Raw genomic sequence first — 72,089 nt, forward strand, 5'->3', positions numbered from 1 at the left:
TTTCCCGTTCAGTGGCTCTGGCAGCATGCAGCAAGACACTGGGCCTTATTACGCGTTGAGCGGTAGCCCTTAAATGCGGTGGTAACACTTTTATCGCCACATTTAAGGGTCCGCCGAAACATGAGTCTGGCGTGTTTACGCCCAGCTCAGTGCTGTGGGTAAATGTGCTGGAAAAATGTCAATTTCTGGGGGCAATTAGCATGCGCTTATTGCGCCGAAAATTCTCTATTGGGTGGACCCAATAGGGAATGGGGGATTACGCTTACCGGCCAAACCCGTGATCCAGCGGCAATACCGCCAGACGGTTAGGTGGTAATGCAAATACAGTTGGACAGTAACCCAGTCGGGATACCGCCCAACTCCTGATGAGGCTTACTGTCTTTTCCGTTTTTGTTTTCCCACTACGTGGGCGGCTACTGCATGTTCCCAAGTGGTCTCTGTGCCTCCAGTAGAATGCGAAAATGGTCGATGTTTGTTTCTCCATTGTGGGCACACTGGTTTTTGAAATGTTATGTGTGTTATTAGCGTTGATGGTTTTGGGGTCTTGGGCGGTCTGAGTGCTGCTGGGGGAAGTTTTGGCAGCATTTGTCTTGTGTTTGTGGCAGTGGCCATGACACCGGGGTATTGTCCTTGGCAGTCACCGTGTCACCGGGGATGTATGCATATGTTGATTGTTTCATTGAGCCCGGATGGCCGTCGTCGCCTGGGCTTTTTTCCCTGGTCCGCTGGCAGCTAGGAGGAGGAAGGGCAATTTTCCCGCACTCCACGTGTTTTCACAAGCCTGTTTTTCAATTCTTTATGCAGGGGAGTTAATAGAGGAAACCAAACAAATCCAAAGCTGTGTATTGCTACCCAGCAAGCCCAGATGCACTCAACAGGGACAATAAGTACCCTCTATTTTAAATCAAAATTAATTTAAACATTTGGCGCCAACAGGGCGTAAATTCTACGGTGTACAAGCACCGCCTAAGTTTCTCTAGTTTCCAAAAGAAAATGTCATTACACAATTTAACGGTGTTAATAAGGATAATTGTAAAATTCTAGGTGTAAAATGAATGGAACAATCAGAACCAAGACATTAGAGTTAACTTTTGGATTTTAATCCTCTTAATCCAATAAATTGTACACGAATAAACAAAAAGTAGTACGATCGGTGTACTCTATTTACATATGAAGAGAGCACTTGTGGGTGTTCCATATAACACAAGTAGGAACAAACGGCGTAGATAGAAAACAGCTTGTATAGCGCAGCACAATTGCAAATCTGTATAGCAGTTTACAGTTTACAGTTTACAAAGCTCTAAAGGCATAGGTTCAACCATTCAACAATTTACAAATGAAGTCTCATATTTAGATATAACAAATGATGCCGACGCGTTTCGGTTCAAAGAACCATCTTCAGGGGATAGACTTCATTTTCCATATTCATAACCATTAAGTCATAGCACAGTCTCTGGGGAGAGTAAAAGAAACAAGATATTTCAGTAGAACTCTTCAGTTTGTAAGAAATCCATTATCAAAGTGAAAAGAGTCAAAGTCACTAACCTTGCTGATACAAGAGCCGAGACACAGAAAAGAGATCCAGTCAAAAAGCAACGGGTAGCCGAATGCCACAGATTGCTAGGATATCTGTGGGGGTAAGATCAAAAGACCATCCATTTTAAAAAGCCAGATGGCTAACAGTCCATAGTAGAACAATCAAGTAGAAAAGTAAACGGGCGGCAAAAGTACCAAATTAGGGGCGATATAAGTGCAGTAACAAATGAAGGCCCATACATGCAAACCGTAACGAGTAACGGAGGTAGAGACATCAAGTAAGCCACACATGTGGAGAAATGCATGAAGTTTAGGGGTAGCTGCACACCAACTCGAAAAGTGTACATCAGAAACGAGCGCACTAACACAGTCAGCAAATCTCTTCAGAGCTAGTAACGTGAACCGGGATATTCCGAGTGTGACAAGTAATAGAGGGAAACAGATAGCTTACCTTTGGATGCGTGAGAAAACAGATCATCTCGCCGCAGCCGTGCGCGCGAATTGACTCTGTTCACACAATCCAAACACAAGCGTCGCCTTGGTAAAGTCGCGCATGCGCGTGAGTGCACCAAGGCGACATCCATCTTGGTATGGGAAAAACCGAGTGTGGCGTAACCATGGAGATGATGAAACAAACTACAGTGACAATGTCACCGAGACAGAGCGGTCAGTGGGCCGGGCAGTATCGCATTGGAGGAAAACAAAGGGACGCAAAATAAGTCATCAGGAAGGTATGGAAAGAGTGTAAAGGGAACGCGCGCGTGGGGGCAGCAACCGTAGCTCAGAGGAACTACGGGGTGCCCTCACGGCACGGAGGTAAACACAGTTCAAAGATCTATCAGAAGCCGTCAGCCAGCAAGTGTAAAAGGCAACACATAGGTCTAAGGTCCAACTAGGAACGGAAGCAGCAGGAGATACAACTAGTGGGGTCTAAACCCAATAAACAAATCAAGTGGAGCCAAGTAATCACACAATGTATAAAAAGCGTGAAGGGATCCTTAGAAAGGATGGGCGCGGGCAAAGGTACAGCATCCTGACCCACAACTAAAGCAAAGGCTAAAAAGATGACTAGACAGGTAACATCAGTCGGGGAGGAACTATGGTCATCGGGCGAGTAAAAAGATAAAATCAACCACAAGAAGGGGCAAAGAGAGTCACCTTGAAGCGATGGAATAAGTACAACAGTCCGCCATGTGAAAAGTCCATGTTCAGATGGTGCATGTTGTCAGATTTGAGACATAACAATATTCATGAACAGAAAGGGTAGGCGGTGCTATTAAGATGACATGTTATTACGAGCAAAGCATACCAATAAACAGTTTTCCAAAACACATAAATTTACACAAAACACATAAGGCCGAATTCGGTATTCATGCCACGTGGGCTCAACGAGTCCAACAGTTCAATCCACAAAATCTCCCGTTGCAACAGTTTACGCTGCACATCACCTCCCCTGCTTCCTGCTGTGATTTGCTCCAAGATAACACATTTCAATTGTGCAATGGTGTGCCGTGCTTCAGTAAAGTGTAGTGATACTGGTGACTTGAGACTCTTAGTACGAATATTCGATTTGTGTTCAGACCATCTAACTTTAACTTTTCTGGTGGTCATGCCTATGTAGTACAACCCACATGGACATTTTAAAGCATAAATAACATTTTGAGCATCACATGTGCACGAGTGTTTGAGAAAAATGGGTTTACCAGAGTGGGGGTGTGATATGCTGTTGCCTTTAATGATGTTACCGCAATGTTGGCAATTGTAACATGGAATGGTACCCTTAAACACTTTCTGTGGACTAGAAGATGGAATTTCAGCTTTGACAAGGCTCTTGCGTAATGACCTACTATTCCTGTAGGCAAAAGTTGGAGGTTCATGAAACAGTTGCTGTAATTGTGGATCCATTCTAAACATGCTCCAGTTCTTTTTGATGACCCTCTTAATCTTCATGCTCTGCATGGAATAGGTAGTCACGTAAACCAGTGCTTCGCCCGACTTGGGTGGTTTTGGAGTCAGTAATGTCTCTCTCCCAGTGCTTCTGACTTTGTTTGCGACTTCAGTGATCTTCAGCTGATCATACCCCCTCGATGAAAATTTAGTTTCCAATAGCCGTGATTGGCGTTCATACTCGGCAGTCTCCGAGATAATCCTTCTGTAACGCAAAAATTGGCTAAACGGGACGCTATCAACAGTTCTCTTAGGACGAAAGCTTGTGGCAAGCAACAGGCTATTTCTATCTGTCTTCTTGGTGTAGATTCTTGTCTCAAGAGTGTTGTTACTGGCATATATCTCCACATCCAGAAAGTGGATGGCAGTATCACTTGTCTCTGTGGTGAATTTAATACGAGGATGAATCGAGTTCATCATTTCGTAAAAGTTTTGCAATTCTTCTTCCGGGCCGGACCAGATTCCAAAAATATCATCAATGTATCTCAAATACAGTGGCAGATGCCTCATCCATCTTGGTGAACTGAGAATATTTTCATGTTCAAGGTAGTACATGTAGGTGTTGGCATAGCATGGTGCCATTGCTGCCCCCAGGCTAGTACCGGATATCTGAAGGAAGAAACGATCTTGGAATTTAAAAAAATTGTTCGTAAGCACTAATTTTAATAAAGTTAGTACAAACAGTCTGTCTCCTTGACATTGCTCTGATTGAAGTAGGAGCCATTCAGTTGCTTCAAGACCTGCTTCGTGTGTTATGTTAGTATAGAGAGATGTCACGTCCATGGTGAACATCACATCTCTTCCTTTGACGAATTGCACATTTTTTAGTTTGTGTAAAAAGTGCATAGTGTCTTTTACGTAAGTCTTAGATTCCTGTATGAGAGGTTGCAGAATTTTGTCCAAGTATTGGGCCAATGGTTCAAGGAGACTTGCAGTGGCAGCTATAATGGGACGTCCAGGTGGATTTGCCAGTCTCTTGTGTATCTTAGGAAGTATATAAATAACTGGCATGATGGGATGTTTGTTTTCAAGAAACAGACGTGTCTTTTCTGAGATGACATCATTGGCTTCCGCCTCATCCAGTATCCCCTTGATAAGGGATCTTACTGCTTCAGTAGGATTCAGGGGTACTTCCATATATGTTTCTTGGTCATCCAGTTGGCGTTCAATTTCGTTAATGTAGTCCTGTTTATTCATAAGAACTAACGCACCTCCCTTATCCGCTGGTTTGAAAATGATGGTTTGATTATCAAGGAGATTTTAGTCATGATCTCTGCTTCCAAAAGGTCAGGGTTTTCCCAACTCCCTTGGAAGCAGATCCATAACCCAGGTTCCGAGTGCCAACCAGTCCCAATTGGGACATTTTGGACCCAGTCCTTGCGCCAGTGGCACCAGGCTCATAAATATGCCCAGTCCCAGCGCTGGAAGCGCCGGGCTCATAATGCTTGGGTGGACTTACCTGCAGCAGACCATGCTGCTTACTTGCCTGCCAGTTGAGCCTCTGATCCTCTTCTGTTTGGAACTACTTTTCCTGTTGGGTGGGGCTGGAGCCACTCCCTAGATTCAGAACACTGGAACTCTTCTGGAAGGCAGGAACTCTTTTCTTACCAGGAACTCTTTTCTTACTTAGGCGTGGCTGTGGAAGGAGACACCTAAGCACTACAGGAGGCTATTTAAACCACACCTGGTGGATGAATCTTGCTTTGCGTTATTCTGCACCCTCTGCAGCAGAACGCTCATCGTGTCTTCTGCATCCGGTCCTGGGCCTAAGGAAAAAGGCTTACCATCCTGAATCCAGTCTTCAGCAACACCTATAAAGACAAGAAAGAACAGGTTAGCATTCCGGCATCTGAAAGGCAAAGGCTTACCTAATCTTCGTGCGCTCCGGAGGTCTTCACACTGCATTCCGGCATCTGAAAGACAAAAGCTTACCAACTCTTCGCACGCTCCGGAGGCCGTCGGCGCTGCATCCCGCATCTGAAAGACAAAACAAGGTGCGTTTAAAGACATTGGGGAACTTTAATACTCACGTGCCATTACTCCTTTCCACATCTAACCCAGTGGGTATCCCGGCACCCTGCAGCCGCTCCGAACTTGTACCTGCAAAATAAAAAGACAGAGCGCATCGTGAAGCTGGCAACAAGCGCTTACTTACGTGCTTCCAGGCGCTTCTATCCATCACACGGGCTCCATCTTCAACTCACTTCAGCCCGTCATCCGCCATCGCCGGAACCCTGCAAAACAAGAGACATCATTATTAAAGACTTTAAAGACATTTGAGTTACTCGAAACTTACCGTTCGTGCAGTAAACGACGGACAGCAGTCCTCAGAAGTCAAGAGGCCTGCGCTACCTATCCAGTGAAGAAACTGGTTACAGCACCCTGCCCCGAGGCAGATGGAGAGCTCGGCATTCACTTACCTAAGACATCTTACTCTGCACGTCAGGCATACAGGGCACAGAGGTCCAGCCCAAAGAGCCAACCGGGTGCTGCACATCACCTTTGAAGATACGGTAGTCGCCCAGTCAAGACCGGCGCCTCTGCGAGAATCAGGTGAGCGTTACAGAACGCAAAGCCTACCGCAAAACTCTCGCCCAGGCGCTATGGAAACCTCGGGTACTGACCACCTAGCCCGGTTACTTGGGGAACTAAGGGCAGAAGTGCATGCAGCTCGTCAGGAAACAAACGCTCTAAGAAGGGAACTACTTATTTCCAAGGAGAGAACAGATGATCTTGCTAGACAATTGCTACAGTCACAAGCCGGACAGACCCCGCTACCCGCATCAGGGGCAAATCTTCCTTCAACATCCTCTATGAATCCAGTGCAGATCAACCTACCTGGGGATGTACCTCTGGGTCCGCCCGAACGATTTTCTGGTGACCCAAAGAGGTTTGCGATATTTATCAATCAGTGCCGGTTGCACTTCTTATGCCGGCCAGCAGCCTTTCCAACTGATCAAGCTAATGTAGCTTTTGTACTTTCGTACCTTAGTGGCAATGCGGCAGACTGGTCGATCCCTCTAGTTAATCAAGATGATCCGGTTCTCCATGATTTTCAAGCCTTTCAGCTTAGTATGGAAAAACTGTTCGCAAGACATGCACAGGGGCAGGCCTTGGACAATGAGCTTCTTTCGTTGCGACAGGGTAATCAAGACCTTTTGGCTTATATTGCATCTTTCAATAGACTAATAGTGGAAACTCAATGGCCTGAGGACAAAAGGATTACGCTGTTTTATAGAGGTCTACGTGGAGAGCTCAAAGACGTTTTAGCCCAAGTAGTGAATCCCCCACAAGACTGTTCGAATTATATAGACTTGGTCGTTCAAATAGATCACAGACTGCAGAACAGGAAGGCCGATCGTTCCAAGTTTGATGCTCGAGTATTTTCCAAACCGCCAACTCCTTCCAAAGGAGTAGACTCCGGGGAACCCATGCAAATAGGGGGTCTGAAAGGTCCTCTAACACAAAGGGAGCGGGAAAGGAGAAAACAGTTGCAATTATGCCTATATTGCGGAAACTCAGGGCACTTTCTTCGAGACTGTCCGGTGAAACCTGCCAAGAAGGCAGTAGGAGCTGCAGTTACCACAGTTACAAACTCTGAGCAGGGAAACAACCTCGCCCGACAAGAATAGAGGTCCTCTTGCCGAGCGTGAAAACCAGTTCCGTGACCTTGCATTTCGTGATACCTATGGTCCTCATTGGCCCCGATAATCCGGATCGATTACATGCAATTGAAGCTTACGTCGACAGCAGTGCCATCGGCAATTATGTGGATCATGAAATGGTTTTGAGGATGAATCTAACTCTTTGTCCCAAGGCTGTAAAGGACGTCATTACTACGGTGGATGGTACGGAGATAGCCTCCGGGCCAGTAACGCATACCACTCAAGAGGTGACGCTAGTAAGTCAAGATGGACACCATGAGAAGATCGTGTTCGATGTGATCAAGGCCCCTCAGTTCCAGATTATTCTAGGAATACCTTGGTTAGAGAAACACAATCCTCTGATCGATTGGCGAGCAAGAACGGTCCAGTTTCCAGAATGTGTCTCTACTTGTCACCCTCCACCTGGTGTTGCACTGGCAGCAATTTCTTCAGAGACTCCCCAGTTACCTCCCGAATACCTAGAATACCAAGATGTTTTCCGGAAGGAGCAGGCTAACTCTCTACCTCCTCATAGGTCTTATGACTGCCAGATAGACCTGATACCTGGATCTACTCCTCCTTGTAGTAGAATTTATGCCCTCACCGAGCCTGAGAACCTTCACCTTCGACAATACCTGGATCAATACCTGGCAAATGGGTTTATTCGTCCTTCCAAGTCCCCTGCCTCTTCAGCTTTGTTCTTCGTTCCAAAAAAGGAAGGAGACCTTAGAACTTGTATCGATTATCGCTCCCTGAACCAGATCACCGTTAAGAATAGATATCCGTTACCTTTGATCCCTGAACTCCTGGACCAAGTCAGAAAAGCATGCATATATACAAAGCTGGATCTTAGAGGAGCTTACCACTTGGTACGAGTAAAAGAGGGCGATGAATGGAAGACGGCCTTCCGCACCAAGTATGGGCTATTTGAATATCAGGTCATGCCCTTCGGACTTTGCAATGCCCCGGCCGCCTTTCAATATTTTATGAACAATGTCCTCAGAGAGCTCATAGATGTGTGTGTTGTTGTTTACATCGACGACATTCTCGTTTATTCTTCATCGGAATCTGAACATCGGAAACACGTGAAAATGGTCCTCGAAAGATTGCGTCAACACAAACCTTTCGCTAAGTTGGAAAAATGTGTTTTCAACGTGACTGAAGTTGAATTCTTGGGATTCATATTATCACCTGGCGGAGTGCGTATGGATTCAAAGAAGGTCGATGCAGTTCTCAAATGGCCATCACCATCCTCCGTAAAAGGTGTGCAAAGCATGTTAGGCTTCGCTAACTTTTACCGCAGGTTTATCCCCGAGTTCTCTCGAATAGTCCAGCCCATCACTGCCTTGTTAAAGAAAAACAAACGTTTTGAATGGTCTACCGAGGCGGAACAAGCTTTCCAGGATTTGAAGACTAAATTTATCTCTGCACCAATCTTAAAACACCCTCGCCCCGAACTCCCCTACATCGTGGAAACTGATGCTTCAAGCCTTGCCATGGGGGCAGTTCTATCACAAAAGGACCCGGTAACCAATCAGTTGCATCCCGTGGCATTTTGGTCCCGCAAATTCTCGCCTCCTGAAGTCAATTACACGATTACTGACAAGGAACTTCTGGCTATCAAGTCTGCCTTTAAGGCTTGGCGGCATTATCTGCTGGGGGCCCGACACACCGTTACTGTGATTACGGATCACCGAAACCTGCAATATTTGAAAACCGCAAAAGCCCAATCCTCTAGACAACTCCGTTGGGCATTATTCTTTGCCGAGTTTGACTTCATAATTACCTATCGACCTGGTACAAAGAACGGTAAAGCCGATGCCCTTTCTCGGATGGGAGTGGAAGAACACTTGATCAACCCTAAACCTGTACCAATCATTCCCGAACAAAGAATTCTGGGTGTAATCGCCACAGAATCCATCGAGGAAGTTAAGGATAAAGCCAGGCAACTTGTAACTCCAGCAGACATACAGAATTGGCATCTGCAGGGAAAGGACTTTGCAGTAAAGGACAACTTATTGTATTTCCAAGAACGATTATACCTACCCAGCACAGATTTACAGAAAAAAGTAATCTCTTGTTATCACGACTCTTTAATGGAAGGTCATCCCGGTATAGCCAAGACCTCAGAAAAGATCAAGCGCTACTTTTGGTGGCCGTCTTGGAAAAAAGATATCAGAGACTTTATAATGTCCTGTGGAGTATGCGCCCAAAACAAGAGTCAAAAGGAAAGACCAGCAGGCCTCTTACGCCCTATTGACATCCCACCTCGCCCTTGGCATACGCTTTCTATGGACTTCATCACCGATCTACCTCCATGCTCCGGATACAATACGATTCTAGTAATCGTGGACTTATTCTCCAAGATGGCGCATTTCATTCCGCTCAAAGGCTTGCCAACAGCAGCAACTCTGGCCCGAGAATTTCTCGAAAACATCGTCCGACTGCACGGTGTTCCTTCGGTTCTAATTTCGGATCGAGGTAGTCAATTTATTTCTCATTTTTGGTGAAGTTGCTGTCGGTCGGCTCAAATTGATGTGAGACTATCGACCAGTCACCACCCTCAGACCGACGGACAAACCGAGAGGACCAATCAAACTCTGGAACAGTATTTACGCTGCATGCTGCAACAAACTGAAAAAACTTGGAAAGATATCCTTTGGATAGCCGAGTATGCCTACAATAACTCTGTCCATTCGGGAACTGGGAAAACCCCGTTTTTTCTTTTGTACGGCAGTCACCCTTGAACCTCGGAGTTGGATCCCCTCCAAGATCTTGAAACACCAGTAGTAGACTACCTGCATTCTACAATCACCCAAGCCTTTAAGGAAGCTGTTTCTCACCTTCAAAGGGCTAAAGAACAATACAAGAAAGGAGCAGATCAACATCGGAAGGAAGCCCCTCACTATCAAGTAGGGGATCAAGTCTGGTTATCCACCAAATATCTATCTCTAAAAGGGCCACGCACATTCAACCCAAGATACCTTGGTCCCTATTCCATCACTAGCATAGTAAACCCAGTAGCGGTCAAGTTGGACTTGCCCCCGCACATGAAGATACATCCGGTCTTCCACGTCTCTCTATTAAAACCCGTGCAACCTCAAACCCGACTAACCAAATCTCCAAAACCTATCCTAGTTGATGGAGAACTCGAGTTTGAAGTCAAAAGCATTCTGGACTCCAAGATCTCCAAATCTAAACTATTCTACCTAATTGACTGGAAAGGCTACGGCCCCCAAGAGAGATCCTGGGAACCTGCTGAATATGTCCACGCTCCTCGCCTAATCAAAAGATTTCACCGAACATCTCCTGACAAGCCAAAACCCCCGGAGAAGCCCGGTTTGGGAGGGGCCTTGAGGGGGGGTACTGTCATGATCTCTGCTTCCAAAAGGTCAGGGTTTTCCCAACTCGCTTGGAAGCAGATCCATAACCCAAGTTCCGAGTGCCAACCAGTCCCAATTGGGACCTTTTGGACCCAGTCCTGGCGCCAGTGGCACCAGGCTCATAAATATGCCCAGTCCCAGCGCTGGAAGCGCCGGGCTCATAATGCTTGGGTGGACTTACCTGCAGCAGACCATGCTGCTTACTTGCCTGCCAGTTGAGCCTCTGATCCTCTTCTGTTTGGAACTACTTTTCCTGTTGGGTGGGGCTGGAGCCACTCCCTAGATTCAGAACACTGGAACTCTTCGGAAGGCAGGAACTCTTTTTTTACCAGGAACTCTTTTCTTACTTAGGCGTGGCTGTGGAAGGAGACACCTAAGCACTACAGGAGGCTATTTAAACCACACCCGGTGGATGAATCTTGCTTTGCGTTATTCTGCACCCTCTGCAGCAGAACGCTCATCGTGTCTTCTGCATCCGCTCCTGGGCCTAAGGAAAAAGGCTTACCATCCTGAATCCAGTCTTCAGCAACACCTATAAAGACAAGAAAGAACAGGTTAGCATTCCGGCATCTGAAAGGCAAAGGCTTACCTAATCTTCGTGCGCTCCGGAGGTCTTCACACTGCATTCCGGCATCTGAAAGACAAAAGCTTACCAACTCTTCGCACGCTCCGGAGGCCGTCGGCGCTGCATCCCGCATCTGAAAGACAAAACAAGGTGCGTTTAAAGACATTGGGGAACTTTAATACTCACGTGCCATTACTCCTTTCCACATCTAACCCAGTGGGTATCCCGGCACCCTGCAGCCGCTCCGAACTTGTACCTGCAAAATAAAAAGACAGTTAGAGCGCATCGTGAAGCTGGCAACAAGCGCTTACTTACGTGCTTCCAGGCGCTTCTATCCATCACACGGGCTCCATCTTCAACTCACTTCAGCCCATCATCCGCCATCGCCGGAACCCTGCAAAACAAGAGACATCATTATTAAAGACTTTAAAGACATTTGAGTTACTCGAAACTTACCGTTCGTGCAGTAAACGACGGACAGCAGTCCTCAGAAGTCAAGAGGCCTGCGCTACCTATCCAGCGAAGAAACTGGTTACAGCACCCTGCCCCGAGGCAGATGGAGAGCTCGGCATTCACTTACCTAAGACATCTTACTCTGCACGTCAGGCATACAGGGCACAGAGGTCCAGCCCAAAGAGCCAACCGGGTGCTGCACATCACCTTTGAAGATACGGTAGTCGCCCAGTCAAGACCGGCGCCTCTGCGAGAATCAGGTGAGCGTTACAATTTTTAAGTGTCTGACGTTCTCTCACAGTAAAGTTGCCTTGTGTGTTATTTTTGAATTGAATTTTCTTCAAATCCTGTAATACAGTTTTCTCAAAGGTAGAAAGGATATGATTCTGAACCGGAGGGTTGAAGTGACTCTTAGGTTTCAATTCAAGAAATTTGTGTGGTTCCGTAGTGATTACATCCTCATCTTGTGAGTCAAAGAAGATTTTAAGGGCCTCATTACACGGACGGCGGTAAGGGTTAACGGTCACCATTAATGGCAACGGTGACCGTTAACCCTTACCGCCGTACTACGGGGTCCCTTAGCGGGTTGGAGTTTTAACACCTGCTTTTTGCAGGCGTTAAATACCAACCCGCTAAGGGACCTCGGAGCTAATTACGGCACCGCAAAATTGCGGTGCCGTAATTAGCGCCTTCCCCAGTCCCATAGAGCCCTATGGGGCAGAAATGGGAATGGGGAAGGGCAATGGCGGAAAGGGGATTTACCGCCCGTCCAACCTTGGAATGGGGCGGTAAATCCCCTTTCCGCCAAGGCGGTGCCGGTATTTTACCGGCATGGTCCAGGGTGCTAATAGCACCCTGGACCACCGCCTTCCGTGTAATGAGGCCCTAAGTCTTAGCTTTCTCATTAGTTTGAAAAAGTCTATTTTTTCGCGGAGCAGAGTGCTATTGCTGTTGGGAACAAACGATAACCCTTTCTTTAGGACTTGTAATTCCATTTTCGATAACTGGTATGCTGAAATATTGACAATCAATGTTTCTTCGTCGTTTTTTTCCGTTGTGGGTTTTTTCTTCTATCCTCTTCTGATTGGCCTTTTTCTAAAAAAGGCGAAGCGCTAGCTGCTGGTTCTTCTGTAGTGGGACCAGGGATGGTCTCACTGCTCTGCCCTGGGAGAACTTCAAGCTCAGCGCTTGAGACGTCGGATGAGGTGTTTTCTGCCAATTGTTGGCCTGGTTTCCGTGGGTTGTTGAAGTTGGGTTTATTGGAGAAGTGTCCGTAGTATGCCTGCCAACTATACACGATATCAAGCTTATAATCCTGAGTGTCACGTCTAAATTTCCTAATTTTCTTAATTTCAAGTTCTTGTTTGAAATTAGCCAATTTTTGATTTGTTTCTTCTAGAATTTGTTTGAGTTGGTCCGCCGTGTATCCCTTGCTCAGAGAGGCTATTAGCGCCATGACTACCTCCAATACCGGTAACCTGTCCGGTCCCGTTCAATGGGGACTTACCGGTCTATTCCGACCTTTGCGGGACCGGTAAGCCCCCATTGAAAAAGCCATTCCCCATTCCCATTTCAGCCCCCATAGGGCTCAATGGGAAGGGGGAAGGTGCTAACAACAGTACCGCAAATTGTGGTACCCTTATTAGCTCTGAAGTCCCTTAACGGGTCCCTTCCATAACGTCTGGTAAAACCAGGCGTTAAGGAAGGGACCCGCTAAGGGACCTCGTAGTAGGGCGGTAAGGGATTACTGGCACCAGTGCCCTTACTGGTGCCGGTAATCCCTTACCGCCCATCTCATAATGAGGCCCAATCACTTGATGTTCTCTGTGATCCTACCTGCTGATCTATGGAAACAGATTAGAACTGTAGATGATCAGGCAGGACTGGGTGACACATGGGTTAACTTGGTATGGATAGATGGAGAAAGGAATGCTGGTGAGAAACCACCACAGGTGATATTGACACTGCCAGACAGAATAGTAACTAAATTAAAAACTTTGGTTCCAGAGAGAAAAATAGTTTGGGACAAGCTTACAGCTTACATCCAGGGGAAATCTGAAGGCGCTACTGAATTTTTTAATCAGTTTGAACAAGTGTTTTCAGATTTCGGTGGTCAGGATTTAAGTACGTGGATTGTTTCCTGATATCCAATCACAAATTATGACTTTCGAAAGCACCTGGGAAGCAAAATCGCAGTCTGAAGTATTGCATATGGCTCAGTATTATGAGAATAGGGTTAATACTAAAAGAGAGAAGATAGAAAAGAAGAAGGGAGACTTGAAAAACAAAAGTAATGTTGCAACAAATAGTAAGAGGAACCAGAGGTGGGAATACACAGTTTAGAGGTCAATTTGTACCACAGAGTAATGTGCAATAGGTTCCTGTACACATGAACCAATGTACCTATTGCAGACAAGAAGGTCATTGGGGAGCACAATGCCCGATCCGTCAGCAGCTATCGAATAACAAGTATGGTACCATGGGTAGACGATTCAGAGGCCGTCCAGGGATAGGGGGACCTGGTAGAAGTCAGTTCGCTCAGAATCAACAGTCATTTTCACAGGATAGTCAGCAGCATAGTGTTAATAATGGGAATATTTTTGATAATCCTTCGACAGTCTATTTTTCTGAAGATCTTGCATTTGATGATGTAATGTTCCGTTAGGACAGCCCGAAGCAAAGTCTGGAACCAGTACCTATTCCCGTCTATCAGAAAGTGCCCTACGCTGAGATGAAGGTGGGGAATAGGAAGCATATATTTTTGATAGATACAGGAGCACAGAAGTGTTCTGTTGATCATTCGTGGGTTCCAGATATCCCACTCTCAGGACAGAACAACGTTTCTGTAGGGTTCTCTGGTACACCAGGGGTTAGTCTGGTCTCTCGGCTGGTACTGATTTCACAGGGACCATTTACTGATTCATGTCCATTTATTTTGACGACGAATTGTGGCCAGAACGTGTTGGGGTTGAATATGTTGAAATAATTGAATGCTATAATTTACTGCTCTCCGTATGGATGCATTTAAAAATTTCACCACAACAAACTTCTGTTTCACAATTCATGACTAGGCCTTTTCCGACTGAATTGGATAAGGTTTGGCATGTGTATGGGCGGTTAATGATAATGATGTTGGTATTTTACGGATTTAGCCTGTTAAAATTGTGTTGAAACCAGGTGTTAAACTACCACGTATTCCAGAGTATGAGATTTCAGTTGACGGTGAACAAGCTTTGAAGAGTATAGTTTCTGATTTTGTACATCAAGGAGTGATTGAGGAAATTGCAGGAAGTTTGTGTAATAGTCCGATCCTATCAGTGTATAGGAAAGGGGATAATGCAATTCCTTTTTGTTTCATTATTGATTTGCACACTATTAATAAAATTGTTGCCCCACAATTTCCGATTGTGCCTGATGTGACTACAACATTGACAATGATTCCGGCTTCAGCTACTCATTTTAGTTTTGTGGATCTAAATAATGCTTTCTTTAGTATTCCTGTACATGTTGACAGTAGATATTTGTTCACGTTCACCCTAGGGGGACGCTCATTTACAATTACTTCTGTGCCACAAGGGTACACTGAGAGTCCGAGCATTTATAGTAGAGCATTGAAGGAACAGCTTGATATGCTTGAGTTGTCTTCCACCTGCACGTTGTTGCAGTATGTTGATGATATTCTTTCAGCTGCAGATTCTGAAGTTGCTTTCAAGGAGGGCACTGTGTTGCTGCTTATCCATCTAGCAGAACATGGGCATAAGGTTTCATCAAAAAAGGTTTCAATATTGTCAACAGGAGGTTGCCTATCTAGGCTATGTCCTGCCAAAGGAGGGTAGAAGACTGACACCTGAACGGATACAAAGCATATCTAGCATGTCTGTCCCAAATACACAGAAAGAGTTCAGAGCCTTGATAGGCATGGCTTCAAACTGTAGACAGTGGATCCGTAAACTTTTTATTGAGGATAAAACCAGTGTTGGTATTGACAAAGAAGGGCATTTCTTTGCCTTTAGCGGGGAACATGGATTGCCAGAAAGCTTTTGATCTGCTCAAGGCTGCGTTGTGTTCAGCACCAGTTTTGGGCACACCAAATTATGACAGGCCTTTATATTGTATGTGCATGAATGTGATGGATGTGCTTTGGCTGTGTTAACACAGGAACATGTTGGAAAAAATAGACCATGCGGTTATTTTTCCTCCCCCTGTTGCATGCGCTTTGCCAAGATGTTTGAGAGCTGTTGCTGCTGCCACTGCATCTGTAAAACAAAGTGAGGGTTTGGTTCTGGGTCACTCCTTAACAGTGATGGTCCCTCACTCTGTAGACGTTCTATTAAACAGAACGCAAACACAACATCTCACATCAGCACGATTAACAAGATACAAGCTGATTCTAATTGCACCGCATATCCAAATTAAGAGATGTTGCTCATCAAATCCGGCCAAACTATTGCCTCTTCCGCATTAAATTGATTGCAGTGACAAAATGTCACTGCCTCTATACCACAGAACAAGAGGCTAAGGGCAGAATTGATCTAAGTGATACACCCTTAAAAGATTCACAAGGGGAGCTGTTTTGTGATGGCTCCTCGTTCAAACATCTGGATGGTACATCCACTGATGCTTACGCAATCACTACATTAAGCACTATTATGGAAACCAAAAGAATTCTGCATAACTCCACGCAGAACGCAGAGATGATTGTATTGACCCGAGCTTCTGAACTTTCTGATGTTTTTAGTTTGCATATATTTACGGACAGTCAGTATGCCTTTGGAGTTGTTCACAACTTCGGTCGATTATGGGCAGAGAGAAGTTTCTTGACCTCACATGGAATAAGATCCAACAGGGTACTCTGATATTTCAGCATCTTTAAGCACTTGCGCTTCCTACTCAGTTAGCAATAATAAAGTGCGCAGCACACCAGAAAGTAACAGATGATATGGGGAAAGGAAATGCTTTTGCTGACAGAATAGCCAAACAGACTGCCGCTGATTTGCATTCCAAAATGTATATAACGAAAGAGGTCACTAACACTTGTGTGGTAGGCGTAGGAATTGGTTGCATAAAACAAATTCAGGCTGATGCCACTCCAGATGAACTTAAACAGTGGTCTGAGGGTTCAGCAAGTTTAGACGATGAAGATTGTTGGGTAGATAATGAAAAACAAAAATTGATGCTGCCCAATGCTTATGTCACCGCTATGGTTACGATGGCTCATGGTCCAACTCACATATGTGCCAAAAAGATTTGTAAATTGTTAGAACATGTCTGGGTTAATGTAAATATTTCAAAAACTGCTGAGCGTTTTGTCCAAAATTGCATGGTATGCTTGTAGCATAATGTTGGGAAAGGTACATCGACAACGAAGGGTAGTTTTGGTCCTCTCTCTATGCCTTTTGACGTTATACACTTTGATTTTATCGAAATGGAGCGTTGTCAGAATTACAAATATGTTCTGGTAGTTATTTGCGCTTTCAGTAAATGGGTTGAAGCTTTTCCTCTAAAAGATGTCTCAGCAAAGACGACGGTGAAAACCATGCTGAAGGAATATTTTCCTATGTTTGGTTTCCCAAGAGTCATTTGGTCGGACAATGATCCATATTTTATCGCTGCTGTTATCCTGCAAGTATGCACAGGATTGCAGATAGATAAATGGTTCAATTCGGCCAGACATGGTCAGAGTGCCAGACTTGTAGAACGCCATAACGGTATATTAAAGAATATGATTGCCAAGATATGTGCGAATAGCAATTTGAAATGGCTAGATGCCTTACCGATAGCTTTATTGTAAATGCGGACGACCGGACAATCAAAGACAGGGCTCTCTCCTTATGAAATAATCATGGTGAGACCAGCCAATATTTGGAATGTACCTCAAACCAAGCTGCTAAAAGATGTAGAGCATTTACTCCTTTCCGAGTACTGTGACCAGTTAACTAAAAACTTGTATTTGATTTATCAACAGGTGTGAGAATCCCTCCCAGTAAAGTACAAGGGTCCAGGTCATCGACTCTGGCCTGGTGATTGGGTGCTCATTAAGTCGTTTGAAAGAGCCTCCTGTCTCGCACCTCGCTGGAGAGGACTGCACCAAGTCCTCTTGGCCACACAAACCGCTGTACGAGTAGAAGGTAAAAAAGACACTGGATACACACAACGCAAATCAAGAAGATTCCTTTTTTTCTGGCCCATGACAAAGGGGAAGAGAAGGAGATTGTTCACTTTGATGCCCACCACAAGCCTGTTTTGTCTACAGAAATCCTTCCTGAGCCCGTGGGGCCTGAGGAGACTGCTGTTTTGCCTTCAAGTTGTTCTTTTGATCTTTCTTCACTGTTGAGCAACCTTGCTCCCACTTCATCACTTCCTTCAGGAAGCAACAACACTCTGTTCACAAGATCACACCGTACCTGGAGTCTTGAGGTACGATTTGCGTCCAAGACATTGGACTTACAGCACAGCACCGGCTGTGCCTACAAGGAATCATTGTTGAGCTAGTCCCTCATCACTCTTTCACTGAAAAATAAATAAGAGACGGGCATTGGCAAAGTTGCTTTCAAGCAAGATAGGCCGCGTGGTCAGGAGCCACCGACGGATTAACTAAAAGAGCCTATTTGAGAGGCTTCTAAAAGGACTCTGAGAAAAAATGTCCTTTCTTAAATCCACTCGTGAGGAGCAAGCTATTGGTCTCTCAGCTGATAAAGAATCTGTTCACCGAAGATCATGGTCTTTAAGGACCGACTGTTTTCTAGTCATAGTACTGACATGTTTCATAGTTATATTTACGCTTGGTTTCTGGTACATCCACTTGATAATATGTTACCCACTGAAATAATCCCCACTGTGCCTCCACCTTTTGTGCATCTGCACACCCTTCCTCCTCGTCACTCCCAACATAGACAAGGTTACCATAATAACACACTCTTAATGATCATAAATGTGATCCATGCGATTCTGAACAGAACAAATTGCTGGGTGTGTTCACATTTGCCACAACATGGGAAAAAGGGACTGGGCTGGTATATTCATCCTCTTCCTCTAACTAGTGCATGCTATGCTTTGATCAGGGCATTATTCTTTGGTTGTTGGAATGATAGTATTTCTGGGAACTTCGATGGGACTAATCTAAATTAATTTGAAAGGCGAGTCTTAACACCTCTGGGATATTCTCTCTTTGCAAATAGAAGCAAACTTAATGTCACTTCTATTAGGCCTTCTGATAGACTCTCTAGACCTTTTCAGTCGTTGATTTCTTTCAAGATGGCTCCCGTAGGCAACCGGGATGCCATGCCTCCTTCCTATACTATTAATCATAGCCCCAACTCTGTTTCTTTCTGTATAAAAAGGGAAGGTTCTCAGCCAATGGGTACATTCGAGGGTTGTACTAACATTGCAAATCTAACTAGTGAGGACAGACCTTTGTATGTAGGAGACCCTGTTTACTTTGTTTGTGGCAATGAGGCCTATCCTTGGTTACCCAGGGATTGGCAGGGTACTTGTTACTTGGGTATCTTGTTACCAGGGGTATATGTGGCTACCACCCTTGAAGTTTCTAGAGCTTGTCCAAGGTGGGATGAGAATGGTGACACACCTTCACAAGTCATGGGTGATGTAGCAAAATCCTTTGTGCCATTTTGGGGACAGATAAAGAATTCTGAGGATGTTAGAAGACTAGCAAGGGTACTGGGAAAGACCATCAATAGGACCACTGATATTCTGTCCAACATGACGCTGGAACAAAAGGCAATTCGATTAGTGGCCCTCGAAAATAGGATGGTGTTAGACGTCATCCTAGCTGAGCGTGGTGGGGTATGCAAGTTGGTGGGATCCGCGCGTTGTGTTTTTGTACCTGACTCCTCCCCTATCATATTCAAGGCAATACAAAACCTACATCTCTTGAGTACTGAAATACATGTCCCAGAGAGAAACTGGGATCTTAGTGCTTGGTTGTGGGACTTGTGACGATCATGGGGTTGGAAAATCTTTGCAGTCCTAATGATAGTTCTTGGTACTCTACTGTTTTATTGTTGCTGTGTACAATGTCTTCCTGTCGTATGTTCGATGTTAGAAGGATGTTGTGCACAAACGATAGGTACACTAGGACCTAGGGTACATACGCCCGAGAAAACTGCTAACGCTTTAGTAATGGAGGATATTGCCATCAAGGAACTCATGGCGATCGATATCTCTGAGGAATGTGATTCAGGATGTATGGACATTGAGGCGTGGGTTTTTAAATAAAGCAAATGTTTGGGTAATGCTCTTGGCTTAGGCCAAAAGGAGGGTTTGTTAAACCATATTCGTATAATACCAACTTGTTATGAATATTGGCCTAAACCCATTCGCGTTGTACAGAAAACCGTGTTTGAAATGCTCCGATTCAAACCAACTTCGCCGCCATTTTAAGGACCATCCGCCATTTTGATTTTAACTCTTGCTTTGTGTCCTAAATTGATGGACTGTGTTTTCAACTACAGCCGAGCCAAATGACCTTTGAGCTACTTCAACATTTTGTCTGCAGAGAGCAGAAAGTTTATTCTATGCAAAGAAACTTTGTGACTCGTATGAACTGCAATCTAAGTGTTGTCTGCGCGCAAAAGCCTCATCCTCATATAAACAATGAAACAATGTAGAACAAACTCAGACCGTGTGTTTTTGCTGAACTGCATTCTGTGCATTCTTGAAACAAGGCATACTGTTGATTGGAGAATCAACGTTACCATTGAATTTTCATGGACAAGCAAACTTGTTAAATATGTTAAACAATATTGCCATATTTGTCATGCGAACTGGGCACAAACTCTAGCATGTAAATTATTAGTTTGGAGAGGGGCTAGACAACGATTGAAGTAATGTATAAAAGAGCCTGCATTGAGATGTCCAGCACTCTCGCCCCTCACTTTGTCTGCTGGTACACACTGCAAGGTGTTGGGAGCCAGATAGCTATCTGTTTTGCTTTGAAATCTGTACAGAAATAAAGATACTTGTATCTTTCGACCCGTGATTGGCATATTTCATTTTGTGGTTCTAAGCCTCGATATTTATTTGGTCTTTCAGGGGGTTGGCGCGCGAAAGCACAAGTTTTTGTTTGGTGGTGTAATTTAATGATAACCAAAACTGTGGACATTGTGTAAACGGAGCATTTTATGCGCAACATATAAAGTTGGAGGGTGCATGGTGAATGTAAACAAGCAAGCATCCTGGCGTCTTTTGGTTCAGTACTGATGGCCAGTGCTGCAGAATCGGGCACCAATGGACCTAAAAGGCACGGGGGAATAATCCAGTGGGCCAGGGCACTCAAACTCACACACAACAGTGAAGCTGCCTTAGACAGCCCCTCAGAGGAATGGTAAGCAGCCTTGGTGCCCCCATTCCTGCCAAACAGCCCACTGCACATACCGACCACCAGCAGGGTGCCAGCAGAAGCAGGACAAGCCCAAGGGCAGGAAGTGTAGGGACAAAAGGGGGAAAGAAAGCCACACCTAGGTGTGAATGGCTTTTGGCGCCAGCAGGCCAGAGGGCAGGAAGCCCCAGAGAAAATGCATAGCCTCGGGCTATGATAAGGGAATAAAAAGGAAAGAGCCCAGTTCTCCTTGGTACTCTGAATGGAGCACCAACAGTCATCCTGCACACACAGGAGACTTATTTTCCACAATCCCACCCACCAAGAGAAGAAAGGAAAAAACTGGTCAACAAATGGGGCCCACAAAATCGTGGGAAGAAGTTGGCGGTACAGGCCATGTGATGGTCCTGGTGCCCAAAGGATAACAGTATTTTTCATTGTCTGTTTTGTTAAATAAATGTACCCAAATGTGTTGTATGATTATACAGGTGCAATAAAAGCCACAGCCTTTTATTGCCAACCACGAGACAATTTCTCAGGTCATCATTAACAACACTAACCAGGGTAAGAGGTCTGATGGCTCTGTGCTCCACAGATTATTGCTGTGAATAAATGTATCCCTTTTATCACACGTTTGCAGAAGAAAAATAGCCAGGGGAGACTTTCTTGCCCGCCATGATAAGGGCAGCGCAAGGCACAGATGGTAATTTAATTACTTATGTAATGATTTATTTATAGATTAGTTGTAGGTGCATGCGGTAGCACCAGTGTTTTTCACAAACATACATGGGGCATCTAGCAGGTTAGATCCCATTCCTTATTGCGACATATCATTGGTTATTTCGGTTACATTACAGCTATGACTTATGCTACTGCAATGTTGCAGTTCCTTTGTGTTGCTGTTACATGCTAAGGTGCATGCCCCAGAGATGCAGGTTGTCGTGCAGCGCTTGATTTACATGAGGTACTTTCACATGGTGCGAGTAGGCAGGGACTTGTTTTACTAGACGTATGGCCTCCAGTGCACTGGTACGTGATGAAGGGACCAGTTGTTTGGGAGTAGAAGATAGCTCTCAACTCCAGATCCTTTAAAATAGGGACTTTAGATGTAATTAATGGAGCTAGAGTCTGATGACACCGGAGCAGTGACCCAATGCACCCTACCCACACTCCCCCTACCTTCACCCACTGTACCCCTGCTTTCCACCCCCACATCCTACCAACTCTCTACCCCCACCCATCCCTGCTATCTCTACCCCACTCATGCACCCTACCCCCGCTTGCTACCCCCACTCATCCTATCCCCACTCTCTCTACGCCAACCACCCATCCTGCCCCAACTCTCTCTACCCCACCCACCCTCCACCCACTCTCTCCACCCCACCCAACCCTGCTCTCACTCTCTCCACCCCACCCAACTCAGCTCTCTACCCCCACACACCCTATACCAGGTCGATACCGTCCATCTTATTACACTATCTCCACCTCCACAAACCTTACCCCACCCTTCTCTTTAAGTACGCATCTCTCTCTACCCCCACCTCCACAAACCCTACCCCACCCTTCTCTTTAAGTACGCATCTCTCTCTACCCCCACCCCACCCACCCAGCCTACCAACTCTCTCCCCCCACCCACCCTCACTCTCACCCTTTATGGCTCATATTTTCTCTTGCTCATCATCGATGGCACCCTCTCTCAATGGCTTCCTCCTTTGCTCTATTCCCGTTTCCATTCGATTGCACACCTGCAATAGATTATCAGATCCTCCTTTGAAAATTCACACCTGCAATAGATTATCAGATCCTCCTTTGAAAATGTGCACTCTCCTCCTTGCACTGTGGTACCTATAAAGAGCTACAGTAAACGCCCAAACTATTGGCATTGCCAATGCTTGTTTCATGTATGTATTCATTTCTTTAAAACACTTGTACGAAAGAAGAAACATGCCAAAAATGTCTCATATCGCTGAGATAAGATATCAGCAGAGGAAGAGTCAGAGAGTGGAGAGAAGAGTGTTCGTGGCCTTGAAGAAGCTCCAGCAGTCCTGAAACATCTTAATAAATACTGGATATGGGCAGCTATAACTGAGAAGTAACAGCCACCAGATTGCGCCTTTTCTGAGAATAGACGAGTCTGGCGCTATCATTTACTTTTTTTAAATGTCCAAGTGTACAAAACCCCCACGCAAATCCCTCGCTGGGGCCAGTTGAATCCGTTGGATACCCAAATCCCTGTCATGAGTTCCAACGAGATTAAGAATCCCGCGTGCACATTCGGGTGTTGTGTGAGGATTAAGGCAAACGTGTCATAGTGACAAAGGATTTGGTAATTCTGGGGTGGATTCGGGGAGTCCTTAGGAAGAGAACACATTAATTTGGGAGCCACTATAAAGACTCACTCACTTCCTGTTTCCTTTGTGCGTATTGTTTGGCTGCAGGAAAGTGATTCAGGGTGTTGGAGAAAGAGACCATGTAGTGTATGGGTAGGATTTTTCTTTTCTTTTTGAAACTGTGTTATTTGTGATTTGAAAACGTTTTGGTTTTATACGGTAATCCTTTATGTTTATGTTCTTAGTTTGTGAGTCAGGTACTCAAGCAGGTTGTTTATAAAGCATGTGTGTTTGTTTGTTGGGAAATCCTTTTCTTTTGTGTTGTGGTTTGCATTTGAGAACTTTGTTACTTAAGTTGGGAAATCTTTATTTTTGACTTTTGTTTCAAAGCCAGATGTTTCGAGCAGCCATTTTGTATTAGGGGAAACCTTCGATATTTTAGTTGCAAAAACGTTGTTCTTTTTTCTTGTATTTTTAATTTGCTTAGGTTAGCAGAACCTCTCTTCTATTAGGAAAAAGGACAGTCATGCAGCCAGAGGAATCTGATGGGGTGCTGTCTGTGCAGGAGAAGGACGGCGACCTTCCATTTGTAATCAGAAGAGAAGGAGGCACAGGCTATGAGCATTCTGTGATGAGGGGCACCGCCTGCCTCCTCCAGCAGATGTGAATGGGTGGTGGGAATGGTGCTGATGCGGATTGTACTGGGGGAGATGATGAGAATGGTGGTGACACTGACACCGATTCAGGAGAGGAGTCTGAGCCGGAAGCACAGCTGGTACTGCAGGCATTTAAAGGAGAGTCAGTACTGCAAGGGGCAGGAGGCGAGCCAGTACTGTAGGAGTCAGAAGGAGTCACAAAGATCAGTAAGTGTTCAAGGAAGTCCCAGGAGTTCATCTGAAAGTGCAGGGAGGTCAGGAAGACAGCTCGACCTTTGCCACCATCCTGACCGGTTTGGGATAACTTTAAACCACCTAATGGGGTTTCAGCTCAGAGACTGAATCTGCGCAGTGAACCGTGGCCAGCATCAAAGACTGTTAGGAGGCGTAAGATATCCCTACTACCCATTCACTGGGTTGTTCTGCCCTCCTGAACCCCTGTGGCACGGAAACGGGGATGTGTATGATGATGAGACTGCGGCTGCAACCTTCCAGGAGGGCACAGGTGAATGGTGGCACCGGTGACAGGAGTGAAACCTTCACCCAGCAGCGAGGGGTCCTGCTCACGCAGTGACAGATTGGTACCTTTACACAAAAGAGCCAGGTCAATCTAAAATGAAAACGATGCAAACACACATGAAGAACGTTTTGAAATGAGATTGTATTATTATTATTATTATTATTATTATTATTATTATTATTATTATTATTATTATTATTGTTATTATTATGTTATAATGAATATTATTGTTGCTACAACAGACAGTTCTAGCACACTAAAATTACAACCCACAATGTGAAGGAACACAGAGGACAGACAGTTTCACAAAGGAAAGGGATGCACTCTGGATACTGACAGGAGGGTAGTTGGTAAAGTAATCAGTCTTACTGTTCAGGGTTATTTGGTTTCAGCACCAATCGAGCAAATGGTCGTAACTGTCTCTAGGGGCCTTCGGAGAAGGACCAGGGGGGCAGAACCACAGTGTACCTGGTGCTGAAGAGGTTGTTGGTGCTCGACAGCGTCGAGGCAGTTCCAGGGCACTTCGCAGCCTGTGAGACAGAGTTAGCGGTGGGAGACAGCTGCGGGTACCAGGTGGCAGGTAGTTCGGCAAGTGAGGCTGGACGGACGTCTGCAGGCTGTCCGGTGTGGTGGCTCGGGGCCAAGAATCATTGTTTCTGTGCTGGTTGGCAGATTTGGAATGCTGTCCGAGGCGCCTCGTACGGCTCTGTGGACTGCAGTGTGACAACAGTCAGCGGTGCAGTCGGATGCGGTTCGAGGACTCGACTGTCTCAAAATTGTCCTTTAAAATATGGACGCTGGATGATGCTTGTGTGGCACACCTCCTAGCCTCATTGCAGGGCCTGTTTTCCTTTCAAAGCGGGCGGCCAAAAGCTCAGGAGACTGAATACAGTCAACAGCCTTGTCCTGTGTCCAAAGATTCTTTGGCACTTCGCATCTAGGACACTTGCTGTCTGAGCCTAGCAGGCCACGATGTGTGCTAGCTGGGTACTGGTTCTGTAGCTTCTGGATGGGTCCTCTGAGTCCAGTATCTCCCTGTGTTCCCTGGGGGATGTTTAGTGGAAGGATCTTGCTTCCCTCTTGGAACTCCTAGCCTTCCTTCACTGGAGGAAGATGTAAGGTAGACTGTACCTTCAGCTCGGGTCCAAATGAGTCCTTCTTCTTACTCCTTTCAAAGTCTTCAGATGATCTGATCAATGAGGGGCTCAGCCCTCTTTCAAAGCCAAATGGGCCCCAATGATAGGTGCAGGCTAAGCCCACCTTAATGAACCAATCCCGGGTCCCCACCAACAATCTTCATTGATGCTTCAGGTCAGAATCAGAGAGCTTGGCAACAGACGGGAAGGATGACAACATATACTTCTATGTCCCACCCATCTTTCTGTCTGCTGTACCAGCAAGGTGTCACAATGGGGATGCATATCCATTGTGCCTTGAAATGCTAATCAGGCTGCCCACGGCCAGAGGCTTTTTATGTTCCCACAGCTGTCAGCTACACATGACAGGGGAGGGCGGCGAGGGAAAGCTGTGTCCTCCCAGAGTACATGACTATTTCTCTGCTGTGCGTTGAGTGTGGAAAATATGTGGGGGAATGGCCCCACATATTTTAGGGGTGTTGAACTCCCATCATTCATTAATTTTACGTAAACAAAAATCAAAAAGCCCAGGCAAGCGCACTCTCCCTGTGCGGATGGTCGAATTCCTCACACATGTACACCCGTGTGTTATACTAGCCAAATAAAACCACAGGTACGGTCCAAGAATACTGGAAGATATCAGCTGAAAAGCCAGAACTTACCAAATATCCATCCTTTATTCAGGGTCATTTATAATGCAAAAGGAAAATGAGGAGTTGGAAGCACAGAGATATGGAAACCATAATCACAATTTGGCTTCCCCGCTTGACCAATCTGCGTGACACCTGGCAAGTCACGCTAACTAAATGGATTCTACTGTTTTTGGATGCTAATATTAGGATCAGTGGTTCGGTGAAGGGTGAACTGCATGCAAGCCTCACTGACACATGGTTTAAAAGACGACAGTGTTTTCGTCATGTATACACATATTATTGATCATGTATGTTGTGCACATCGCACACTGAATTATATTTTGGCTTGGTCAACGCTCATGGCTCCATCAACTGTGACCCATGGCGCCCTAGCTAGCAAGAAGGTGACATATTCTAAGCATTATGAAGTTTCATTGGACAGTGGGCTTTTCTATGGATGGACTCAGCTATCCCGATTGAACTCTTATCGACCCCCCTCAGCCTCAATGCGTTGGCCTTGGTGTCCATTTGCTACACATTTTGTGAGGAGGGTGGTGGACGAAAAGAGACTCATTTTAAGCATAGGGCTGCTTACCAGATCCTAAGACCTGCTGGCTTCCGCTCATTCTTTTAGTTATCCCCTCTCACCCACCAGCCAGAACATGTGGGTGGTGCCTACCGCTCCCACATATCCGCAACTTGCAACTGGGCAACGCTTCCCTAGCGTATAGGGCCACCGGCAGCCCTGTTTGCCTGTCCCTTCCCAGACAGGAGGCCATTAGCCAACTCATTGTTACTCATTGTTACTCATCAGCTACAGAAGAATTGCATGATGTGCAGGCACATCCAGGATACACACCTGTGACCCACAGCTTGCACGCGGATCCCTGCAGCAGGTGCATTAACAAGCTGAGGTACCATACACGTTATATTTAAACGGTCTATTCTGTGTGTTTGCCTACGTTAGGTTAGGTGGAAATAAAGGATTTCTGATATATATGAATGTTAGGTGCATTTTGAGGTAACAGTTGTCAACCTCATGTTTTAATATAATTAGGGCATGCTGAATTTGATTCATTTGGTTCCCAAGCCACATTTTGAATGTTTGACTATTTAATTAGCATACACCATATGGCAGCAACATTGCATTATTAAGGCAATATATTGTGCGCTAATGTTCATGCAATCTATCTCAACTGTGTTATTGTGCAGTCCACAGTTAACTTCGATTAAACTTTTTGTAATACAATGTTCTATTGTAATTGTGGCTGTTTTATGTTTCTTCCTAGCAGTTGTAGTAAACGTTTTCTGTGATATTGTTTCATCTCAACAGGTGAAGATGAATCGAGTGGGTTCCTGGAAGAGGTGTTCTGTTGTGGATTACAGCTTGTGCAAATTCTGCCACACCCACAAAGTCAAACTTCCCATGAGTACAGCAAGCGACCATGCACTTAGGGCGGTAAAGGCTGCTGCGTGTAAAAGAAGGAAGCAGAGAATATAGATTTCATTGATCGTCTCGAATAAGTGTTAGAGGCACAAGTTGTGTTACTGTCACTTCACGGACAGGAGTGAAATCCAACTCTTACAGATCACTCAGGCACAGTATTCGAAGCATGAAGCACGTTGCAGTAGTGAGTGACAGGTCGTCATTGCGAACAGGGGTGTAACCTGTCAACTGCCAATCATGCATTTTTTGCCAAATCACTGATAGGAAGCAATGCCCGAGCTCAGTAATGACAAAAGGCATGCGTGGTCGTGTTATCCCGGCTCCTCGCCTTCCACAAGGTCGGCACTCGCTTGGCTGGAGTCAAAGACCTCACAGCAGCTGAAGCCAAAGATCTTCTCAGCTGCCTAAGATCATTCACCAGATGGACCTCAAAAACAAGCAAGAATCACCCCAAACGGATGTCGCTGTGATAGGGCGATGTAAGGAGCTCCATCAAGCAGCTGACAAAGGTCACGTACTTCTTGTGGGTGTCTGGGAAGGTGTAAGCAGCTGGCTGAGGAATCATCTAACACGATTCAACAGTCCTACTACAGTAGAAGCACAACATTCGAGGAAAGGTTGCAGTCACAATGGGGCATTCTGTTCCTCTTCTTGCAACCTCTTGACCTGTGTCGGGCAGAGCAGAACCTTATGCTGATTCCCACAAAATATCAGCCAACTGCAGTCCTGCAAATGAAGGATGACACTGAGGACACTGCGGAAATCCTGACAATACTTAACTAGGAACATTTCTCTGTCATTGGTACATGGAGCAATGAAAACGTGTGGGGTTATGGCGGCAACCCCAGGCCACCAAGGTTATTCTGTGAGTGAAGATCATGCCATAGCATGCATTCCAAATAGTTTATATGTGCAATTCAGAATGATCTTTGGTGGTGAAGTGTCCCTAGACTATGGCCCTCATTACAACCCTTGCGGAAATCGGAAAACGATGGCGGAAATGCAATACCTCCATCGAATAGCGCTCGGTGCGACTATGACCCGTCACCGCAAAGTACGAAGCCATTAGCGACACCGTAGTGAACGCCAACGCTAACTGCACCAAGCACGCGCGCGCGCGCCATGCGAAACCGCAAACACCACCATGGCGCAACGGTACGCCAATTCCGACCCCAGCGGACATGTACCTAACGCCATCAGGCATGGCGTAATGTACCATTCCGCCATGGTGAGAAGTACGGCATCGCGAATCAACCGTAAACGGCCCCACTGAGTGCCTGTACACCGCTCCCTGCCCACAAAGTACAACTCCCCGTAGGTGCAATGAAGCCACAATGCAACCATTGAAATGTACAAGTCACCCATGCATGGCAACGAACAAAAGAAACACAAGAGGGGCCAATGGGAGCTGCAGGGCACAGATGGCACGAATACAGAAGCCATCCCAATGGACATGACCACAGTCCCCCACCAAGAAACGCACGCAAACACAGGCACCTGTGACCAGCCATATTCCGAGAATCACATCATTCCACCAGTCCACCTGGCTGACCGGCATCTGTTACACAAAACCCAATCCCCCGCCCCTGAGCATGACAACATTCAAACTGTCATATTGGCAGCCCCCATCCCTGACCTCACGGGCTTAGTAGGCAAACGCGCCCAGTACAGTACCACGCAACTAAACTCCGAAGCTGGAACCCAATGCAGATCTCCTCACAATACATCGCCCCCCAAATAGGCATATGCCACATCACTTGCAAAGAAAAACGCTACACGGGCCAAATCAGAATAGAAATTTAATGCACATCAAAGTCACCAAGCCCATACAGCCATCAGGCCATGAACTCCTAAACACCAATCACCATTGTGGGCTGCATCCGCAAGAAATGACCAGCCACTACTTGTGTGTCGTCCTGTTCCCTCATGGTACACAGAGCCACATTCACGTACGAAAAGGCAACATGGAAGCGCACAGAACCGCAGGGCCGTCCCAATGGGGAGGCACTAGTCCAGCTGAAAGGCCGAAATGTTGCTCCGAGCCACCAGTACTGCGTAAGGGCATGTGGGCCATTGGCGATCGTCCCATAAGATCGTAATGCTGCTCCACTGATTAACACGAAGCAGCAGGTGTCGGGAGTAAAACCCATCTGCAGGAGTGGCATACAGATGGCAGTGGCAAAAGGGGAGGAGATACCTGTCAACCAAAAGAAAAGAAAAAGAACAGAATGGCCATCAGAACTACATTCCAACAACTCACTTCAATGATCACACGAAATCCACAGCCATATGCATGCTAGCCCACTCCAAAGGATCATCACCACCCCAAAACCACTTGCGACTCCTAACCATCTATATCGAGGTGCAAACACCATCACAAACGAGTGTACCTGTGCATGCGTCTGTCAAAACAGAATCCATCAGATGGGAATGTTAATGTGCATGGACACAAGTGTCTGAGGGCGTGTCGAGACAGGGAGGGCTCAACAAGGCCAGATAGACGATGGTCCCACCATGGCAGCCCTGCATCACATAGCGTAGGGGAGGCGGATAGATCCCAAGAAGCCCTGTACATGGCAAACTCTGTATCAAATCACCTGCCCATGCATCCATTCATCATTCCCTCATCCCGGAATCAAAACGCCTGAATAATTACTCACATAACATTAGAAACATCCATTGAGTCTGTGCGTTATGCAGCCTGCAAAATCCACAGTGCCCCAGCCCGTAATTCCAGTGTTGTGAAGTAACATGTATGTGGGAACGGCCGGCCTCATCGCCCACGTAGCAATTGCGCATCCCAAACTATTCATATCAATCATTGCTTCCTCGCCATGGGCCCTGTCTCAAGGACATTGAACAACAGAACGTTATATTTGCAGTCAGACCTGTGGGCATCTCCTCGCCGCTAGCTGGAAACCGAAAGCGGCGCCCTTGGAATTCCACATTTGCAACATCACGCCGAAAAGGCATCTGTGGCCGTTTGAAATCACTAATTATTCCATCGAGTGCGGCTGTGTGTGAAAATGGCAACTGCCTTCACCCACAAATGGGACGCCCCGCCCGTCATTGCAACTAGGTACAGTGATGCATGAGGGCCCACCGTTACTCGAGTACTATGTTCCACTGACCCTTCACAAGTCTGTTCGCGACTGCACAGATAGTATGTGCAACAATGGGACCACAGCAGAATGAACATGTCAACCAATGTTACACGGCCATCGGGTACAAATACATGATTGCAATAGCAAGATGCCATTCCCAGATTTGCAGCGTTGTGCGCGGGACGTGCTCGGCCAAAGGGGAGAGCAGCTTGCACAGGTGGAATTAATCACCACAGGTGGAGGCCATACAGCCTGAAAACACATAAATTGCACAGCCAATCTCCTCCCACAACCACACCGAAATGCTACCGGCAGGACTCGCGATGTTGGCCCTGGGGGACCTGATAGCACTGCAACTACTCCAACTCCAAGAAGAAGACGAACACCAACTGCTACCGGCCGCACGAAGGAGACGCAGGAGGAGGAGGAGGCCAAGGCAGGGCCAGCAAGGGCCGCCAGCACAGCCACTACCACCACGCAGGCAGCCCGCAATCCCACGCCTCCGAGCACATCCGTTCAACCTCACTGATGAGCAGATCCACACCCTCTACCGTCTGGACCGGGACACCATAGCCGCCATTGTGGACATGACACAGGCTGACCTTGTCAGCATGATAGATAGCCCAACCGCCATCCCACCCCTACTGAAGGTGGTGTCTGTACTCCACTTCCTGGCCACAGGCACCTACCAGCACACAGTCGGACAGTTGCATGGCATTTCTCAGCCACTGTTCTCACGGACACTATTGCAAGTGCTCGATGCCCTCCTGCAGCACGCAGACGACTACATCTCTCTACCACGCTCGGAGCAGGAAATTACCAACACAAAAGTGGGATTCCATGCACTTGCCGGCATACCGGGTTGCATTGGTGCCATCGACTGCACCCATGTGGAATTGGTCGTCCCACATGCCATGGAGGCCCAGTACCGCAACAGAAAACAATTTCATTCCCTGAATGTACAAATGGTGTGTGACTCCAACAGGATCATTACACATTGTTGTGCCCGATTCCCTGGATCAACCCATGATTCTATGGTCTTGAGGAACTCTACAATACCACGCTACATGGAGCGACACGCAGGGAACAGATCCTGGCTACTCGGTGAGTCTCATTACATGCATGATTATGTGGGGAATGTGATTTGGCAATGACCTGGCAGGAAGGGGGGGGGTGTGCGTACGTAGCAATGGCATTCCACATCATACGTTTCTCGTCCACATACAGGTGATGCTGGATATCCACTGAAGAGATGGCTCCTCACACCAGTCCGGAACCCACGGGACCAGCATGAGGAGGACTACAACCATGCCCACTCACGTACCCGTGTAGTCATTGAACAGGCATTCGGCCTACTGAAGACTCGTTTCCGCTGCCTCAGCAGGTCTGGCGGGGCACTCCTGTACCGCCATGAGAAGGTTGCAAAGATGGTCATGGCATGTGTCATGCTCCACAACATGTGCGTACGTAGAAATGTGCCCATGCCCCCTGACGCAGAACTGCAAGCACATGATGATGGTCATGATGAGGGTGGGGATGTGGCAGCACCTCATGGAGTCTGCGAGGCACCGGAGGCCCGTGACATTCGTCAGCATCTCATTGATGTATGCTTCTAGCACTCACGCCTGGTGGCTGATACATGGACACGGGACTCGTGGCACTGTGCGTGTCTGGGACATGCACAATATGGACTGTACGCCTATGATGGCCTAGTACACAGAAATCAATGTCCACACATCTCATTGGTTGATCGTGCACTTTTTATGGCATATGTGATGTCATGTTGAACACCCTATCGACCCGCCACCCAAGTGAGCCCAACACACCCCCTCCACCCTCCTACCTCCCCCACGAACCCCAGTGTCCAAAGATGCTCATTGTCAGTGGGCTGTCGCTATTGCAAGCCCCCTCTGCGGGTATCAGGGGCACCCCTGCCTGTGGAGCGCAGGTTCCTTCCAGATCTACGTTGGGGGCTGCCCTGGACGGAACTTGCAACGGATGATGTGTCTGCCTGCTCACGTCCATGCATGTCCCTAAGGGTTTGCGAGAGCTCAGTGAGCACACGGCGCACTGCGGCAAGTTCGGCACATACGTCTTTGGACGTCGCATGCAGTTCCCCCCTCAGGCTCTCGGTGCTTCTCTCCATTTGGACTCTCAGGCTCTCGGTGCTACTCTCCATTTGTGCCCTCAGCGTCTCTGTGCCTCTCTCCATTTCTGCCCTAAGTGTCTCAGTTGATGTTTCTATGTCTGCCTTAGTGCCCCCACATTCATCGGCATGGTCCTTGAGGAGCGTGGCCATTTGCTGCTGTTGCACGATTAACTGGTCGAGGGACTGTTGCCTCTGCTGGGCCATGCCCATTTGCGGGGGTGTCACAGAGGGGCTGTTGTCCTCATGTTGCCTTGCCACAGGGCTTGGGGGGGATGGCCAGTCGTTGTCTTGTGGGTGCCCCTGCGTGGTATCCTCATGTTGTACGGGATGGGACAGACAGGGGGATTGGGACAGGTCATGGATGGATCTGACTTCGACATCCCCGTTTTCTGTGTCGGAGCATGCTGCCATCAATGGGGTGTCACCTATGGTGCTGCTGCCACCAGAGGCAGTGCCTTCTGTGGCATCCATTGGGGGGACCTGTGGTGGTGGTGTTGTGGGCATGCTGGCTGCTGGGGTGCCTGTTGATGTTCCCTCCTCTGTGCTGCCACCTGATTTGTGCTGCTGCCGTGTCTTGATGCGTGCAGCTGAGGTGGAGGGTCTCTGGCCGTTGGTCTTGGCCCTCTTTGCAGGTGTGCTGGTAGGGGTGTCCTGTAGCTCGTCGTTTGGATCGGACCCTGTGGTGGAGTAAAGGAGGGCGAGGGTTAATGATGGGTCTGTGGGAATTGGAATGGCATTGTATCACATGCTCTGGGGTGGTACCTGAGGGTGATTTGGGTCGGGTCCTTGGAGGTGCTTTGATTTGTGTGTGGAGTGAGGGTGCAGTTGTTTGGCAGCCTGCAGTTAGGGTGTGCCTGCTGCACGTGTAGTGCGTGTATTAGGGGTTTTTAATTATTTATGTATTTATTGTGGGTTTTAACGTGCGCTATCAGGCCGATGTGTGTGGCCGTTCTCCTGGACATGTGTTTCTGTTGCACTATGTGGACGCATGGTACTTCACATGGATGGACTGTGTGGATTTGGCATTGTTTTATCTGGTACACCTACCTGAATCTTCGGATGTCTGCACTCCTTTCTCCATCCCTCCGACTCCCTCTATGCTCTCCATTCCGATGGTGGAGGCACAGATTTCTTCCCAGGGGGTCAACTTGATGGGTGATTCAGGACCTCCCCCGGTGGCTGTGGCAATGTTGCGGTTGGCAGAGAGTATGCTGCGGACGCGTATCCGCAGGTCGTCCCATCGCTTGCGGCATTGCTGTGGGGTGCGGGGTGCGGTCCCCACCGCACTTACCCGCTGTGCCACCAGAGCCCATATGGTCTTCTTGTTTGCAAGTGCCGTTCTGGTCATTTGCGTGGAGAAGACGACGGCAGCATTCTCCTGGAGGGTCTCTGTTAGCACGGTGAGTTCCTCGCGGGAGAAGTGGACCTGCCGCTTGCGGTCGCACGCTTTCTTCGCTACTTTTCCCATTTGTCTTGGTTTCGCTAGGGTGGGTGACGGGTTGGGGTGTGTTTCAGGGTAGTGATTTTAGTGGTTGTGTGGTTTTAGTGGTTTTATAGGTGTACGCCGGGATGTTTCCCGTTCCGGGCCCATGTTTTAACTTCCGTTTCCGTATATTTCCGGTCACCGTACTTTCCGGTAGGCGCACACTGCGGTGACCGCTAAGAGGGGTGGCGGTATTGCACCTAGGGCGCCGTACGGCGGCGGTGTGGGCCGTTTTGGGGTCATTTCCGCCATCGCGGACTTTGCACTTCCGCCGTGGCGTGGTGCTCGTGCCCGATGGGTCGGAATGGGCCGCACTTTGCTCCTTCGTGCAATGGCGGAAACGCTATTTACGCTGTGGCGCTCCGGTCAGTCGCTTTCCGCAAGGGTCGTAATGAGGGCCTATGAGAGCACACAAAACGAGGAGGAACATGTCTGAAGTAGAGTTCTGAGTGTAGCACAGGATCTTCTTTACTAGGCTCCTGAACACATTGGCCATGGCAGTACACTACGCCAAGCTCCACAGTGAAACGATCTGGAGAGGCTTTTCAATAAGGCTGGCCACTGCCTGAGTTATGAGCAGGTCTTGCAATTAGACACCTTGCTGCCTGAGAGCGCTCTAAAACCATTAGATCAAACAAATGGTGCCCTAATTCCACCAAACATTACAACAAACAAATGACTCCACTACACATGTGACAAGATTGATATCTTAGATGAGACGCTTGACAGGAACAATACTTTCCATGCCACCCAAATGGCTGCTTGGCAACGGGGCCTAACAACAGATGCTGCTTCAGCCATCTACCGCTACCGCTAACCTTCAGAGATCTACTGACACGCACGTTAGAACAGTGCTGAAAGGAGGTTATAGGCATCAACGTATAGATGTGTTAGACAGGTATAGGGCCGAGACAAGCAAGGCACTACCAGAAAACGGTGTATCAAATCTACTCGACCTAATAGACGTCTTATTGAAGGTCGTGATGCGCCTCTTCCAAAGAACAGGAACAATTCTCTGTCTCTGGCGGACAAATAAGCTGATCCAGCAAGTCCTCTGTCAAATGAATTGTGTTCACAAGCACCAGATGACAAAGAAATGGTAGTCAATGGAGAGTTCGGGGAGTAACTTGAGGAACAACTGATTTAAATGCACTGAAATCCACACACAAAGAAGCTGGCACAAGTCTGGTGTTGCATGATGTGCAGAGCCAGTTCAGGACAGTGTTTGAGTCATCCCGGGACACTGATTTTCTCCTGCTTTTGATTTCTCACTTCCACCGTGCACAATGCGAACATCTTTAGATGGTGTCAGGTACATCAAAGAGACAGCGTTGTATCCCAATCGATACTGGTTTCAATAATCTACCAAGATTCGTATCCACAACGCTGCTACCATTTCTCGCTTTAACTGGGTGTCACAATACCTTCTATTTTGCCAATCACAAAAATCGCTCATCATGGGAGGTTTTCAAAGAGCGAAGAGGTGAACCAAAACAGCAGCGTATGCACGTGAATGCACTGGATTCTGCCTTGAAATTAAGCACCCTCCTGAGAAGTCTTGCAAACAGACTAGAATGTGGTAAAGAACTGAGATCGTCCGAAATGAAAAAGGATTTTATTTTGAATAGATTGCCCCCTTATTTGGAGGACTCTGCTTCGTTGACCCCAGGTGGCAGACTTCCCAAATTGGAAAGTAAATTTGGATTGGCGTTTAAAGATCATGTTATCGCTACAGTGGAACCAGAGGAAGGCATTGGCGAAGAAGCTGAACACACGGTGCTTTTGATCTATCACGCTTTGAAAAACAGCAGAGAAATGCGCATAATGGGGCAGGATGAAGACTGCAGTGAGGGTGGGAAGTCAAACATGAACGGGCTTCAATTTCCTATTTCTTATATGGATGCCTTGAAACAAACTTGGAGGAATGAAATTGTGTTTGTTAAGGATATAAAACTTACTGCAGATTCTGATAAAGAAAAGCTAGTGTTATCCCTCTGGACTGAGACTCTAATTCGAGTAATCTAACTCCAAAAAGATTTGCTATTTCTCTGAGAAAAGTCCCTTGTTATGCAACAATATATTGGTAAACATTGAAAAGTAATTACATTTCTAAACATTTTTTTTTTTAAATAACTTTGGTGAACTCACAGAGGAGACTATCAAATCCGCAGAAGCGCTAATTTGCATAATATATCATGTGCACCGAACAGACTCTGCTCTGTTCATTCAGCCCGACATATCTTGTTCTGCTAGAATGGTAAACCAGAGGCAATGTCACCGACAAGCCATGCTCTTCATTTCCATTTCATGAGAGTAGACTATCAGGCCATGGTGAGGAGACATTACATGATATGATTTGGTATTTATAACGCACCATTACACACAAGTGTTTCGAGGCTCCACAAGACAGACGAGAGGATACAGATGGATGACAAGACAAACAACCTTACTAGGCCATGTGACAGTCAGATTATGCAAGTGCACCGAGAAGTGTAGGGGAGAGGGTGTGGGGAGAGTGCAGGGAAGAGGTACAAGGGGAAGTGCAGTCAGGGCAGCAGCGCTCTGAGTAAGTGTGAGGGATGGCAGAGAACCACTCGGATGCGGTCGCAGACCAGAAAAGCTGGGTAGGCAAGAAGGCAGTGCAGGGTGACTGGCGAAGGGGAAGGGGGTGTGGCAGCCTGTGTGACTCTATGGGAAAACACAGCCCAAGTCAGGATGAGCAGACAGGTAGCTTAGCAGGGGAGAGCGAGAGAGAAGGAAGAAGAGAAGAGGAAGGTCTTGAGCAGCTTCTGGAAATTCAGGTGACCCGGCTCAAGTCTCGGAGGGGCCGGGAGGCCATTCCAGGGGGAGGAACCTGCAGAGAAGAGAGATCTACATACCACTCTCTGTTTGGAGACGCATCTGACCCGCAGAGAGTTTGAGGTAGCTGAACAGGGGCTCTAGAAGGAAGGGATTTAGGAAGAGAGTTTTAGATATAGAGAGGACAACGGCCCCAGAAAGCTTGTGGAGAATGCAGAGGGTATTGAACTTGATCCTCATGGCCACCAGCAGCCAGTGGAGAGATGTCAGAGCTGGAGAGATGCAGTCCCTGGGCTTGAGGCCAAGGATACATCCTGCAGTCCTGTTCTGGATGAGTTGAAAAGGGTGAAGAGCAGAGTTAGAAAGATTCAGAAAGTGGCTGTTGCAGTAGTCCAGCTTGGAGAGAACCAGAGTTCTGGAGACAGTGATCTTCTGGAGGAAGGTGAGGAAAGGTAGGATACCTCTGAAGAGGTGCAGCTGGAAGTGGGCTCCCTTGGCAATGTCTGTGATGTGAGGAGAGAAGGAGAGAGTGGAGTCCAAGATGACGCCAGGGTTTTTTGCCTCACAGGAGGGTGAGGGGAGTGAGCCCAAGGAGGGAGGACATAGGGAGAGAGGAAAAGAGGGAGCAGGGGTCCCAGTGAGAGGAATCTCCATCTTACTGGCATTAAGGCAGAGGTTGTTAGAGGTGTACCCTCCTTGAATAGCGGACAGACAGGAATGAGCGAGAAGGGAGAGGAGGCTGAGGGTTGCCTGAAACAGAGCTGTGTGTCATCCGCATAACACTGCAAATTAGAAGAGAAAGTAGAGATCAGGTGTGCCAGAAGGGCCGGATAGACATTGAAGAGCCAGCGTGAGAGGATAGAGCCATAGGGAACACCACATGTGCAGAGAGAGGTGGTGGAGAGAAAGAACCCAAGTTGGACCTGGGAGAGTCTTTCCAAGAGGACAGAGGTCAGCCTTGCCAGAGCCCGACCGCTGATGTCCAGGTTCACACTGTGACGGTTGATCCGGGTAGCTTGATTGACCGTGTTAAAGGCAGAGGAGAGTCAAGGAGGATGGGGATAGAGTGAGAGCAGGAATCAAGGTTGGAGAGCAGGTCTTCACAGGAGTTCAGGAGAGCAGTTCCCATGCCTCTGGCCAATTTAAAGCCAGACTGATGGTCATGGAGAAAACCTGCAGATTCAGTGTGGAGGTTTAGCTGAGAGATGGCCACTTTCTCAAGGAGTTTGACCAGGAAAGGAGTGATAGAGATCCAGCGATAGTTGGTCACCCAGGAAGGAATAGCAAAAGGATTTTCAGGAGGTGGTGCACAAGGGAGAGAGGAAAGATCCAGTGGCGAAGGAATGATTGCAGAAATCGGCCAAGGCTGGAGTGAGGGAGACAATGTTGTCCTCAATGGTTCCGGAGGAGCAGGGGAGCACCTGTTTGGATGAAACTTTCATGGACCTGACTTGTCTAGAAACATCATCAGGTGTTATAGGAGAGAGAAAGAGGAGAGAAGGAGAGGAGAGGGAAGGGTGGCCGAAAGGGGCCTGAGAGAGGAAGAGGGAGAGAATTGAGGAGAGGAGGATAGTGTGGACAAGATGTCCTGTGTTTTAGTGGTGAAATGAGAAGCCAAGACCATACATTGGGCCTGGGCAGGAACAGGAGATGTAGAGACTGCAGTCAGATTGGCCAGCTCCTTGCAGATTTTAAAAAGTTTGGCCATGCTGTTAGTGGCCGCAGAGACACAGGCTTGAATGTGGACCCTCTTCTTGGAGAAGACAGAAAGTCTACATTGCCTTTGGAGCAGACGGCGTGCCAGTTTGTCATGGGGTGCGCCTCATGCCCTCCACCTCCTATCAGCCACCCTACACATGCATTTAAGGGTGGTGAGGTCTGAGTCATACAAAAATTGCACTTGGAGGCAGGCTTCATCTTCTTGACAGGAGCAAGGATATCGAGAGCATTGCAGATAGAGAGATGGAGTTTGGAGAGGGCTGTGTCAGAGCGGGAATCAGCATCAGGGGTAGGAGGAGGAGAGAAAATAGAAGCAAAAGCAGCAACTGACACCCGCTTCATAGGTCAAATGACCGTAAAGGAGGGTCACAGTTCTGGGGAAGATTTAGCCAGGGGGACAGACAGTTTCAGGTGAGAGGAAAGCAGAAAGTGATCAGTCCAAGAGAGTGGAGTAATGAGCGGGTTAGAGAGGGGGATGTCTGGGGAGATGAGAGCATTCAAGTTGTGGCCAGCTGAGTGTGTCCGACAAGAGGGAAGAATAGAGAGGGAGAGAGTCGCAGAGGTTGCAGAAAAGCCCAGAGTGGTGAAAAGTAGTGGATGTTGAAATCCCAGAGGAAGAGAAGCATAGAGGTAGAGGCAAGGGGAGATGAGGACAGATCAGCCCAATCAGAGAGGAAGAGGGCGACCTGGTCAGGTGGCCTGTAGATGGTGGCCAGAGTCAGAGAGAGTCAGGAGAGATGGTGAGCCTGCAGACCAGGCATTCAAAGGAGGAGTAAGCCTGCCTAGGAATGATAGAGGCGGGGACCCATCCTGCCATATCTGACAATTCTGCGACTGTGGAAATGGGATGGGCACGTGGTGATTTAGGACCAGAGCATATTCTGATATCATTGAGTGCAATCCCAGAAGGTTGCCTCAAGATGAGTGCATGTGCACGCCAGAAGCAGTGCGCGAATCGACGCAGCAAATGTCGCAAATCAGAACTGAGGTGCACATCAATGTGTGCCTGTGAGCAACAGAGACATGATCAGACCCCATGTATGAATGTTATGCAGTTTGACAAAACAGATTGACATTTTGTGCCATATAACATGTATGACTGTTTATGAGTCATCATTATTATTACACGTTATCTTACTAACATCAGTTAACATTTGTTGGTGTCCATTATTAATAGGCCTATCACATTGAATTACTGTCTCAGTAGTTCCCTAGCCATTAATCAGACTATATGTATATATCATCAAAGCCATGTAGATTCATTCTGGGGTGAAGGCTGTATGCTAAATGTATACTAGCTGTTTGTATGTACATGTTATAGAAATGCTTACTCAATGACTTATTCCAAATGTGGCAATTTGTCAGCCATTTTGCTTATGCTTATTTAAAGCTGAAATGCTCAGAATTCAGCTTGGGAACCGTGTTAATAAAATTCTGCATACCCTAATTATGCTTAAAACATGAGGTTCCCAACTTTAACCTCAAAATGCACCTAGAGGTTTATGCATGGTCTGTTTTGGTAAATCCGTCTAGGCTAATATGAGAAATGTAATTCTGGAGGGCAAAGTGGATTAAATTCAAAAAGTGATGTACTTGCCATTTGCATAGCGCTACTTCTTCCATTCAGATGGCATTTTTGCTTTGAATTAAACATGAATACTAGCATTGCTCGGGGAAGTCTTCCATGCCACCATCGTTTAGCTTGTCTGGTCCATTACAGATGGGAACCAGCCAATTGTGATCCAGCATTGGTCCTGCCATCAAGTTGTGGTATGCAAGGATTCCTGTGATAGCTGCTTCTTAGCGGTAGGTGTGGTGGTTGGGAGATCAGGAGTATGTGTTCCTTCTGGCAGGTTGTTACCCAGACCGATTCTGGCTGCGGAGGGTGTGTAACCAGCTGTATTTAGATAGGATGATGGGGAGTATGGGGAGTATGAGGCAAGTGATGGTATGAGGACAGCTATACCGAATGGTGTCATAGTATCACTGTGTTCTAGTTGAGTGGTGGTGTAAAGAAGAGAGTAAGCGTGGGGATATGATATAGTGGTTTACCTTAGGTCCTTGAGATTGAGCACACTCCAGTAGTTCCATGCACTTCAGCCGTTCCATGCACTCCGACCGTTCCATGCACTCCAAAATGTTCCATGCACTCCAAACCGTTCATGCACTCCAACCATTCTATGCATTCTATGCACTCCAACCATTCTATGCACTCCCACCATTCTATGCACTCCAACCATTCTATGCACTCCAACCATTCTATGCACTCCAACCATTCCATGTACTTCGGTTGTTTTATGCACTACAGATCGTTCCATGCTCTCGAATAATTTTTGTAATTGTCCACTCCATGCCCTCTGTCTGTTCCGTGCATTCCATCCATTGTATGTACCTGCTCAGTTCTAAGCAAACAATCAGTTTGATCAGTTCTATGTATTCCTTCTAATCAATGCACTTCGTCCGATCTATACATGTTATCGCTTCATCATCCGGTCTGCTCATTTCCATGTTATCTGTTCTCTATGCATCATCCATCCACCTCCTTGACCCATTTCATATACCAAGTTTCTCCCGTTGCATCCATATACATCATCAGTTCACCCACATACGTCATCCGTTCATCCACCCACTTCACCCGTTCCACCCACTTCACCCGTTCAACTCGCTTCACCGGTTCCACCCACTTCACCGGTACCATCCACTCTACTGGTTCCACCCACTTCACCGGTTCCACCCATTTCACCCTTTCGATCTACATACTTCATCCGTTCATTCACCTACTTCATCGGTTCTACTCACTTCACTGTTTCGTCCACACACTCCTTTCATTTCATCCACTTCACCCGTTCCACCCACGTACTTGCCTGTTCCATCCATATACTTCACCCGTTCCTTCCACATACTTCCCCCGTTCCATCCATATACTTCACCCATTCCATCCACATGCTACACCTGTTCCACCCACATACTTCACCTGTTCCATCCACATACTTCACCCGTTCCATTCAGATACTTCACCTGTTCCATCCACATACTTCACCCATTTCGTCCATCCATTTCCCTCGATTCATCCACATATTTCACCCGTCCTTCCACATACTTCACCCGTTCCAGCCATCAATTTCATCAGTTCCATCCATCCACTTCACCCGTTCCATCCACATACTTGACCCATCTCATCCACATACTTGACTCGTTCCATCCACATACTTGACCCATTCCATCCACATATTTGACCTGTTCCATCCACATACTTCACCCTTTCCATCTCCATACTTCCATCATCCCATTTTCTCCGTTCCTTCCACATATTTCACCCGTTCCTTCCACATCTTCCATCTGTTCCATCCATCTACATACTTCACCCGTTCCATCCACATACTTCAACCGTTCCATCCATACACTTTACCCGTTCCGTACACCCACTTTCTCTGTTCCATCTACCTACTTCACCCGTTCCTTCCACATATTTCACTATTCCATTCACCCACTTCCCCAATTCTATCCACACATTTTGCCCAATCCATCCACATACTTCACCCGTTCCACATACTTCACCCGTTCCACCCAGTTCATCTGCTCCACTTAGTTCATCTGCCCACTCAGTTCATCCGTTCCACCCAGTTCATCCGTTCCACCCAGTTCATCCGTTCCACTCACATACTTCATCCATTCCAACCCTATACTTCATTTCAGCCATATACTTCACTTGCTCCATCCACTTCACCCGTTCCATCCACATACATCACCCGTTCTGTCCACATACGTCACCCATTCCTTCCACATACATCACCCGATCGCTCCATACTCTACACCCGCTCCACACTCTACATCCGATCATTTAACATACTTGACCCATTCCTTCCACCTACATCACCCGTTCCGTCACATACATCAACCGTTCCGTCACATACATCACCCTTCCGACACATACATCAACCATACGTCACCCGTTCATTCCACATACATCACCCGTTCGCTCCATACTCTACACCCGCTCCACACTCTACATCCGTTCCATTCAACATACTTGACCTGTTCCTTCCACCTACATCACCCGTTCCGTCACATACATCACCCGTTCTGTCATATACAACACCCGTTCCGATACATACATCACCAGTTCGCTCCACACTCTACGTCCGCTCCACACTCTACAACCGCACCACGCTCTAGATCCACTACTCGCTCTGGATCCACTACACGCTCTAGACCCATTGCACACTCTACACTCGCTCCACACCTGCTCCACACTCTACACCCACTCCAGACACTACATTTGCTCCACACCTTACTTCCACTTCACACCCTACATCCACTCAACACCCTTCCTCTGCTCAAAACGCCCCACATCCTAAATCTGCTCAACACCCTACGTCTGTTCCATGCTATCATCTACTCCACAGCCTACATCCGCTCCAGGCTCACATCTGCTCCACGCTCTCATGCATTCTGTGCTCTCATCCGCTTTACGCTCTCTTCCGCTATACGTTCTCATCCGCTATATGCACTTCATCCTCTCCTCCGACATTCATCTGCTCTACCGACTTCATCTGCTCAACTCACTTCATCCATTCATCATGCATTATCGGTTCAATTCATGTCACTTGTCGCACGCACTCGAACCGTCCCATGTTCTCCATCTGTCCCTTGCCCTACACCCGTTACATGCACTTGAATCGTCCATTCTATTTGTTCCACTTGTACCATGCACTCTTGCCTTCCATGCCATGTATCTGTTTCATGCACTCTACCAGTTAGTGCACTCTGTGCACTCATCCGTATCATGTATTCGTCTTTCCGTCCTCTCCACATTATTCTTCTTTTCCATTTTGTTCCTCTCGTCCATTACATTCAATTAATCAATTTCATGAATTTCAGCCACTTTACTGCTTTCATACAACTTATACTTTTTATTCTCTTCACTGATTTGTTCCACTTTAGTCATTCTATTCTGTTTGTCCTTTTTAGTTTACATTAGTGGTTATTAGTTTCGATTTCTCGCTTGGAATCTTGATGTTGGATTGTTATTTATGGTATTGTTAATTATGATCTAGAGGTTTGGGCTAGTTGAATTGCTTTTATCCACTTTATTCCTCTCGTCCACTTTCATCTTCTTGTCCTTTACATTGATTTCATCCATTTCATTAGTTTCAACCACTTTACTGCTCTCGTACAACTAATTCTTTTTATCCACTTCACTGCTATGATCCTTATTACTCATTCTATTTTGTTTGTCCTTTTTAGTTTACATTAGCGGTTATTATCTTTTGATTTCTCGCTCGGATCATGATGCTGGATTGTTTTTTATGATCTAGCATTTTGGGCTAATGTCATTGAGTTGCTGTTATCAGTTTGAGTCACGGGTCGGTTTTAGGGGAAGAGTCATGTTTTCAGTAGTTTGCAGAAAGACATGAGGTCCTTGTGAGTCGGATGTGGTGTGGGAGTGCGTTCCACAGAGTGGGGGCCAAGGCTGAGAATGATGATCCACCTAACCTGACTGAGTTTGTTTTTGGTATGACTAGGAGGCCGGCTGAGCTTGATCTTAGGGTATGAGCCAGGTGATAGGGTTTTAGTTGGTCTTGAAGATATTGAGGTCCGGTTTAATGCAGTGCTCGGTGAGAAATACATAAGGTTTTGAAGGTCACCCTTTGGGCAACCGGAAGCCAGTGCAGAGTTTTGAGGGCTGGGGAGATGTGGTCTCTTGGGCCAAGCACTAGTAGCAGTTTGGCTGCAGCGCTTTGTGCTCTTTGTAGTTTAGTCAGTTGGTATGCGTGCACTCCGAGGTAGAGTGGGTTAACGTAGTCCAATCTTGATATAACAATTGATTCGACAGTGGAGAATCTGTTGGGAAAGGAGAGGTATGGAAAAATGCACCTTAGAGTTTTAAGGTGGTAGTGGCAGGACTTTGAGACGTTGTTGACTTGGTGCGAGAGGGTTAGGTCAGTGTCTAGGGGGCATCCGAGGTTTTTCACTGAATTAGAGGGTTTCGGTGAGTTTCCCATGGTAGATGACCAGGGTAGTGGGTGTGGAAGAAGTTTGGTCTTGCCACATACCATGATTTCGGTTTTGGAGGGAGTTAGCAAGAGGTGGTTTGTGGTCATCGAGAGATCTATGTCGAGGAGGCAGGAAGCGACGTCTGGTCGGCAGTTGGGTTTTGAGTTTAGGAGTTTTAGAATTAGTTGAGTGTCATCTCCTTGTGGAACTCCGGTGTCGACTGGTCGGGCTTGGGAGGAATAGATGGAGAGTAGGGTTATTTGGTTCCTATTGTTGAGGAAGGATGCTATCAATTTGAGGGCGGTTCCACGAATTCCTAGGGAGTGGAGGCGGTCAAGCAGGATTGAGTGGTTGATTGTGTCAAGGCGGCAGATAGGTCAAGAAGCATTAATGCGGCACATCCCGCAAAATCTGCCATGTTTTTAAGGTCATCCCAGATTGAGGTTAGGGCTCTGAAACCTGATTGAGCGGGGTCTAGGAGATTGTTGGCTTCGACAAAGGTATTTATTTGGGAGTAGGCAGTTCAGTCAATGAGTTTGGCTAGGAATCTGGTGTTTGAGATGGGGCAGTAGTTTTTGGGCTTGAGAGGGTCGAGGGAAGCTTTCTTTATAAGAGGTTTGACATGAACCATTTTGAATGTGTCGGGAAGAATTCCTGAAGAAAGGGAGTCATTTATGATGTTTCTTACGTGTTCTCCTGCGCAGGTAGATGGAAATGTTTCTTTGAGGGTTGTGGCTGGGCAAGGGTCCAGCAGAGAGCCGGGCAGAGAGAAGTTTGAGAAATTGATAGGTTGATATTAGACTGAAGTAGTCGAACGTTGGTTGGGAAGTGGTCGCCGGCGGTGGGTTGGCTGGTCTGGAGGGTGGATTGCCTGGTGGATGTAAGAGAGCTGTGTTGGTTAGAGTATTTGTTCTTTTGAGAGCTGTGGTGTAAATGTGGAGAGAGAGTGAGTCGCACAGTGATTGTGAGGCGGTCGGGAGGGTGGTGATGCATGATGGTTTGGTGCATTCAGTGATGATTTTGTAAAGTTCTTTGCTGGGGTTTTTACAGTTTAGGATTCGGTAGTTGTAGTGGGCTTTTATTGCTTTCCGGATCTCGGCCTTGTACTGATGAAGGTGCGGGGCCAAGGTCGATCTGCTGAGGGGTGTATTGTCTTTCCGCCATTTGCGTTCTTGGGAATTATGTAGTTGTTTAGTGGTCTTCAGTTCAGGTGTGAACCGTCTAGGGAAAAGGCCACAGCGGGCTGATGGTTTGCAAGAGGGTCTGAGCCGCATTAGTGAGGTGTTGAGCCATGAGTCAAAGGCGTCGGAGGTTAGTTGTTCATTGAGTAGGGAGGTAGGGGGTGGAGACTGAAGGAGTGCGTCGGCTAGGTCAGGAAGGATTATTAGTTTCTTCCAGCATTTGCGTAGATTCGGAGGTTCAGGTTCGGGTAAGGGGAGCGGGTTGGGTGAGCAAATGGCAAAAGAAGCAATGAAGTGATCGGACCAGATGATAGGGATGGGGGGTTTAGATCTATCAGGTTGTGGGAGCTGAAGATTGCATCAAGTGTGTGTCCTTTATAGTTAGTCGGGCCGTTTATGTGGGGTTGGAGTTTAATCGCGTCTAGGCCGTCAACCAGAGAGTGTGTCATAGGGTTGGTGGGAATGTTAACGCAGTACCTGAGCATGTTTTCCTGTTTAACATCCATTTTATAGATTGAGCCTGAAGAGAAAGTAAGAATTCGGTACAGTGGCTGTTTCAGAAATAAATCCGTGACTCATTCCAAGGAGTGTTTTGTTTTGGGAACACATTTTGGCCTGTTTCCGTTTGGAGGTATGTGCAATTGTTGCTATAGTTGCTTAACATGTTTTAAGCTTTGACAATATTATAGTGTGACACAGTGTGTTTGTTGTTTGTTTCTCCTCTCTTGTATAGTGTTTTTTTTTCTCAATATCCATTGAAAGGATAATCAAAAAAGCAGCTGAAATACGGCTGATCGTGGTTGTCTATTTGGTTACATTGGACACTTGGAATACGCTGATCTCAAGGTAGATATGTTTACAGCAGATTTTTTGGTGCTAAAGGTTCCCGAATGGGGACAAGATATGAGATGCTTTATTAATTTAGGCTGCCTTGGTTGTGTAATGTTGATGTATTACATTATGAATAGTAAAATCTTTGAAAATTTGGTGCACGCACATTCCTCAATATGGCTATGTGTTTTAATAGATTGCATTGAGGATCAAGTTAAGATCCATGCCCACTAGGACTGGAGGGGACGATTGTTGTAGAACTTTGAGAAGAGCTACCCCTAATGAATGTCAGACACCTAGGAGTCAACAGACAGAAACATGTTGGGTTATACATAGAATGCAACAAATTAACTTTTTACTGATGTTTGTATGTTAAACGTTGTTTTTTATTTTTTCAATGTGGTATGTAACCCTGATGAATCTCAGACATCTAGGAGTCAACAGACAGACACATGTTGGGTTATACATAGAATGCAACAAATTAACTTTTTACTGATGTTTGTATGTTAAACGTTGTTTTTTATTTTTTCAATGTGGTATGGAACCCTGATGAATGTCAGACATCTAGGAGTCAACAGACAGAAACATGTTGGGTTATACATAGAATGCAACAAATTAACTTTTTACTGATGTTCGTATGATAAACGTTGTTTTTTATTTTTTCAATGTGGTATGGTTGTTTTTCATTTCACATTTTTGTCTTGTAAGTAATCGTCCTGTTATGAAAACCTGGTTTTAGGGTTGTTCTTAGTCTGTGTATTATTTAACACAGTGTTTTAATGAGAAGGATGTTTCTTTTTCTATAATAAAAATACTTTTTTCTAATGATTTAGCCAATGTGTGATACACCTGCTTTTGTCATTAAATGTTAATTTGATCTGTTTCCTTCTATACTATAAAATATTGTCATGGTGTGCCTAGACAGTGGAAATAGTAGGTCTACGCAACTGACCTGTCTGTGGGGATTGGGTGTCTTTGTTCTGACCTCATGTGTACTGCTGGGAATTTCAAGCCATATGTTCAAATCTCCTAGGAGGGTGAGGTTGAGATGGTTTCGTTGGAAGGTGGCAATAGCGTCGCAGAGGTTGTTTGAGAATTGTCTATCGTAGCCAGGGGGTCTGTAGATCATTAGGAAGCTGTGCGAGAACGAAGGGGGGAGGGAGAGTTTTACAAGGAGTGATTCACAGGAAGGAATGGATGTCTGGTTGTCGATGATTGAGGCGTAGAAGTGAATGATTGAAGGCGATTGCTATTCCTCCTTCTCTAGAGGGACAGTTTAGTGGGATGAGGGAGTAGTCTGGGGGGAAGGCTTCATTGGCGATCGGGGCGAAGTCGTCAGAGAACCAGGTTTCCGTGATAAAGACCAGGTCCGGTTTGTCGGAGGCGAGGAGGTCAAAGATGCTGTGTCTGTTTTTTGCTACAGATCGGGCATTAAAAAGGATGCAATTAACTTTGGTACAGGAGGGTGATGAGGGAGTTGCAGAGGAGGAGGGTGGGGTGGAGGTGGAGGAAAATGGGAAGCTAGTGGGGGCGTGCATGGTGGTCGATGGGAAGAGTAGGCGGGCGGTTGAGTTGGTGGGTTTGGGTGGGGAGGGGTTGGATAGGTTTGACGGGTTAACTGGATTTGGAGTTTCGGTTGTGGTTGGTGAGAAATCGAGGGAGAGGGGTTTTAGGTAGGGTGAGGCAGGGGGGGAGGGTGTTGATGATCGAGATTGGGAGGATGAGGAGGTGGTTCTAGACAGGAGTGGCAATGAGTACTGATCAATTGAGGGAGACCAAGTACGTTTCTCTTCAGTGTTTTTGCTGTGGTTGGAGTGTGAGAGAGGGTAGGGGGGTCGGAGGAGGAGAGGGAAGCGGCTACTGTTCTTGCCAGGGCGAGGCGTGCAATTTTTAGGGAGGGGCAGGAGTGGGCTCGTGGGTGGATGATGGTGGGAGTTGATGAGGGGAGTCGGGGGTGCATGGTAGCGGAAATGGGAGTGCTTGGGAGGTTAGGTTGGCCGTTGGTTGCGTGGGTGGGGGAAGTGGGTATGATGATAGTAGGGTGGGAGGAGGCGATGGGAGGAGGAGTGGTTTTAGGATGGTTGGCTCGCCATCGTGCTCCTCTGGCTTCATGTTTGGGTAGGGAATGTGATGGAGGGCAGGATGGGCTGGTGGGGGGTATGGATGGTAGGGCGGGCGGGAAGGGAGGTGGGCACAAGGAGGTCATTTTCGGAGGTCTTTGGTGGGTTTGGGGGACTCATGCTTTTGTTAGTTTGAGCTGTTTTATATTTGGCGTTGGATGGTTTCGTACACACCTTCCCACTACAAGTATACCACCGGATGTTTAGTTGTACACTCTCACTATGATTAGCTGTACTACCGCTGTACCACTGCGATATTTCGCACTTCCTAAATTCAACTATGCCACCGGGTGAGATTATTCACAGTTTCTGAGTTTGACTATACCACAGGGTGATATTATTCGCATTTTTAATTTCAGCCATACCATAGTTGAGATTAGTCACAGTTTTAGATTCAACTATACTATAGGGTGAATTATTCACAGTTTCTAAATTCGGCTATACCACAGGGTCGGATTATTCACTGTTTCTCAAATTACCTATACTACAGGGTGAGTATATTCACAGTTTCTAACTTCAGCTAGCTCACAGGTTTAATTCAACTATGCCACAGGGTGAGATTATTCTCAGTTTCTAAATTCAACTATATCACAGGGTGGGACTATTCACTGCTTCTACGTACAACTATATCACAGTTTCTATTTAGATTATCAGAGTGGAGCCTGACCACAGATATGCTAATAGGCCGACTTACTAAATGCAATTACATTGCGGATATGCTATTAGGCAGACTTTCTAAGCGGAACTAAGCTGGCAATGATACCACATATATGCTATTAGAGACACTTTCTGAATGTAGACTACCCCACAAGGTGCTTATAGGCGGACATTCTGAATGCAATTATACCACAGATATGCTATTAGGGAGACTTTCTAAATGTGGACTACACAACAGATATGCTATTAGGCAGACTTTCTAAATGCAATTATATCACAGAGTGCTATTAGGGACTTTCTAAGTGTAGGCTACACCACAGATAGGCTATTAGGCGGACTTTCTAAGTGTAGACTACACCACAGTTTCTAACCACTTCTAGGAGCATCTACACCACAGATATACTATTAGGCAGTCTTTCTAAATGCAAACTAGAACACAGATATGCTATTAGGCGGAATTTATAAATGCAACTACACCACAGATATGCTATAAGGGTGATTTTCTAAATGCAATTACACCAAGATATGGTATTAGGCAGTCTTTCTAACTGTAAACTAGAACACAGATATGCTATTAGGTGGACTTTCTAAATGCAATTACTAATTCTAAATTCTAAATGCAATTAGACCACAGATATGCTCTTAGGCGGACTTTCTATGGAATAGTATGGTATGTAACGGCAGTAGTGTATGGTAGGTTGTATGGTATTGCATGCTATGTGTGCCATGGCATTGTATGGTGGCGTGCATGGTATGTTACTGTATGGTATGCATAGCATTTTATTGTATGCTATGTAATATGGGATGCTGTGGCATGGCATGATATGGTACTGTTTGGTATGGTATATTATGGTTTTTAGTGTAGTGTGGTATGATATGTTGTATGTTGTTTATAGCATAGTTTGGTATATTATGGCACAGTATGGAATGGTGTGGTATGTTGTAAAGTGTGATATTCTGTATGGCATGTTATTTAGAATTGTAATAATAATAATAATTTGGCATTTAAATAGCGCTAAAGCGCTGCTTATTATTACCCACGGTGTGAGGTGCTCATTTTTCAACCTCGGAAGGATGAAAGGCTGAGTTGGCCCCGCCGGGATTCGAACCTGCGTTAGCAGGCTCTGCACGGATATCAAAGTGAGCGGTCTACTCGCTGTGCCACTTGACCATTATGGTTTTATGCTTTTTGTTGCATGACATGGTATGGTATTGAACTGTATGCTATGGCATGTGTTGCACTGTATGGTATGGTATGGCACCATATGGGATTGTATGGTATGGCATGTTATGGTATGGAATTGTGCTGCATTGAGTGGTATGATATGGTGTAGTGGGATGTTGTGTGGTCATGTGCTGCACAATATGGAATTAAATTGTATTGTACGTATGGTATGATATGATATGTTATGATATGGATGGTACGGTATGGTGTTGTACTGTATGGTATGGTGTGATATGGTATGATGTGTATGGTACGGTATCATATCGTGCTGCATGATATGGTATGATGGGTCTGGTATGGTATGTTATATTATAGTATGATATGGAATCGTGTTGCATACTGTGGAATGAAATTGTATGGTATGTATGGTATGATATGATATGTTAGGGTATGGTTGGTACAGTATGGCGTTGTACTGCATGGTATGGTATGATGGGGTCTGGAATGGTATGTTATATTATAGTATGATATGGAATCTTGCTGGATACTATGGAATGAAAGTGTACGGTATGTAGGGTATGGTATGGTTGGTAAGGTGTGATATGTTATGGCATGTATAGTGCGGTATGGTATTGTGATGCATGGAATGCTATGGTATGCAACCGTATGGTGTGTGATATGCTTTATTGCATGCAATGGAATGGCATTGCATGGTGTGGCATGCCATGGTGTTGTCTGATATGGAATGGTATGGTCTGATATAGTGTGCTATGATGTCGTACGGCAACCCATGTTACACCTGTATCCATGTGATGCCTGTTAGAAAAGCATATTAACATATGTATGTTTTTTTGTCTCTTAAATAGTGCAGGACCGTTCCTCTAAATCGCTATTAACTGGGAGCTGACCTCGGGTGTCCTGCTCCCCGTGCAGCCAGCCCGGCTCGGCATTTTATGCCACAGTCAATATGACCTTTTCATTAAATCGAATCATTTCAAATAGAAAAACTCTTAAACAATTGAATGAGCCAGTCCTGTTTGCCTGACTGCACCTGAAGTGCTGTATATTAATTGTGGAACTGACAGCTCTTCCAGAGCTGGTGCCAGCCATTGGGGCTTCGCTACCACAGGAATGCCGTGCCCATCATACGAGACAACCCGGTGTATAGCACCTTCCAGAGAGCTGGCACGGGCAGGGTACTGCGCTGCCAGTAGATCGCCACTGTGGCTCCGACGCGGGCATTAACGACTGTGGATAGCAGGTGTGACACAGACCATTCCCGTCCGACACCGTGCCATAGGCCTGCTTGAAGTGCCCGAGGCGCCGAGCGCAGGGGGCACAGAGGGCAACTGCACCCTTCGCGGGCACTGCGGGCAGGAACCACGCTCAGCCCTGAAGACAGGTTTTATTCGCAGCGGAGACTGCACACATTGCCAAAGCTGCTGAACATGAACCACCCCTGTCTTTTACTTGCTGAGCTGCCTTGCAGCTTTCTGATTCGGGCACTGGCTCTCAACTTTAGAACAGATGCCAGCATTGGATGTGGGTCCTTGCTAGATTACTCATTTACCAGCGCAATTCACCACGTGCATGGCTTAAAGGCTGAGCGGCAGTCCCCACAGGTGAAAGCTGCAAAGTAGCACAGCGGGCCAGGTGCCTGTTGCTGAGATACTCAATGTTGAGTTCAAGCTAAAAGTGCACTAGGTTATTTTGGTATTTGCTCCAAAATGCACCGTTTCTAGCTGGGAAGGGGCCGAGCTGGAGCTTGGCTGCGCGCTCACATTCATTGAGAGTAGGTGTGGGTGAGGGGTAGTTTAATGTTTGCCCTTTGATGGCGTTTTGGAGTAAAGCCCTATATAGACATAATAAATACAAATAAATACAAATTCAAGCATAGGCGCACATGAACATACTCATATTCTGAGGTCGCTTGGTAAGAGTTCTGTGACGTTTGTCCGTCCGCAGGTCACTTGATGGCGGGCGGAATTGCCGCAATGCCATCCCCTGAGAGTGACCGCGCCACCTCAGGACTCATAATGCCATGTCATACCCCGCCCTCTAACTTACTCTCCCTGCAAGAAGCATCACTGCTGGCAGTCAAGGGCTTCCGGTCGCCACCAGTTGCACTACAAATACTCCTTTTTCCTATTCATAGCAGAGGGGCTGGAAATAAAAGAAACACTATAGAGACTAAAACATACACTTCACATGAATAGGCTGGCGAGCTGTGAAAGGGCTTTGGGCAACTCTGTGTATGACTTTTGTGCATCTTGATTCATACCAAGATGTTGTGAATCAAACAATGACTACACGCAGGTGACTATTGCACAGGCTCACTTGAGTTGAAAAGTAGTGAAACCGTGGAGTAGTTTGCAGAGATTTCAACGTTTGCCATGCCAGCTGTGACACGATGAACCAGCCCAAGCTTTTAGGATAACATGTTAGTTCATTGCAGTAAAGCAGTCCTGCACAGGTAATGTTTACTTGAATTCATGCTGGTGCACACACATGCTAGGATTTACGCAATATCATTTGATCATTCCGGTTCTGCATATGTTAAAGCAACAGGAGTGTGTAGTCAGAAGTTGTGTTAGGTAAAGAATTGGAATGTTTCCACTTAACTGTGTTTTGCATAATTTAGAATGGTCCCGTGCAGCTGTTGCTTTGCATGCCTGTCACTGTTGTGAGGCTGATGCATATTTTTGAGTTGTGGTAGGGCTATCACTGTGTGTATCTACATGCGGGTGGTAACATGAATATCATTGATTTGGGTAGTATTTGCCTGTATCATTATGCATGTTGTGAAGCCATGTGCAGTTTGCTGAAATGGGTCTGGCTATATTTAAGGCTTCGACCTGGCAATAGTGTGAGTTGTTGAATTTATGGTTGGCTGCAAACTATCACAAAGAATAATCCTAGACGCTTACCATCCTGGTAGGACAACGTTTAGATATTTCTTCTGTGGTATCCTGTGCTAAAACCATTACAATAACGTTATTTCATTAATACAACCTTATACATTGAAGAAAAAAAACGTGTTAATAGCATTCAGTCAATAGGCTGTCAATCAGAGAATATTCGGGAAACCTCCTGGAGTGCACACTTACCTTTCTTTAGTATGGTATCATTGATATCCTGATGATTGGCTTTTATTAAAGCTGTTACCATATTCTAGGGTATATTCAGGTTCGAATATTACTGGTGTGGATTAAGTGTCTTATTTCACAAAGGAAATGTCAACAAACCTTGTGTAGCTACTGCTACTCACTGTGATGCAGTGAAGAGGACCCCTTTGGCCGTGACAGGCCCTCATAATAAGTGTGACTAATGTAGTGATGTACAGTGCAATGAGCGCATCTGGTCTCAAACAGCATGCAGGCAAGTTAGCAATGCAGTCTTCCAAAACAGCACATTGATTGAGACATTCCAAAACAGCACATTGATTGAGACATTCTTTATTTTCAAACGTGTGCATTCATTTCCAGAATGTCTGCACTTTAGACATGCAAACATGCTAAGCTTTTTCGAGCACTTTGATATTTTTTCACGTCGCCCACAACAGGCTGCATGGTATTTGAAAACAATGACTACAAGTAAGTGTCCCATCACACAGATTATTTGTTGGGTATCTTGAACATAGAGTAGGAAACAGAGGAGATTATTATAATATTTATTTTGTTTTGGGCTCACATCTGTTTGTATTGTGGTACAATGGAAGGTGACATTGGGTTGAATTGTGTACTGCCTCTTTACTTAAAAGTGTGCTATGGCAGGGTCCGAAATTGAGAGGAGCTGGGAGCCTTTTAGCTCCTGCTTGAAGCCTATAAAAGCCTGGTCAGCTTGACACCGACAGCTACGAGCAGTCACGTTTAGCCCCTCAGGACAATTGATGCTGAACACGCCAACCTATGTGAATTTAACTGTGCATTCGGGACAACCTATAAATAAACATTAGGACACATCTATACAACATTCAAGGCATAGGCAACCATAACAATGGGTGTAATGAAAAGTGTGCATCTTATGTGGAAGTTAGATTTGCATAACGCATCGCACTAGCTCCTCATTCCCCAGTGGTATCTCCTGGTCACTGGTTCCTACCGGATACCCTGGAGCTGCTTTTAGCTCCTAGTTCCCCAGTGTTAGCTCCTGGTCACTGGTTCCTACCGGGTACCATGGAGCTGCTTTTAGCTCCTAGTTCCCCAGTGTTAGCTCCTGGTCACTGGTTCCTACCGGATACCCTGGAGCTGCTTTTAGCTCCTAGTTCCCCAGTGTTAGCTCCTGGCCACTGGTTCATACCGGATACCCTGGAGCTGCTTTTAGCTCCTAGTTCCCCAGTGTTAGCTCCTGGTCACTGGTTCATACCGGATACCCTGGAGCTGCTTTTAGCTCCTAGTTCCCCAGTGTTAGCTCCTGGTCACTGGTTCCTACCGGATACCCTGGAGCTGCTTTTAGCTCCTAGTTCCCCAGTGTTAGCTCCTGGCCACTGGTTCATACCGGATACCCTGGAGCTGCTTTTAGCTCCTGGTTCCCCAGTGGTAACTCCTGGTCACTGGTTAATGCCGCATACCCTGGAGCTGCTTTTAGCTCCTAGTTCCCCAGTGGTATCTCCTGGTCACTGGTTAATGCCGCATACCCTGGAGCTGCTTTTAGCTCCTAGTTCCCCAGTGTTAGCTCCTGGTCACTGGTTAATGCCGCATACCCTGGAGCTGCTTTTAGCTCCTAGTTCCCCAGTGGTAGCTCCTGGTCACTGGTTCCTACCGGATATCCTGGAGCTGCTTTTAGCTCCTAGTTCCCCAGTGTTAGCTCCTGGTCACTGGTTCCTATCGGATACCATGGAGCTGCTTTTAGCACCTAGTTTCCCAGTGGTAACTCCTGGTCACTGGTTAATGCTGGATACCCTGGAGCTGCTTTTAGCTCCTAGTTCCCCAGTGTTAGCTCCTGGTCACTGGTTCATACCGGATACCCTGGAGCTGCTTTTAGCTCCTAGTTCCCCAGTGTTAGCTCCTGGTCACTTGTTCCTACGGGATACCCTGGAGCTGCTTTTAGCTCCTAGTTCCCCAGTGTTAGCTCCTGGTCACTGGTTCATACCGGATACCCTGGAGCTGCTTTTAGCTCCTAGTTCCCCAGTGTTAGCTCCTGGTCACTGGTTCCTACCGGATACCCTGGAGCTGCTTTTAGCTCCTAGTTCCCCAGTGTTAGCTCCTGGTCACTGGTTCATACCGGATACCCTGGAGCTGCTTTTAGCTCCTAGTTCCCCAGTGTTAGCTCCTGGTCACTGGTTCCTACCGGATACCCTGGAGCTGCTTTTAGCTCCTAGTTCCCCAGTGTTAGCTCATGGTCACTGGTTCATACCGGATACCCTGGAGCTGCTTTTAGCTCCTAGTTCCCCAGTGTTAGCTCCTGGTCACTGGTTCATACCGGATACCCTGGAGCTGCTTTTAGCTCCTAGTTCCCCAGTGTTAGCTCCTGGTCACTGGTTCCTACCGGATACCCTGGAGCTGCTTTTAGCTCCTAGTTCCCCAGTGTTAGCTCCTGGTCACTGGTTCATACCGGATACCCTGGAGCTGCTTTTAGCTCCTAGTTCCCCAGTGTTAGCTCCTGGTCACTGGTTCCTACCGGATACCCTGGAGCTGCTTTTAGCTCCTAGTTCCCCAGTGTTAGCTCATGGTCACTGGTTCATACCGGATAACCTGGAGCTGCTTTATCTCCTGCTTATCCGATCTTAATTTCGACCCCTGTTAGTTCAATCATTAGCAAAGGTCTGTGAGAGCATGGCAAAGAGAATGCTTGAATAAAGTTAAATGCATCTACTTTTGTTATGGGGCCCCGGGCCCTAGGACCAAGCACAGTGCACACTGTGCAGATCCACCGTGTGAAGAAATCCTGACCACGCCACTCGCTTTGGAGATTCAATTTATTGGGTGTCGATCTGGCCTTCTGTGTTTTGAGCAATGTGGTGTCCATTTTGCTCATTCACAATATACATAATGTTGCGGTTTATTATCCGGTCCCACTCAACCCAGGAAGTTTCTTTCCCGTCAAGCAAGGTGGAGCACAACACAGCACTGTTTATTTTATTTTAGGTTCAATTTGGTGAGGCTTCCAACCCGTCTCGCACACAACCCCCAACACATTCCCTGTATCACCAATGGACTAGAAACCAGGCTGGTGTGTAGTAAGAATATATATTTATTAATTTATTGAATTCAGATATGACAAACAGACCAATATTAGTCAGCAATGCTGTGGCAATAGCCAAAATCACAATTTATGACTCGGTTATATAAAGAACACAGGTGAAATTTTGAAACATGCAATGACAACTTACCCCAGATTGAATTTCGACTTGACCAATGAAAAACATTCACAATACAATACAAAATCCACAGAACTGACTTAATTTGAAACAATACTTTTCTCCCAGCAACCCCCACCCTCAAGGCCTCAATTTGATATGTGCCTTTGATTGAAAGGAAAGATGCAGGGAGTGAGGAAACAATGGAAACATCGTTTTGCTGCTGAATTAAAAAGCCACTGGGCCTCATTACGAGTTTGGGCATGGCTGCCTCCAAACTCAGGTCTGGGTCAGTGGTCCCTGAATGGGGAAATACCAGGCCATTCCAACCTTGGAGAACACGGTATTTCCCCATTCAGGGAACACATCCCCATTCCCATTTGAGCCCCCATTGGGCTCAATGGGAATGAGGAGGGAGCTAACAACGGGCCCGTTAATAATGGGCCCGTTGTTAGCTCCCTGGTCCCCTTGCGGGACTCGCAAAGGGCGTCTGGTCTGACCAGACGTCCAGAGCGGGTCCCGCAAGGGAATCTCATGATAGGGAGGAATGGGTTTAACGGCACCAGCACCTTTACCGGTGCTGTTAAACCCATTCCGCCTAGGTCGTAATGAGGCCCACTGTTTGGGAAAGAAATTCAGTGGGGAAAATTGTTTTGCTCTTATTATTTAAAAGGCAAGGTTGGGAAAAGGGAACTCCAATGAAAATCGTTTTTCAACACTTGAAAATAAAAAGGAGGACTTGACAGTTTGAGGACAGAGAAAAATGAGAACAAAAGAAACATTTAGTTTTACACCACACATGCAGATAGGATACAATGCTTCGTAATTCTGGTTTAAAAGGAATGGGCAATTTCATTTTACACCCTCCACACTGAATTGAAAGGTGGTGTTTTATGGATTATTTCTCTTTGGGATTATGGACACTCACCACCCCCTTTTCTATGTGGACGTCAAGGATTTCTGAAACAGTCAACCAAGTTTTTATTGGCTATACCAGTTGTAACACACTGGCCATGAGCTAGTGTTAGTTTCGAATTCTAGCAATCCTCATCCCATTAATTTCTATATGGGAATTCATTGATTTACTTTAATCAAATGTGCGAAGGATCTACACAGCTTTCTCCATCCCCACACTTTAATGGAAATGTTTAAGGATGGATGCTCCCAGCACAATGCAATTTCAACAGAGGGGTGTTTTTCTAATGTTAATGTTAATGTTAAAGGACATTTGTACCACACACTATCACCACCAGAGTGGTCCCCTGGCACTCTGGCGGCGCTGAAAGAGGAGGGGAGGTTGAGTTAGTGGGAGGAAGCAGGAAAAGTGCAAGAGAGCAGTGATGTGCTGTTGGCAGCCTCAGCCCGGCGGGTCCGTTGGCTGGGCCTGGGTTGTTTGCAGCCGGTAGTCGTCGTGTACTGTTGTGCAAGACTATGTGTGTTTTTGTTTTGTTGTTGCAATGTAGTGAAGTTTGCACGGTTTGTTGTGCTGAAGGTTTTGGTTGTGTTTGGTTTGGAGTTTGAGAGGTGTATGCGGAAAGGGAAATTGTTAGTAGGGTTGGTTAATTTGCGTCTCTATCCTGAATTGAGGCGCTCGGCTTGCTTAGTATCCCCTGATGCGGCTCTGTTCTGATCTGGGTCCGACTGGTGTACAAGGTTTCTTACTCCTCTGGCCCCCACCTCTAACATGCTCTCTCATAGTTCCCCTTATCCTTCTTTCATACTCCTCTGGCCGGTGCACCTGCCTATGTCAGCCTCTTAGGTAGTGTGGTGATTGCCAATATCTTGACAATTCCGCGCTACTGTGGTACCTGGCGGTAACTCAGGGGCGGGCGAAAATGTTGGTGGGATTGTCTGGGATAGTTGATCCAGTCTCTGTGCGTGCCGCCTGTGTTCCAATCTATCCTGTGTCACCCGCCCAGGTGCCGTGGGAGCTACCCTCTCGGGTCGGGGATGTCCGTGTCCTTTCTGGCTTAGTCATCCTTTTTCGGGTTTTGGTTTCAAGGTTTAGTCTGTGGTGTTGAAGAGCCAGGTTTTTAGTGATTTCCTGAATTTTAGGTGATCTTCAGTGTTTCTTATTTCTTTTGGGATGTTGGTCCAGGTTTTTGCGGCTAAGTGGTAGAAGGAGGGGCCTCCAAGTTTTTTCTTAAGGTATGGTTTGAGTTCCAGGCGGATTTTGTTGCTTGATCGGAGGGGTCTTGTTGGTTTGTAGACTGTTATTTACTTTTGTCGGAATGATGCTGCTTGTCCGCTGATTGCCCTGTGCGTTATGCACATTGTTTTGAAGGTGATGCGTTGTTTAACTGGGAGCCAGTGTAGTGTTTTTAGGGCTGGTGTGATGTGGTCTCTTCTGGATAGTTTGAGGAGTAGTCTTGCTGCTGCATTTTGGATCCATTGCAGTTTCTTTAGGAGGTATTCTGGTATTCCGAGGTAGAGGCTGTTTGCATAGTCGATTTTTGATATGATTAGGGCGACGATAGTCAGTGTTTTCTGCGCGAAGGAGAGGAAAGGTAGAATTTTTCTTGCCGTGTGGTGGAGAAGAAAGCATTTCTTCACTGTTGCATTTATTTGTGGTTCCAGGGTTAGGGTGTTGTCCATTAGGACTCCCAGATTTTTTACTACCTTCGATGGTGTTGGTGTGTTTCCCATTTCCGTAGGCCATGGGATGGTGGTTTCGTTCTCTTGTTCTTTGGATTCAATCATGATTTCTGTCTTTCCTGGGTTGATTTTCAGGTTGTTGGCATCCATCCAGTTGAAGACTTCTTTTAGACATTCGATTACGGTTGAGTGGTCGGCATCTGTGTCTTTGATTTTGTAGATGATCTGAGTGTTGTCTGCATAGTTGTAACATGTAATGTTGTATTTTTTGAAGATTCTGATGACCGAGTCTGGTAGATGTTGAAATATAGTGGGGATAGTGAGGATCCGTGTGGCACTCCACAGTCGTTAACTCGTGGGGTGGATTTGAAAGGTTTTAGCCATACGGTTTCTGTTCTGTCTGCTAGGAATGATTTGGTCCAGCGTAGTGCTGTGTCTGTTATGCCTATGTCTTCTAGTCTTTTGGTTAGGGTGTCATGGCTAACTGTGTCAAAGGCTGCGGAGAGGTCGAGCAGAATAAGGGCTGAAGTAGTGTTTGAGTCTGCGTTAGTTTTGAGGTCATCCCAGATGGATAGTAGTGCTGTTTCTGTTCCTCTCGCTGGTCTGAAACCAATTTGAGCTTGGTCCAGAAGGTGGTGTTTTTCTACGTGTTCTTGGGTTAGTTTATATACGTAGGTTTCTAGAAGTTTTGCTGGGTAGGGGATGTTAGAGATCGGCCTGTAGTTGGAAAGGTCATCTACATCACCACTTGTGTTTTTCAAGAGTGGCTTGATGTATGCTGATTTGAAGATCTTCGGTACGGTCCCTGTTGATAGTGATAGATTTAGAAGGTTTCTATAGTGTTCTGCTGGCGATCCTTGCACAAGGATTGATTTGTAGATGTCTGGGGGGCAGGGGTCCATGGGTGATCCCGCTTTCTTGCTTCATTTTACCATCATTGCCAATGCCTCCGCTGATATTTCAGGAAAGCTTTGGAGTTTGTGCTGTGGTTCCGTGTTAGGTTCGTTGGGTTGTATGTTGTGGTTGGTTGGTCACTTTTGTATGGCTTGTCGGATGTCATCGATTTTTTTTTTTTAAGTGGTCCGCCAGGTCGGGACATAGTTTTTCTGATGGGATTGGGGCGTTATCGCAGCCTGGTGGGATTCTCATTTCTTCAATTATGCTAAATATTTCTTTTTGTGTCTTGGTGGCATTGTTGATTCTGTCATCATAATGTCTTCTCTTTGCCTTTCGAATTTCATTCTTGTATGCATGGATTTGTTTCTGGTACAGTGTTTTTTTCCCTGGGTTGTATTCTTTCCTCCATTCCAATTCCATCTTTTTGTTTTCCTTTTTCATGGCGTTTAATAGTGGGGTGAACCATTTTGCCATTGCTCTTTTTTTTGATGGGTTGAACAGTTTTTCTGGGGCAGTCTTGTCTATTGAATCTGCGATCCATTTGTTCAGTATCTCTGCTTTCCCGTCTAGGTCAGCTAGCTCCAATTCTGTAGTTGAGGGTTTCGTTAATTCCAGTTGTTCAAATAGGTTGCTTTCTTTGACGTGTTTCCAGTTTCTTTTGGTGGTGGTTGTGAGTTTTGGATGTTGCATGTAGGGTTGGGTAGGCAGAGTGATCACGAATGGGATGATGAGATGGCCGCTCCACAGTGTTTGTAATGGAGGTGCTGTGGTGATGAGTTTTTCTTTGGCAAAAATTGCATCTAGGGTGTGCCCTGCCGAGTGCGTTGCTCCTTTGACTAGTTGTCGTATTTTCATGGTGTTGAGTTGTTCAATTAGTGAGTTTTGGGAGTTGGCGTGGCTGTCTTCAAACCAGATGTTGAAGTCCCCCAGGATGATTAGGTGTTTGTGGTTGATGGCTAAGTTGGTGACGGCTTCTATGAAGTTATCGACAAATGTTGCATCATATGTCGGCGGTCTGTATACCAGGATGAATGTGATGCTGGTTTATGGGCTCGCTGTTAGGTGTATTACCATGGTTTCGCATTGAGGATGTTGAGTGGTTCGTCAGTTTTTATTTTCAGGTGTTCTTTGAATGCTATAGCGATGCCTCCTCCTTTTTTGTTTTTTCTGTTTATTTGTAGGCATTTGAAGTCGGTCGGAAGGCAGCTTTGGACTGTGATTTTGTAGTTTTCATCCAGCCATGTTTCTGTGATGACAGGATGTCAATGCTGTTGTCGTCGAGTAGCTCAAAGATCTCTGTTGAGTGTTTTGACATGGATCTTGCGTTTATTAGATTGCAGTGAAGTTTGGAGGTGTTGTTTGGTTTGGGCTTTGTCGAGGTCGTCTTCTGCTCGGTGTTGAGGTTACCTTCCTGGTCGGTCACTTGTTGGGATAGTAAGTGGGAAAGTAAGTTTTATTAAGATTTAATAAACCGTGTGAAGGGCCTACCAAGGTCCTCCTTCTCCTTGACCCACCAATGGAAAGGGATTAAGGCAGGTGACTCCCCACACAACTGATGGCTTTGGGATATCTACTTACATGGGAGGCTTTGGTCAGGGAAAACAGCAGGGCTCCTCTGAGGACAGCACATGTCTGGTCAATGGCTTTCAGTCGTGGATTTTCTCCTGCACCCAATATCCTTCTGCTCCTCTGGTTTGGGTCCCAACTAGCCTCTTTATTTCCCAGACACTGTCTCTAATGCAAGGACTGAGGACTCTCTGCTAGATTTTCTCGCAAGAGTCCAGAGTCTCTCTGGGAATAGTTCACAAAAAGGCCAGATCTGATGCAAACTGGTCCTATTATAGGGCTAGTGACATCACAAACTTGCCATGATTCCCGCAGTCAGGATTGGCTAACTTGTTCCCTTCACCTGCACCCACCACACACCCTTCCTACTGATAAGACCAGGAGTTGAGAGATATGCATGATGTAGTCTGGAACATGAACCTGATTGATTGTTGACAACCAGACCTCCCTCTCCAGGATAAGCAGATGAAATGTCTTTGAGATTAAATTTCCAGTTCAGTAAAAATGCCCAGCTGCATCCCTACGTTTAATAGTACAGCTGTGAATCAACTAACTGTGTTTACCTTTTGACATTTTGCATGGCATGATGATTAACCATTTGTATAGTAAATTAAATGTATACCTGTTGTTCATTACATATAGGTTTTGCTTCCACAATATTAACCCAGAGGTACATTCCGAATTACACCAAAGAGGCCAGTTAACAGAGAGCACCAGTGTTCACTTCTACCACAAGTAGGCCTCTCCTTTTAAATTATGTTATTTTAATGTTGAAAAGTAAGTGTTTTTATTTGTGACAAATGCACAGTGCTTGGCTTGGCTTCACTTTAGATTCCTGGACCACAGTATTGTGCTGCATCGAAGATAATGAACACGCTGCAATCTGTCTCTTTAAGTAGAAAGTGTAGCTTTCCATGTATTTAGTAAAACAGCATTTTCAGCCACATATGTATTTTGCTGTGCATTGGGCACATCCACCACTTTTTAAGTTTACAGGCACATTTTCCTTCACTTGAGCGCCTGTTCATTTTGGTAAAGCTGAAAGAGGCCCATTTCCTTTCATGGCCTAGGCCTTAAGTCAGAAAACAGCCATGTTTTGGGACTGGCCTGCATTTTCCAATGGATAGCACCAGTCAGCTTCACTCTTAAATACGGGCCTGGTCTCTTTATTTCTGGCATTCGGGGGATTATTTCACCCCACAATACGGGAGGGGGCTGCAGGGGTGAGGTGGGGGTTGCTGCTCCAGCCCAACTGGCACCTACAAGGAGAATACGCATTTTGAACTTGGGTTTGAGCGTGGAAAAAGCCAAACTTAAAAAACCTTGAATATTGTCAATTAGTTTTAAATGAGTTTTTGGACTCAAGATGAACAACAAGAACTCATAAGTACAGAAACGGGTGAGAGAGAGGTGTGCCTGTGCTCAGGACTAGGAGGTGTAACTGGAGAAATTGAGGGAGGTGTACCTTCAATGTCTTGTGTGGATAAGGCTATTATTAATGCCTGGAAATGATTCAATGCATGCACGTTTTGTCATTAATATTATCTATTAATAAAGATTGCTGAGACTGCATAGTGGGACGGCTTCTATCATTGTTTCCTTTAAGCTAACATGTGCACATTGTGGCTCGCCAGAGGTTTTTGGTCTGCAGCGTCCAAGGTCGCTCATCATTCACTTTGTGGATTAGGGCTGATTAGCAGTTATAGTCCAACACACCTGGGGGACCAGAGGCTGCAGACCCCTGCCCTAAGCTGATTTCCAAGAAACCCTGAGGGCAGCAGGGTATTAAGGAGAGAAAGCATAGCATGGTATCCTTTTAGTCATGGAAGCATATCCGTTGGGCAGGTGCCCATCTGCCCAGGGAGGAAATAGTATTACCTGCTCACATCAGTGCTATGCGGTGGAGGCGTGAGAGATGACCCAGCAAACCAATTCTATGAATGTTGTAGAGAGGCAGATGTATGCGTCCTTTCTAGTACCCGCCCCTCACTTCCGTCATACTGGAGTAGCACCATGTACCATCCCAATACTGCATCGAAGATACGAGAGACGTTATGCATTCAGACAACCATATCAAATGTTCCCTCGCACTGATGTGGTGGATGGATGTCTGCATACACCACTGGACATAGAAGAGCTATAAGAGAAATCAGACCAGAGTAAAGTGATGTCATGAAGAGAAGACACAAGGATGCATTGAAACGATATGCACATTCTTAACGAATGAAGATGTAACTGAAGTAACAAGAGAAACATGCATGTGAGCACAAAGAAATCATATCCATGAAGAAGATAAGTGAGAAGAGAATCAATAAATGTAAATACGCAGGAACGCAAGGTAGATAAGATATATAGAAGCTTGCTGCAGGAGAAAATATAACGCAAGTAAAGCGGCCAAGATGAAAAGATGGATGTCGGACATGTGATAAATATAACCAAACTACCCCAGAGACAGTCCAGGGCTGCAGAGCTGAAAGACGCTGGAAAACAGCTTTGTGTGAGGAACAAAGAATATCTGTTTGTCTTGGGATCAAGCATGCCACATCAAGAAATAATTGCAAGGCACAAGGGCAGGCAAAGAGGATAAGCTACATACACATGACATATTTCTCTTAGATTAAACGAAGGAGTGAACATTTGCAAGTGCCAAGTATTGAACAATCAAAGTTGCAGAAAGCATATGCAAGACGGAGCAACCAAGTCTCCAGAGGCCAAGAGGAGCAATAGCACCCAGCTTAATTGAATCAAATAGCACAAAATTAAAGGTCAAAATTGACAAAACCATGGTCTCCTCACACGTGATTCAGGACTCGGAAACAAGGCCTATTAATTAGGCTGCAAGTGAAGATAGCGATGTACCTCCTTTGAAAAGTTCCAGAGAAGCGATCACTCAGCAAGGTCAACTACAAAGAAGAAGCCTTGGCTTAAAGCCTAACTGATGAGAGATGGTAGGCTAATTGACCAAATGGGTAGTAGTTTGACTTTGCTCCCCGCACCTGGGTTTTGTTTTTGCTCATGTGCTGCCAACGAGCAGAATGTAAAGGATCGGGAGAGAATGCCAACTGTCATGAGGGCCTATATAGCAGTGTATAATACAATGTAGCAGAAGCCAATTTCCTGCTGTTATTTTGCTATTAATCTGTAATATACATATTTAGAGGTAGTTCAAGGCGTGCCTAGCATATAAGGGGCATTCAATCATGTTACTAACAGTTAAACATTGAATAAGTATATATGTTCCCTTAACCAATCCCTCATCTCTGTAGGTTTTTCAGTTTGGCACGTAGGATGACATCATAGCTGACGTACATTGAGGTATATGATATGATATGATAGTTTATTTATATAGTGCCTATGCACAATGTGTTTCAAAGTGCTTCAAGGCAAGGGAGGGAACACGCGAAATGCAATGACATTCTTACAGGTCATGAAGCCTAAGGATGTGAAATTAACTATCGTACTCGGCCTGACAATATTTCAGATAGTGCAAGAGCTAAGACATAGATAAGGGAGGGGGGGAGTGGGAAGGACCTGGAAACAGACAGGCGACTACCGTAATAATAATAATAATAATTTGGCATTTATATAGCGCTACGAACCCTCAGGTATCTGAGTGCTGCTTATTATTACCCACAGTGTGTGGTGCTCATTTATCGACCTCGGAAGGATGAAAGGCTGAGTTTGGCCCTGCCGGGATTCAAACCTGTGTTCTGCACAGATGTCAAAGTGAGAACTCTACTCGCTGTGCCACTTGACCATACTAGGCCTAACAGCATTTCTGGTAGAGCTGGAGAAAAACAAAAGGTGAGGGAGAGGGGTGCAGAAAGGGAGGGGAGGAACAAAGCAAGCGACTATCATACTAGGCCTGACAACATTTCAGATAGTGCTGCGGGGGGCAGTATAGGGCGGGGGAAGAGACAGACGAGGTTGCTATCATACTAGGTCCAGGGATAATCCTGATATATTAAGTGCATAGAAGAAAGTAAGGGGAGGAGGGGAGGAGATAGGAAGATAGGAAAATGGAGAAAAGGAGAGGAGGAGAGAACAGTCAAAAAGAGTGGAGAAGCAAGAGGGGAAAGCGAATACAATTTCAGAAGTCAGCAGTAACACATACTGTTGCAAGCCAGGATACAAGATGAAGACGGGAACAGCATGATTCAGGGCCATTATGAGTACAAGATGCAAAGGAAGTCCAGCATGAGAGTTGAGAAAGGGTGACACACAGTGAATAAATGAAGTCCATAAAAGTCAATTCCAGCATTGGCCACAAGAAAGTGATGGTGAAACCAGAATGTATCAGGACAGACTCCTGCAGAAGTAGGCTGGAGGGAGGGGTGTGCAGGGTAGAAGAATCAAGCAAGACAAGCAACGCCTGTGTGTGTGAAGGGGTGCACAAGGGAACATCATGGGGGGACTAGAGGGGGTGAGGGTGGCCTGTGGGGACAGAGGGTGTAAACACATGTTGGTGCATGCTTACCTGCTGTATGAGCAGAAGGTCGGGCCCTGGATCCTCCTGGTCCGAACAGGTCCAAACAGGAATTGCCCTTTTCTCGGTCTGCCCTTCACTTAAGACGACCGGGCGAGAAACGGCCTTGATCTAAGAGTTAAGAGCAGGAAGGAAGATGCCGGGCTAAGAAGGTGGGTGGAGCTTAGGCCAGGTGACCTAGATCCACTTGCACTTGCTCCCCAGCTGCAAAGGAAAAGATGCTGGAGGGCTCTTTGAGTAGGCAAAAGAACGGCAAGCAGGAAGGCACCAGGTGGGTGGGGCTTGCTAAGTGATGAAAAAGAGTGCCAACCAGGAGGGCACCAGGTGGGCAGGGCTTAGACCAGATGACCTAGATCCACTTGCACCTGCTCCGCAGCTGCCAAGGAAAAAAGGCGGGAGGGCTCTTTAAGTAGGGAAAAGAACGGCAAGCAGGAAGGCACCAGGTGGGTGGGGCTTGCTAAGTGATGAAAAAGAGTGCCAACCAGGAGGGCACCAGGTGGGCGGGGCTTAGGCCAGGTGACCTAGATCCACTTGCACCTGCTCCCCAGCGGCAAAGGAAAAGAGGCTGGAGGGCTCCTTAAGTAGGGAAAAAGAGCGGCAACCTGGAAGGCACCAGGTGGGTGGGACTTAGACCAGGTGACCTAGACCCACTTGCACCTGCTCCCCAGCTGCAAAGAAAAAAGAGGCTGGAGGGCTCCTTAAGTAGGTAAAAGAGTGGCAAGCAGGAAGGCACCAGGTGGGTGGGGCTTGCTAAGTGGTGAAAAAGAGCGGCAACCAGGAAGGCACCAGGTGTGCAGGGCTTAGGCCAGGTGACCTAGATCCACTTGCACCTGCTCCCCATCTGCAAAGGAAAAGTGGCTGGAGGGCTCCTTAAGTAGGTAAAAGAGCGGCAAGCAGGAAGGCACCAGGTGGGTGGGGCTTGCTAAATGGTGATAAAGAGCGGCAAGCAGGAAGGCACCAGGTGGGTGGGGCTTGCTAAGTGGTGATAAAGAGCGGCAACCAGGAAGGCACCAGCTGGGTGGGGCTTAGGCTAGGTGACCTAGATCCACTTGCACCTGCTCCACAGCCTTTATGTAATCGAAATATAGACGAGAGTGTGTGTGCTTCAGTTTGTCTGTTCACCCGGTTTCCCTACTTTATTTGAGCTGATAATAAAGTAGTACTTTGCCATATTCTTTGTGTCTGTTTGGTTATTTGGGTCTGAGATCGTTTATTGGTAATTCCATTTGGCATTTGGAACGCTCCAGGTGCTACTGCAGAGTGTCTCTCTTGGGTCTCCTCCTGAAAGTTCTGTGTCTGGCCTGGCAGACCATCTTGGCCCACTTTCATGGGGGAAGCCCCCATTAGGGAAATCTTTTCTTTGAAACCTCTGAGGACTTTTCCTGGAGACCCAGAGGTGCACTGTTTGGACTCCACCACATAGAGTTCTGTTCATGCTGAATGGGTCTCTCCACCCGCATGCCTCCTCCAAAGGGGCAAGCGCAGCGGATCAGCGCTTGAGCTTTCATTTGCCACACACTCACTCTAATGCCCATTGTGGGATGGCAAGAGGTTATAAAGTGCGTGCTTTCCTGTTGCCAAGTGCACACTCTGCTGGCAATACACAGATGTCAGAGAGGGTCTCTCTAGCTCTCATTCTCTCTATCTCCCTCTTCCTATTTCTCTCCCTCGCACCGTCTCCTGATTTCTCGCTATTATCATCAATGTCATTCAGTGCAATAACGCTTACTTAGCATGTCCATATGCGCTTACAAGTGCTGCAAGAACTTTCTAGCACTTTATGTAGTCTAACCGTTGTTGTTGAATGTCTGATCGTGCCAGAAGCTACACACTATTGTGCTGCTTTCTCTTCCTCTTCTGGGGTTTCCCAAAGCTACCATGAGCAAATATCTTTCTTTCATGGTCAAAGTTTGTCAAGCTCTTGCACCTACGTGGAATCCTCCAATCGAACACTTCCCTGCTTCCCCTGCAATGTGTGTACACTTCATGTGTGTAAGGAAGTGGGACTCATTCATTCCACATGGCGTGAGCACACACTGTTGACAGATCCAGCTTTCCAGGACTGTTGGCGCTGACCTCTTCCCATCTCTTGTCTGTGGTTACATGCCCTCTACTAGGTCATCAGCTGTCAGTGTGGGTTCTTCACTTTGGCAGATGCCAGATCATCTGCCCTCTCTTCCATTTACTATGTTTGTTTGTCTTCCCTAAGCTCACTCTTTATCTCTCTCACACTCTTTCCCTGCTGTCTCTTCCGCTCTTGCTATGTCTCTCCTCATTCTTTCTCACTCCCTAGGTACCCATTTCTCTTTCACTCTCTATTACAATCACTCTTTTGTTGGACGTATCACATACTCTCTCTCTTTCTCTCTTTTTCTCCCCCTCTCGCTCGCCCTATATGTCAGTGCCTTCTCTCTCGCTTTCTCCCTCTGCCATTGCTCTCTTTCACTAGATCTTTGTCCCTTTCCAGTGCTCTCTTTTAGTCTCTCGCAATCTCTGTCTTGACATCTCACTCTCTCGTTCTTTATTTACGCAGCCTTTTAATCACTCTCTGTCTCACACTCCTGTTGACACACTAGTTGCATCCAACTCTGTTGCTCTCTCTCCTTCTCTCTCTCTCTCTCTCTCTCTCTCTGTCTTTCTTGCACTTGCTCTCACTCGCTTCTTCTCCTCTTTTTCCAGTGGATCACCTCTGGAAACTCTTTGAGATTAAACGATGATCTCTATGACCCATGGTCATATTTTTGTGAAATGTGTAAAGAGCAGAAAGGCAGATTGCCAGTACACATCAACAATCTGAATTCCACCCCAACTGCATGCACCCTACACACGGCCACCAATAAAATGACCTTCCAAGCATAAAACAATGCCATTGAAAGTCAATGGGCACTGACTTGGTTACCACGTTACCCTCCATGAAAGGAGGGTCCTTCATCCTCAAGGACTCTCCTCTTAAATGCCCCTTCATTCCCCTCATCTGAGACCACCTCCTCATCCCAAAAGAGTCTCCTCTTCATGCACCTCATCTGCGACCACCTCCTCATCCCAAAAGAGTCTCCTCTTCATGCACCTCATCTGCGACCACCTCCTCATCCCAAAAGAGTCTCCTCTTCATCACCTCATCTGCGACCACCTCCTCACCCCAAAAGAGTCTCCTCGTCATGCACCTCATCTGAGACCACCTTCTCATCCCAAAAGAGTCTCCTCTTCGTGCACCTCATCTGAGATCACCTCCTCATCCCAAAAGAGTCTCATCTTCATGCACCTCATCTGAGATCACCTCCTCATCCCAAAAGTCTCCTCTTCATGCACCTCTTCTGAGACCACCTCCTCATCCCAAAAGAGTCTCATCTTCATGCACCTCTTCTGAGACCACCTCCTCATCCCAAAAGTCTCCTCTTCATGCACCTCATCTGAGACCACCTCCTCATCCCAAAAGAGTCTCCTCTTCGTGCACCTCATCTGAGATCACCTCCTCATCCCAAAAGAGTCTCCTCTTCATTCACCTCATCTGAGATCACCTCCTCATCCCAAAAGAGTCTCCTCTTCGTGCACCTCATCTGCGACCACCTCCTCATCCCAAAAGAGTCTCCTCTTCATCACCTCATCTGCGACCACCTCCTCACCCCAAAAGAGTCTCCTCGTCATGCACCTCATCTGAGACCACCTTCTCATCCCAAAAGAGTCTCCTCTTCGTGCACCTCATCTGAGATCACCTCCTCATCCCAAAAGAGTCTCATCTTCATGCACCTCATCTGAGATCACCTCCTCATCCCAAAAGTCTCCTCTTCATGCACCTCTTCTGAGACCACCTCCTCATCCCAAAAGAGTCTCATCTTCATGCACCTCTTCTGAGACCACCTCCTCATCCCAAAAGTCTCCTCTTCATGCACCTCATCTGAGACCACCTCCTCATCCCAAAAGAGTCTCCTCTTCGTGCACCTCATCTGAGATCACCTCCTCATCCCAAAAGAGTCTCCTCTTCATTCACCTCATCTGAGATCACCTCCTCATCCCAAAAGAGTCTCCTCTTCATGTACCTCATCTGCGACCACCTCCTCATCCCAAAAGAGTCTCATCTTCATGCACCTCATCTGAGACCACCTCCTCATCCCAAAGAGTCTCCTCTTACATTTTCCTGCATGTACCTCTTCTGAGACCACCTCCTCATCTCAAAAGAGTCTCCTCTTACATTTCCCTGCATGTACCTCTTCTGAGACCACCTCCTCATGCCAAGAGTCTCCTCTTACGTTTCCCTGCATGTACCTCTTCTGAGACCACCTCCTCATCTCAAAAGAGTTTCCTCTTACATTTCCCTGCATGTACCTCTTCTGAGACCACCTCCTCATCACAAAAGAGTCTCCTCTTACATTTCCCTGCATGTACCTCTTCGGAGACCACCTCCTCATCACAAAAGAGCCTCCTCTTACATTTCATTGCATGTACCTCTTCTGAGACCACCTCCTCATCCCAAAAGAGTCTCCTCTTACATTTCCCAGCATGTACCTCTTCTGAGATCTCCTCCTCATCGACTAAGGACCTCCTCTTATACTTCCGCTCATGCACCTCTTCTAAGATCGCCTACTCTTCTCCAAGGATTCCTTCATGTACCTCTTCTGAGATCACCTCCTCTTATAATTCTGCTAAGGCACCTCTTCTAAGATAGCCTACTCGTCTCCACGGACTCTCCTCATAGATGTTCCTTCATGCACCTCATCTGAGGCCACCTCCTCATCCCAAAAGAGTCTCCTCTTACAATTCCCTTCATGTACCTCTTCTGAGACCACCTCCTCATCGACTAAGAACCTCCTCTTATACTCCCCCTCACGCACCTCTTCAAAGACAGTCTCCCTGTCCCCAAGGACGTCCCCCTTACATTTCCCCTCATGCACCTTAAGATCGCCTCCCCATTTCTCTTACATTTCTCTAGAAGCACCTCTTTTGAGATGTCCTCATTCCCAAGGACCCTCCTCTTATACTTACTTTCATGATCCTTTTCAAGGATCACGTCCTCACTCCCAAGGATCATCCCAGTGTACTGCCCTTTATGCACCTATACGTGATATCCATCTGATCCCCAAGGACCCTCCTCATATTCTTACCTTCATGCACCTTTTCTGAGGTTCCATCCTTATTCATATTAAAATACAGAAGTAAAATCCAAATGCCTAATCCTACGCTCTCCCACGACTTATCTCTCTCCCTGACGTATCGCTCTCCCACGACTTATCTCTCTCCCTGACGTATCGCTCTCCCACGACTTATCTCTCTCCCTGACGTATCGCTCTCTTCCGCCACCATCTTCAGCAACCCCAGGACCGCCATACACACGCAGAGCAAAAAACTTCCATCAACCAGCTCATTGTGTACCCGGTGGTGAGTCAATTGCCCGACCACAAACTGCTCGAAATTATTTGGGTGTTTTTTTCTCGAATTTTACCACGAAAATGTAGATGGTG

This window comes from Ambystoma mexicanum, chromosome 10, assembly GCF_040938575.1.
Source record: "Ambystoma mexicanum isolate Mex_15411 chromosome 10, UKY_AmexF1_1, whole genome shotgun sequence".
Classification (NCBI taxonomy): domain Eukaryota; kingdom Metazoa; phylum Chordata; class Amphibia; order Caudata; family Ambystomatidae; genus Ambystoma; species Ambystoma mexicanum.